This window comes from Cornus florida, unplaced genomic scaffold (genome assembly GCF_030987335.1).
Source record: "Cornus florida cultivar Cherokee Brave unplaced genomic scaffold, ASM3098733v1 CherokeeBrave_3.0.0_Hap2_Chr04, whole genome shotgun sequence".
Taxonomy (NCBI): Eukaryota; Viridiplantae; Streptophyta; class Magnoliopsida; order Cornales; family Cornaceae; genus Cornus; species Cornus florida.
Window position 1 is genome coordinate 71,443,989 of NW_026775574.1, and position 72,089 is coordinate 71,516,077.

The 72,089-nt window shown below is 36.7% G+C and overlaps 1 protein-coding gene across 1 annotated transcript; it reads left to right on the forward strand.

The window, feature by feature from the left end:
- Window positions 1-10,657: 10,657 nt before the first annotated feature.
- LOC132305097 (uncharacterized) lies at window positions 10,658-56,798 on the forward strand. The gene is made up of 3 exons (XM_059802778.1): window positions 10,658-10,812; window positions 10,915-11,040; window positions 56,718-56,798. Exons 1-3 carry the CDS (start codon window positions 10,687-10,689, stop codon window positions 56,796-56,798), a joined length of 333 nt encoding a protein of 110 aa, XP_059658761.1. The 5' UTR covers window positions 10,658-10,686.
- Window positions 56,799-72,089: the final 15,291 nt, after the last annotated feature.

Sequence of the window (72,089 nt, forward strand, 5' to 3'; positions counted from 1 at the left end):
GAAAGAAGTTAACTAGCTGCCATTTTTATGATAACCCTATGGGCGAGTGTGCTGTGGGCGGGTGTGAGACACTGACAGGCTACCACACTGGTGAGCCACGGGTGTATAATCCTACATCGCTTAGGTAAGGGAAATATGAAGTGCTTATATGTAGGTGTGTCACTCCAATTAGTATGAGCCCTTTTGGGGTAAAGTCCAAGAGTAAAACTGTGTAGACAATATTATACCATGTGGTGGAGTGGGTCGTTACAAATGGTATCAGAGCCTGACCCAGCCAGAAGTGTGCCAACGGGGACGTTGGGCCTCCAAGGGGGGTGGATTGTGATAACCCTATGGGCGAGTGCAAGACACTGATAGGCTACCATACTGGCGAGCTATGTGTGTACAATCCCATATCGCCTGAGTAGGGGAAATGTGAAGTGTTTATATATAGGTGTGTCATTCCAATTGGTATGAGGCCTTTTGGGATAAAACCCAAGAGTAAAATCGTGTGGCCTCAGGCCCAAAGCGGATAATATCATACCATATGGTGGAGTGGGTGGTTAGAAATGGTATCAGAGCCTAACCCAGCCAGAAGTGTGCCAACGGAGATGTCGGCCTCCAAGGGGGGTGGATTGTGATAACCTTGTGGACGGGTGCGAGACACTAACAGGGTACCACACTGGCGAGCTACGGGTATACAATTCCACATCACCTGGGTAAGGGAAATGTGAAGTGCTTATATGTAGGTTTGTCACTCCAATTGGTATGAGGCCTTTTAGGGTAAAGCCCAAGATTAAAACCATGCAGCCTCAGGCCTAAAGCAGACAATATCATATCATGTGGTGGAGTGGGTCGTTACAATTTTAGCAAGTCATGATAAGGACACTTCCAAAGAAGGTCTCTAAATCTATCATAAGCCTTATGAAAAGGCTCCTCAGGTCCTTGAGCAAAAAGGGTAATAGCATCTTGATATTGAGTAGTTCTCACCATAGAAAAGTACTTGATCAAAAACTTCTGTCTCACCTCAGCCCATGTAGTGATGAAGTTTGCTGGCAAGGAATTAAACCAGTCTAACGCCTTGTCCTTCAATGAAAAGGAGAAAAGATGTAACTTGAGCACATCATCGTCAAAGCTCTGGATCTTTATTGTTCTGCACAGCTCTGTAAAGTCATTTAAGTGCCGGTATAGATCCTATTTTGATAGGCCGTAAAAAGAAGGTAGTAACTGAAGAGTACTTGCCTTAATTTCGTAATGATGGGCCCTCACTTCAGGATACCAAACTGTAGATGAAGAGTTATATACACCTGGTTCATAGTAATGCTTTAAATAGCAAACCGCTCCTTCCACTTGCAACTCCTTGTTGTTCTCTCTGATCATCCGCTATCTTTTCCTTTTCAAGGCCTCCAAAATCTCTCTTCAAGTTTCTGAGAGTCCTTTCGATTTCTGGGTCTAACAGAAGCTTAAGGAGGGACATAGAACGTCTTCCAAACAGGTACTGCCACCTGAAATAGTCAATAAAATACTAAACTAAGGTCCTAATTGAAATTAATTGTAAAACTTAATATGGTCGGTTAAGAACTAAAACAAATCCCTAGCAACGGCGTCAAAAATTTGTTGTCAAACTTTAGATGTACCCACCCGTAAGTGCACAAATCTTTGCAGATAAGGCTCACTTGTAAGGGTGTCATACCCAAGGGACTTGTATTAATGAAGTTGTCAACAGATTTCTCAAATTCTAATATTAACTTGAAAATCAGATAATCAAATTTTGATGATTTATTTTAGATGAACTAAGTAGAAAAATAAAAGTAATGATTAAACTAAAGAGAGAAAGTAAGAGAGAGAGAAAACTAGGGACATGATTTCACCACTAACATTGCACCACCAGTCAATTATACCAATTTATTGGAGATATATATAAACCATGCATGAGGAATTAATCATGGCTGCAAGCACATATTAATTCAGCTAGAAGATAATATAAATTAAAGCTAAGTATGGACTATCTCCGATTAGCATAAACTATCTACCTAACTACTTTACTCTAGGGTGTAGTATGGTTTATCTTTTCTATGCATAATCCATGAAATCCTCAATATTATATTTAGAGAAAAACTATTGCATAACCATCTCATTCACAACTACAAGATGTGAACGAGTTGTGTTCAATTACAAGATTCAAATATATAAGACAAGATAGAAAATACTTTATAATTGAATTAAAAATTTGAATCCGATTTATATTGAAAATCAAATAAAATCATCTAGGTTACACAATCATGCATGAAAATTATTGTTCTCTAATAAATAAATACAATCAAACTAGTGGTGCTAAGCTAGGGCTATATCACAACCATAACAAAGCTTTTAGCTGAGCATGACTGGAATAGACTTCTTCGTGGTTGAGGAAGACATTTTCACTGCCATAGATCGATCCTTTTTTCTTTCGAATGGTTCTCCTCTGATCTCAGCTTCAAGCTCCTCTCTATGATGATCATAATGATGTAGAGAACTCCTTTTAAATAAAAGAAGATCAGCCCCAAAGTTCCATTTTCCATATAGAAGACATATAAGGAAATTCTGCCAAACAAGGACTACAAAATTCGTACAGACTTCCAGCCCAGTTTTGACAAGGTAAATAGCTGTTTTATGAAATCCTTATGAAATACAAAATTGTAGATCTTGGAATTTTCTTTCAACCTATGCAAGAATTGAGTTGTTTTGACACTCGAGGAGAGAGATACGAACATATTACCAAAACGGGTTCAAGTTACCAACTTTGGAGAAAGTTTCCTAGTTGGAGAAGGATTCTTCCTTTTCTTCTTCTTTCCGTTCTCATCAACTTGTGGCTTCTTTTGGACTCTTTTCTAAGTCTAATTTGACTCATATCTTCATCATTGCTCGGTCCCACAGATGTGGTTTTTTATCATTTTGAATATCGTCTTTTAACGCCCGAAATCACCGGTTTTGACTGATATTGCAATTAAAGCTCTGAAATAAATAAAAACAATAAAACAATGTAAAATCACAAATAAAACTACTACTAAGAGAATAAAACATGCAAGTTAAGGGGCTAAAATATATAACATTCAGCGCTTAACAAATACCATTACATGAGATTCCCCAATCCCAACCTGTGAGATGCAAAAAGAAAAAAAATTAAAAGATATAATTTACTAATTCATCATGGTTTCTGGACTCTTTTTCTTTGCCAAGACTTGTTTCTTCATCATCCTTATACATCATAATCCCTAAATTAAACACAAGTGGACCAGTTAAATGAAAAGCAGAGCTTGGGTCCTTTCTTGCTGTAGTTCAGGACAAAACTTCATAATATTTATAAATAAAAAAAGAGTTTATCACTACTATGTAGGAAAAAGAATATATATATATATATATATATATATAATCTCTTATCAAAGTTTCATGTCATTCCATATTTACCCATCCTTTTTTGAACACGTTGCTACACATAGTTATTGAGATCACTCACTTCTTCACGTTTACAGTTCTCATGAAGTAATTCTATCATCGGTGTGCTTATCTGTCCAGATGTGAATATCTTTTATCAGTGTAACATTCCGTAGAGACGGCAATTTTAAAGCATTTTTTGCCCAACAAAAACTTGTGAGGTTTGCTAGTTTTTCAAGCTCTGGAGACTGTAACTTGGGAAACACAATTTCATCCATGGCACCTCTCTCTTCACATTGATATTCATTTTTAATTATTTCTTTAATCACATCACACCTAGCAACCCTCAGTTGTTCAATTCTTGTGAGATTTCTTGCCATTGAGAGTGAGAATAAATATTTCAGGCTGTGGTAATATTCAACTGTTAAAGATCTTAAGTTGTGGTAGGGGTCCACCTTTGTTATTTGAGAAAACACTGCTGCTCCTCTTTCTGTGTCTTCAAGTCTTTCGATGTTGAAGACAACTTCTAATGAATCACAATATCTCACAGTGAGTTCTTCAACAACTTCAAACCTCTGTAACAGCTGGGTAGGAATGTTCACTAACACACTGCGGTTAATCAGCTGCAGCTTTCGAACTTTGCTAAATGAGCCTACTGGGACATGGCCATACCAAATATCTTCAAAGATGCTTCCATCCGAGAGTTCCAAATTCTCCAAGGCAGGAAAAGCAACCTGCACATATCATTTACTACTCTTTCAAGCATGTATAATTTGATCAAATAAAAGCAAGAGACAAATAATTCTCTCACAATCAATTAAAGAAACATATTGTTATTAAATTTTCTGTTAGAAGTGCAGAAAAGGAGTTTGAAGTGTGATGGATGGGTTGCTGGACTTGCATCTCCAGATATTCGAGATGACAAAACTTTACCAGATGACTAAAATTCATTCTTAAATTATAATAGTTCAGGACAACAATGTCCCTCTCATAACCGCAGTAAATATATGAGAGTAGTATCTTTGAATGTATAGATATATTATAGAAATGAAAAGAATATAATACTCTATAACGTGCACACATAGGGAGATTACGTTATTAATACATAATAGCTGATTCTTGTTGAATATGTTAAAGATGGTGTTGGAACCCAGAGAGTTGTACTCATTCTGATAGTTACTAAATTTTACCAAACCTAAACTATTAGTGTTATACTAGACACCTAGTAGTAAACGCCATGGATGCAAACATGTAAATAGAATCCTTTTTCAATGGATGTAAACATGTTTAATATTTCATTTGCAATTGATTTTTTTTTTTTTTTTTTCAATTCATAAATTTCAACTATTAAATAATTGGCATTTCTAAAAATTGACTAAAGAAAACATATTTTAATTTGGGATATGGTACCTTGTTTAATTTGGGATATGGTACCTTTTCCTTAGGGAATGGCTATAAAGGGGCAATGGCAGTGTTTTGGTATCCGTAAGGAAATATCTCCAATTTAGAACAACAATATATTCTCATATCTATTAAGGATGACAATTCAGAAATGCAATTCCTCTAGTAAAAGATCCTCAGCCGTGGCAAATCATCGAAGTCTACATAATTGAGTTGAGCAAATTGAAGATTGTCCTCTGAGCCTTTTTCGGCATTTGACCCTCCTTTAACCTAAAACACCTCTTCCAAGGAGGGACACTTATTTATGTAAAGTTTTTCTAGATTCTGAAAACTTCCAAGCAATTTTGATGCAGCAACACTTAACAGTTCATCACAATAAAACACTTTCAATACCCTTAGTTTGCAAACAGTATCTGTCGGAGCCGTGTTGTTCCATATCTCCTTCACATTGTTTTTGTGTTGCTCCATATATTCAGATTTCTTCAAACAAGGAAAGTTGACCTGCAAATTAAACATCAATCTTCTAAGGTTATAAAGTTACTAAATATTACTATTAGTCATAAAAAAAAGAATAAAGAAAAAGGGGAAAGAAAAAGACATTGCCTTACTAACATTTAAATCTTAATGCAAATACAAGCATGCTTGCATTTAAATAGGTCTCACATACCACATGCTAATGGTCTCACATACCACATGCCAATATCTAATTAGTTGGTAATCAACTTATTCAACTTTTTTCTTTAATGTTGATGGTTTGAAGAGTTGTTAATATTCATTGAATGCTTGGTAAATGTACTTAATCATTAATTATGCCTATAATCTGGGACGGAGCCACAAATTAAATTCGGGGGAGTACATTGTAAAAAAAAAAAAAAATCCGATAATCACTACAATAAATATTGATTCTATAAATTAAGAGACAAAAAAAAAAAAAACTACTTAAAATAATATGCCAATCAATGAGTAATTTAAGAAAGATAAATAGTTAACAAAAAAATTTAAAAATGAAAGAAAAATGAGAGAATTTGAAAGGGAAAAAATTTGGAATTTGATTCAAAAAGGAAAAATTGATTTTTTTTTTTAAAGGAAATTAAACGATTTAAAGAGTAAAAAAGAGAAGAAATACAAAATTTAAGAGATAATTTTAGAAAGAGTAATGATACGGATTCCAAATTAGTATCGAATTTGACGTGGTTGGTTATTGTATTAAACAATTATTTTTGGAAACTGTTTAAATAGATGAGGTGGACAAAAACACGACAGATTCGGTACTTATTCGGGGTTATTTCATCGGTCTCCCTATCATTATTCTTTTGGAAAATAAAAATTTTAGGGAGACATTATATGAAATTTTTCATATATACATGTAAAAATTTATAAATTTAGTATATATATTATAGTAAACGGAGGTAGGCCAAGGGACAACTCCGCCCCTACCTATAATTTTTCATTCCAGTTTTCTGTGGAGTTTAGTTGTTTCAATTTTGAAAATACTCTAAATTCCTCACTACATTGAATTTGTATGAAGGTATGAAACAAGGACCCCAATTAAATCATTAAAAAATAATAGTCCAACAATGAAGTGAAAAGAATTGTCTTTCGTTTAAGATTTTTATTGAAAAATCTATTTTGTGATTGACCAACTTATATATTTGTCATATATATATATGCAGGGGCGGAGCCAGGATTTTAATTCAGAGGGGGCGTAGTGTAAATATATATATATAATTTAAATAAGAAGAAAAAAAAAATACATACTATATATATCATTCTTAAGTGCAAAAAGAAAAATGTTTAAGAAGTAGGGGGCCAAAAAAAAATTAAGAAGAAGAAGAAGAAAAAGGGAAGAAAAATGAGAAATTTGAAAGGAAAAAAAAATATATAGAGAGTTTGAGTACAAAAGGAAAATTTAACTTTTTTTAAGGAAATCAAAGGAATATTAAGAGCAAAAGAAAAAGGAAAGAAAGATTTAAAAGATAATTTTAGGGTGGGCATTATATAGAAATTTCCTTATAAATATACAAATTAAAATAAAAATTACTATATTTTATAGTAGGCGGGGCTAGGTCAGGAGGGGCATGTGCCCCCTTTGGGCACACACTAGCTCCGCCACTGTATATATGTGTGTGTGTGTATTTGTTATATCTACCATATATGTGTGCATATGTATATCTCCCTCCATTGAATTTGTATGACGGTATGAAACAAGGACCCCTATTAAATCATTAAAAAATAATAGTCCGACAATGAAGTGAAAAGAATTGTCTTTCTTTTAAGATTTACTGAAAAATCTATTTTGTGATTGACCAACTTATATATTTGTCATATATATATATGTGTGTGTATATTTGTTATATCTACCATATATGTGTGTATATGTATATCTACCATAAATGTGGTCTAGATTTTTATAAATAATTCTTTTTTCTTTTTCTTAGATTAAAAAAAAGTACTCACAAAGAAATCATGTTTTGATGGTTTTAGTTTATTAAAAGAATTCTTCAAGTAACATAACTTCACCAAACATAGAAATAGAAAGTTCAAACATCATAATGATATAAGCCTGATAATAAGGAGACGTTCTATATTGTTGTTTAAGTGACATTCAAAATAAGAATAAATTTTTAACTATGTACTTAATTAAAAAGATCACGGCAAATTAAATATTCAAAGATAGATGTATCAAGACCATAAATTTTTTTTTTCTTTTTCTTAGATTAAAAAAAAGTACTTACAAAGAAATCATGTTTTGATGGTTTTAGTTCAAGTAACATAACTTCACCAAACATAGAAATAGAAAGTTCAAACATCATAATGATATAAGCCTGATAATAAGGAGACGTTCTATATTGGTGTTTAAGTGACATTCAAAATAAGAATAAATTTTTAATTATGTACTTAATCAAGTATTCAGAGATAAATGTATCAAGACCATAAAATTTCTTATACTTTGGTTCGCACTTGGTGGGGCTGACACCATCTCACCAAATACATGGCAAAATTTGCAGGTTACTTAATGCTACTGGGCCAAGTGCCTCTGTTCGGCTAGGTTTTGACCCATTATAGCCCAACTGCAAATATTACTCCATATATAAAATTGCTTGAATCTCCCTAAAAAAAAAAAAAAAAAAAGCTTGTTTTTATCCAAATGGTTTCATAGTAACTGAAAAATGCTAATGAATTACTAGCATGAATTCTATGCTATTACGAAATAAAATTTTACTGCCCAAAGAACTAAGACCTAAGAGGGTGAAACGAAAAATATCAATGATACATATTTTAAGAACTGTCCCTACGGATTTATTATTATTATTTTTTTTTTACTATAAACAGAAAAAGAAATTATAAAAAATGACACTATATTGTTCACACGTGTCTCTCTGTGTGTGTATTTTTGCAGAAAAGATAATATTGGTCCTTATAAAAAAAAGTTGCACATATAATAATAATAAAATATGTTGAATTATCCATTTATTTAAAATTAGTAGATGTAATTATTGTAATAATATAACTGCACGTTTAAAAAGATAAGTTCTTTAATTTTTTTTTTTCTTTAATTTTTTTTAATTTATGTATATTCTTCTACTACATACGTGGTCTACATTTTTATAAATTCTTGGGCTTCGTGATTGAGCAAATCTGTTGCACAATAGTTCATGTCTTGGACTGCCATTAGGCTGGCTCCTTAATATTGTTAGGACCGAAAGTTTCTACATGTTAAGAAATAAAGTTATGTACACTGTAAAATCAACACATGAATGGGCAGTCTCTCTATTTCGGATATGGACATTGAAGCCAAGAAAGTTTGTAGTAATATATGTCCATCCTACTTATCAATAAATAAATAAAAAATAAAAAATAAAAAAGGCAATATATGTCCATCCTCCATAACCAAAATCCTAATAAATGCCTTGAAAATTTCCTAATAAATGCCTTGAAAATTTTGGATAATCATCGCGTTAATCTTTTGTTGTGCATCAATTGTGAAGATGCAAGAAATTCATTCCCTCTTTCTCTCTCTAGAATTCTTACACTTCAACCAAAAGATCCTCCTCTTCTTTCCATTCCTTCCCTTATTTATAGATATTTACAAGATATTTACAAGATATTTACGAATATTGACGGATTGCTGGATCTGGGCCTGTTCCTCCATGAGTCCTGGTCACCTTTGATGGGCTTATTCGCGTTCGGCCCATATGGCAGCGTCTTTTTATGGGCCGACCCAGCTGTACGGACCGGATGTCGTGCTCGCAAGCCAGATCCGGCCCATGTCGTCCTGGGCCTCCTCAACTGCCCCCATAATTGCCCCTTATTTAATAAGGGGGTAATTATTGATGGCGTCTCATCATGACGTTGACGGCTCGAGAAAACCACGTGGGGGAACGGACGGTCAGATCCAGAATCAATGTTCCGGGGCTCGAGGGATTTCTCGCCTTCCCGACGCTTCGGCCCTCGGGCCCCCCTCGCCTTTATAAGGCTCTAGAATACCACTTCACGTCCTTTTACCGTCTCCATCATCAGTCAAATCTCTCTCTTTCTAGAACAGTGCTAAGCTTTCTCTGGTGAAATCCTTTAAGAGTCATTCTTCCAGCGATCTTGCAGTCCTCTGAGGTTAGTTTTGTTCCTTTTTACTTTCGGCAGGCTTCTATTTACCCCCTTTTAGATCCTTCAAGCACTTCCACCATGGTTGTAGATCTGGATGTTCTTCGTATGAGACTTAGACTTCCTGACAACATCGAAGTTAGGGTTTGCCCTCAGGACGTTAACATTACGACAGGTGCCGGCCTCCTGCCCGGCGAAGTCTTATTCACGAACCTTCAATTGAATGTTGTTAGGTTCCCTCTGCACCCTTTCTTTAGTTATGTCTTCAATAGATTGGGGATATCCCCCCTGCAGGTTAACCCCAACTTCTTTAGAATCATATCCGTTATGCTCCTGTTGATGCGTGACAGAAATCTGGACCTTGACCTCATAGACCTTCTTCTGTGCTATAAGGTCAGTAAGATCCGTACTAACGAACCCTTCTACCACCTCTACCCGTTCGAGAAGATGTCCATATGTACGGACACAATAAAATCTGAAAAGGGTTGGAGGGATAGCATCGTGGGCATTAGTGGGGCTTGGTCTTCGCCGGCTGCAGAGGGTTACCCAATCCCGAGCGCCTTTGGTGTCTGTTCTGTCTCCTCCTATAAGAAATTCAAATCTCAAGAACATGATTGCCCCTGCGAAACATGCGTTCCCCGTTTTTGTACTTTCTTATGCCGTTCCTTAGGAATACCTTGTGATGACTTGAGCTACAGTGTTTGCAGGGATAGGAGTAATTACTTGAAGAAATACGTTCTGAACGATATTCCTTCCTGCTCAGATCTCCTCACTTCAGACAACCTCTTAGCGCTCTCATCACTCGGCTACAACATGAGCAGGCTTCAGATTCCTTCTTTTGGCAGGAAGAAAAATACTCCCCCAGCCACTTCTGCTGCTGGGACGACCTCCTCTCCAGCATCAGCCTCTTCCTCAGCCACCATCTCTGACACTATCCCGAGCACAGTGGCTATTAACTCTGTTGTCAGCACCCCTGCTGCCAACCAGAGCGCGTCCCCCCAAACTACCACAGCCCCTGCTGCTGCGGGGGGCGTTCGGGACAAAGAACGAGGCAAAAGGCCTCATCCTGACAGTGAAGTCGATCCAGAGGAGGAGCCTCTCATAAGAAGGACCCGGGTCTCCGGGCCGGGTGCTCTCTTGCACCGTGCGATCAGAGCTCCTGCTCCCTCTGGGCCTACTGCAGCTGGTGGCTCCGCTTCTACTTCAGCCCCCCCTTCTATCCCCACCTTACCGCTATGGGCCCCTCGGTACACCCGAACGGATGGGACGTTCGTGAAACCGAACGAGACCATGCTGAAGGATGGCCAGACCGCCATGGCGTACTATAGGAGCATGTGGACTCCGAAAGACCTTGAGGCGGCAAAGGGCCTATCCCAGAAGGATGTGTTCAGCCGCTTTCCCCAATCTGCTATGGAGGTGACTTTTATTTTCCAACTCATGAATTCTCTCATATTATTTGGTCTTGCCTTCGCCCGACCTGACTATTGGCTTAACTGTTCTTAATGTACACCTATGCAGACATTGTTCGGAATGATGGCTATGCAGAAGCAGGTGGAGATGGGGAACGCCAGGGCTCGTAAGTTTTCTGATAGCCTGGAGGTGGCTAATAAAGAAAACGACCTTCTCGCCATGAAGAATACCGAGGTACTGGCTCGGCTTGAAAAAACCGAACAGGAGAGAGATGTCCTGAAGAAGGAGAATGACTCTCTTCAGGATGAGAAGGATGCCCTCCAGCTTGAAAAGAGCGTCTGGCAGACTGAGCGTGACTCAATCAGAGAGGAAAAGGCAGAACTCCAGCGCCTTCTGGCTGATGAACAGTCTGCTCGGATGGCTTTTGAGAAAAGAGCTCTGGACGAGCGTACCGCTCTGATCGATGCGATCAGCAGAGTGAGCGGTGGGATGCTGGCTCTTCACGCTCGGTTCTCAAGGGTCGGTGCTCTTAGATATGCTCAAGGATTCCGGGAAGGTTTCGCCGACCGAGTTCCGGATGAGGGACAGACCAGTTCCACTCCAAATGAGGTCGACAAGGATCTAGGGATCGAACCTCTGGGGGTCTATGTCGACCCAGAACCCACCGAAGCGGAGCGCATATTCGATGAGTGCCAGGACATTGCTTCCTCAAGGATCATCACAGCTCCTCCTACCGCTCTGCCTCTGACCGCTCCTCAATCGTCAACTGTGGTACCTTCCATAGCCACTGCTGACGCTGAGCCCCAGCCGAGCGATTCAGTCATTCATCTTGATTCCCCACCTCGTGAAGGTGAGACGGCTGATGGGGCCGAGGAGGCGGGTCGGCACAACCAGGATGCTGTTGGTACTGAGGCATCTAGCTAGGGCTCCTTTGGACTCTTCCATTCCATATCTTTTTGTAACGATGGACATCTCACTTTTTGTAAACTCAATGCTTAATATCAATGAAATGACAGAACTCTTTTTCCCTTTGTGTTGTGCTCTGTTCAACCTATTTTCAATACATATATATCTTTTCTCTCTTTTCTTTTATATTAGCTTTGCCGTGTGTTTGTTTATGGCAAGTGCCTGGCGCTCGGCTAGAATGCCACTTGCCACTTGGCTTTAAATTTTTAGCAAGTGTCTGGCGTTCGGCTTATGGTGCCAGCTGCCACTTATCTTGCTCAAGTGCCTGGCGCTCGGCTAGAATGCCACTTGCCACTTAGCTTAAAAATTTTTAGCAAGTGTCTGGCGTTCGGCTTATGGTGCCAGCTGCCATTTATCTTGCTCAAGTGCCTGGCGCTCGGCTAGAATGCCACTTGCCACTTGGCTTAAAAATTTTTAGCAAGTGTCTGGCGTTCGGCTTATGGTGCCAGCTGCCACTTATCTTGCTTAAGTGCCTGGCGCTCGGCTAGAATGCCACTTGCCACTTGGCTTAAAAATTTTTAGCAAGTGTCTGGCGTTCGGCTTATGGTGCCAGCTGCCACTTATCTTGCTTAAGTGCCTGGCGCTCGGCTAGAATGCCACTTGCCACTTGGCTTAAAAATTTTTAGCAAGTGTCTGGCGTTCGGCTTATGGTGCCAGCTGCCACTTATCTTGCTCAAGTACCTGGCGCTCGGCTAGAATGCCACTTGCCACTTGGCTTTAAATTTTTAGCAAGTGTCTGGCGTTCGGCTTATAGTGCCAGCTGCCACTTATCTTGCTTAAGTGCCTGGCGCTCGGCTAGAATGCCACTTGCCACTTGGCTTTTCATTCTTTAGTAGGCCGTTGGAAAAGAAAGTTATTTTTTTTGTAAATTTCAGTAACTTGCACATTCATACATATTTGATTGACAACAAACAACATCCAATTAAAGCCGAAACTTAGCTTTTATTGGTAGTACCTCTTCAGAGACGTGGCGTTCCAGGGTTTGCTGACCAACCTTCCCGCCATGGTTTCCAACGTATATGCCCCCTTGCCTATGACTTCTGCTATTCTGTATGGGCCTTCCCAGGGTGGCATCATTTTTTTGACCATCCCCACCTTTCTTTTCAGAATCAGATCGCCAGGGGCAAAATCCCTGTGTTTTACTCTTTTGTTGTGACTATTCGCCAACACTTGCTGATACGATGCTAACCTTATAGCCGCTGTGTCCCTCCTTTCGTCTATCATATCGAGGTTCAATCTTAACATCTTGTCGTTCTGATCTCGACTCCATGCTAAGCTTCTGATAGTGGGGACCAAATGCTCAACCGGTATAACTGCCTCGGTACCATATGCCATTGCAAACGGGCTCTCCCCAGTCGGCCGCCTTGGGGTGGTTCTGTAAGCCCATAGAACGTTCGGGAGTTCATCCAACCACTTCCCTTTATGATCTTCCAGCTTCTTCTTAATGCAGGCGAAAATGGTTCTGTTTGTGATTTCTGCTTGTCCGTTGGCCTGAGGATGACTTACTGCAGCCAACTTCTGGTTGATTCCGTACTCCTCCAGCAGCTTTCTTACTTGCCTGCTGTCGAGGTTTGTGCCATTGTCCATGACTATTGATCTGGGAACGCCGAAACGGCAGATAATATTGTTCCAAATAAATCGTCTCACATGAGTCTGAGTCACGCTAGGATATGGTTTTGCTTCCACCTATTTAGTGAAGTAATCCGTGGCCAGTAACACATACTTGTTCTGAGCTCTTGCAGTTGGCAGAGGACCGACCACATCCATCCCCCATTGCGCGAAAGGCCATGGCGAGGCCATTACGTGCAATTCCTCAGGTGGTTGGTGGATCAATGGTCCATATCGTTGGCATTTATCGCACCTTCGAGAGAACTCCTCCGCATCTCTTGACATGTTTGGCCAGAAATACCCTTGTGTCATTGCTTTATGCGCTAACGATCGCCCCCCAGAATGATTGCCACACACACCCTCATGAATAGCTCGCAATACCTGCTGCAACTCCGCGGGGGTGACACACTTCAAGTATGGGCCAGAGTAGGACCTTCTGTACAGCTGGTTACGCACGATGGCGTACTTTGTAGCATTCTTTTTGAGTCTCCTAGCTTCATCCCTCTGCATAGGCAAAACGCCATCTCGAATATGATGGGGTCAATCCAACTCGGTTCATACGGTATGACGTTGACTTGCCAAGGGTCAGAGTCCAAGGGTTCTTCAAAAATAGATGGCTGGGTCAGTATTCCTACTGGGATCACCCTCGCCAATGTTTCACCGCAACTCGAAGCACTACATGCTAACCGGTCCGCATCTGCATTCTGTTCCCTCGGCAACTGTATGAATTCAATCTTTGCAAAGTCCTTGGCTTTATGCAGAACGGCAGAACGATATGCCCCCATCGTGTCGTCCTTGGTCGCGTACTCACCATTTACCTGCCGAACAATCAGCTGCGAGTCACTATACACAGTCAAACTTTTGATCTGTAGCTCTCTGGCCAACTTCAATCCATTTAGCAACGCCTCGTATTCCGCTTCATTATTGGTGGCTCGGAACTCAAGTCTGAGTGCTTGGCTCAAGGAAGTACCCTCTGGGGTTTGCAGTTTGACCCCAATTCCAGCCCCCATCTGGTTAGAGGAGCCATCCACAAAAAGTTTCCAAGAGCCGCATCTAAGGTCTTCTTCCGTATCCTCGGCATCACATTCTAGCAGGAAATCGGCCACCGCTTGCCCTTTAACAGCTGTTCTCGGCTCATACGTTATGTCAAATGAACTCAACTCTATGGCCCACTTTGTCATTCTGCCCGAGAGCTCTGGCTTGTGCATAAGCGTTCTGATTGGAAAAGCTGTTAGAACAGCTATGGGGTGGGATTCGAAATAATGCCTCAACTTTCTTTTTGCATTTACAAGTGCAAGTACCACCCGTTCGGCCTTTGAGTATCTTTTTTCTGCCTCTGTCAGTGTTTTGCTTACATAAAATACCGGGTATTGCACCCCTTCCCTGCAACGAATCAGAACGGCACTCGTCGCGACACCAGATACTCCAAGATATAGAAATAACTTTTCTTCCGGATCTGGGGCTAACAGGACTGGTGGATTCTGCATATATTCCTTCAAATGAGTCAATGCTTGTCGTTGCTCATCCCCCCAGACCTGCCTTCCATGGCTCCGAATCGTGTCAAAGAACGGTTTGCAGTGATCTGACAATTTTGAAATAAATCGACTTAATGCAGCTATTCGTCCTGTGAGGGCTTGCACCTCTCTGATCGTCTTTGGCTCGGCATTCTTAATCAAAGCCTCTGCTTGAGCGGGGCTAACTTCGATGCCTCTGCGGTTGACCACGTGTCCCAGAAACTGTCCGGAACTCACACCGAACGAGCACTTGGTTGGATTGAGCCTCATCCCATATCGCTTCAGTACATCAAATACATCTTGCAGATGCTTCAGATGATCATCCTTCTTCCTACTCTTTACCACCATATCATCAATATAGGCTTCCACAATCTTTCCCATTTGATTCTTAAAAATTTTGCTAACAAGTCTTTGATAAGTTGCTCCTGCATTCTTTAGTCCGAAAGGCATAACTTTGTAGCAGTATGTTCCTCGCTCGGTGACAAAAGAAGTTTTTTCTTCATCTGCGGGGTCCATAGGGATCTGATTATAACCTGAATAAGCGTCCAGAAAGGTTAAACGCTCATACCCGGTGGTGGCATCCACCATTTGATCAATCTTAGGCAGCGGGAAGCTGTCCTTCGGACAGGCTTTGTTCAAATTGGTGAAATCAATGCATACTCGCCATTTCCCATTCTTCTTCTGCACGACAACGACGTTGGACAACCAATCAGGGTAGTGCACTTCTCTGATAAATCCCGCATCAAGCAGCCTATCGACTTCTTCCGCTATGATTTGATTACGTTCTGGAGCAAATCTTCGCTGCTTCTGTTTCACTGGTTTGAAATTGGGATTGACATTCAGGGAATGACAGGATACGGAGGGACTAATTCCAGGCATGTCTAGGTGACTCCATGCAAATACGTCGGCATTGTGGGACAAGAAATCCACTAGCTCTTGTTGCTCTTCTCTGGTCAGTCTTATACCTACTCTGGTAGTTCGTTCTGGCCTGGACTGATCGATCTGCACATCCAGAAGGGGCTCCTCGGTCAAGTCGACTGACTCCTCCACCCTGTTCTGCTCGGGCGGAGGTTCCTGTAATTGCTATCTGGGGCTTGCCGAACGGACGGGCGCCTTCCCTTTCCCAGCATGCTTTAGTGTGACGGAATAACACTCTTTGGCTGCGACCTGATCCCCCCGAATGTCTATCACTTTATCTCCATCGGGTCCGAGGCACCTCATGACCTGATGCAGAGTTGAGGGTACACCTTGGACTCTGTGAATCCATCCTCTTCCCATCAGGAGATTATACGAGGGGTGAATTTCTACAACCACAAAAGTTTCCATAAGAGCTCGTTCTGCAGCTTGAACTTCTACTTCCACCATCCCGACGGGCTCCACCTTCTTCCCATCGAACCCTAACAAGGGATTTCCAGTGGGCTTGAGCCTCTCTGGTTTAATCTCGAGCCTATCAAATGTGTCCCTCGGCATGACATTCGCACTGCTCCCAGGATCGATCAGAACTCTGCGCACCAAGCAGTCCGCCACTATTAAACTGACTACCAACGGGTCTTCATGGGGCAGTTGAACACGCTGCAGGTCTGTCCAGTCGAACTTTATCTGCATCGACGGGCTCTGCTGGTGTAGAGTATTCACACTGCTGACCCTTTTCTTCATCTGCGCCTGCCGCAGGCGCGCCCGGAGTAGCTCATCTGACTCTTCACTAGGCTCGGGTCGACCATGGATAGCATTGATTATACGAACTGGTTGTGAATTGTGGGAGCTTTGTTTATGACTCCTTTTTATTTGTTCCACCGGTCGATTCTGCTCTATCGCCGAGCCTTGAGCATAACTCGCGAACTCCCCTCTAGCTATCAACATCTCCACTTGCCTCCTCAGGTTCCTGCATTCGTTAGTCTGATGACCGAAATCGGAATGGAAAGCACAATGTTTAGTTTGATCCCTCTGTTCGAGGGGTTGCCTAATTGGCAGTGGTGGATGAAACTTATCTTTGTTCTCCTGATACAGCCTCGCCAGAGTGACCTTCAGCGGAGTAATCAGCTCTTCCTCCCTGGACCTTTTTTCTGCCTTCCAAGAGGTCTGACGTTGCGGCTGAGCCTGCTTCTGCCTGATCTTTGCCTTGGACTTTTCCTCGGTCGACACGAGCGACGCTGTCCGAGCATTAGCTGCCTCCTCTTCTTCTAGGCGCACAAAGCCATCGGCTCTTTCATTGAGTTCATCCATAGTAGTCGGCGTGTTCACTACCAGACTGGTGTGAAACGGAGTTCCACGTGTCATGGCTAACTTGAAGGCTTGAACTGCTGTAGAAGGGTGGCATTCGATCACCATACTCTTAGTGAGATTAAACCTGGTAAGAAAAGCCTGGAGACGTTCATCTTTGTGCTGCCTCATCGTGAATAGGCTCGAGATGTCCTTCGGCGGGCGCTTGTTCCCATAGTACTGGCTTATGAACCGATCGCACAGGTTTCTGAAGCTACCAATGGAGCTCCTAGGCAAGTTTTTGAACCAGCTGAGCGTCGGTCCGGCTAGGCTTGTAGGGAAACATTTGCACATTAAAGAGTCGTTTTCCGTATTCAGGGCCATTTTCAACTGGATATGGTACACATGATCGATCGGATCGGTTGTTCCGTCAAACAGAATAAAGACTGGCATAGCAAACTTCCTTGGATGTGGGGCATTCAAGATCTCGTCAGTGAATGGTGAATCAACCGTCCGAGCTGCGGATCGGAGAGCTTCATTCTCTCTCTGGAGTCCAGCGGTAGCTCTGTGAGTTACGGTTCTGCCCTCCGAACCGCGATGAGTGATAGTAGCCATGGAGGGCCGGTAAGACGGATCGAACGACCGTTCCTCTATGAACTCTCTTTGCCAAGGCGACGCTACTCGACGGCGATCAACCTCTATCACTTCCTCTCGGTCGAACCTTTCCCGATGCGGATCGAAGGTTATGGCTTCATTCCGTCTAATCTGCTCATGTCGCGGATCAACATGAGTCGATCCTTCGTGATCCTCGACTCGACGAACATTTGGTGGCAAATTGTCCATCATCCTTTCATCACGGTGGTGAGCTGACTGATTGTTCTCGTCCTGCTCGCCTTGACGCGCGATATTAGATTGAACACCTCCTTCACCGACCGGAAGTGGATGCGAAACCGTAGGTATTTGCCGATGTTGCATTCCAGCTTTCAATTCTGCATTCTCTTTTTTGAGAGCTTCAATCAAGTTCATCAACTCCTCAAGCTTTATTTGCTGGACAGCCTCCATCGGATTGGAGCTTTCACCTATCATTATTCCTGAACGGAGTAAAGGCATTAATCTCAAGTTCGCGAGTAGATCCGAGCTTCGTGAGTGGGAATTTTTCAGATCTGGTTTCGAATTCTCCGAATTATGCTCACCGTTTACGAGATCTGACTTGTCTAAACTCTAAATCCGTCAGATCCTGCCACAATCGAACAACTCGTTGTTGCGTAGATCTGAAGCCACTTCTGCCAAAGCTTCAAGAATTGTAATTCCTCCAGAGTAGGTCACAATCGCTCAGATCTGGATCCAAATCCCAAAGATCGAGTCTCGATCAACCGAATTGGTCTGAATCCACTCGATATTCCTCATTGATCAACCAAACTTCCATGCGATTCCCACAGACGGCGCCAATTGAAGATGCAAGAAATTCATTCCCTCTTTCTCTCTCTAGAATTCTTACACTTCAACCAAAAGATCCTCCTCTTCTTTCCATTCCTTCCCTTATTTATAGATATTTACAAGATATTTACAAGATATTTACGAATATTGACGGATTGCTGGATCTGGGCCTGTTCCTCCATGAGTCCTGGTCACCTTTGATGGGCTTATTCGCGTTCGGCCCATATGGCAGCGTCTTTTTATGGGCCGACCCAGCTGTACGGACCGGATGTCGTGCTCGCAAGCCAGATCCGGCCCATGTCGTCCTGGGCCTCCTCAAATTGGTATTTACAAATCATGTTTATACATTGACTCTAATTACGAAGAAGACATTGACTCTAATTACGAAGAAGATAAATTAATTCAAGAGTCATCATTCTAAGTTACAGATTCAGAATAATGTAGTATATTATTCTGAATAATATACCTAAGAGCTGAGATTCATGGTTGCACCTCTTGGGGTCCACATGTATAACACAAATTATAAATAATAATAAAAAAATAAAATAAAACACCAATTATATCACTTGTGCTCAATTTGGAAAGAAGGGTTACAAGAATTGGCTGGTGTAACGTCAAGAGGAGCTATAATCTTCAACAGATTACTTAAATTCCAAAATTAACCCCTTCTTTGTTAGCTCATCATGCCAAAAACACATACTTCCAAAATAGAGATCATGTTATGTAAGGAAATAAGTGCAAACAAGTCAGAAAATACTTCCTAAAGTTGAGAATGTTGAAGGAAATATAAAGCAATAAAGCGAAGGTCTGAGAATAGTTATTCCTAGAGTTTAGGACACTTCTTCTCTACCCCTTCCACCATCCCTTTGGGCAAGTTGTTCCTTCTTTCAGCTACTTTTTTGATACGCTTCCAAGCTCTCCTGTATGGATTTCAGCTTCGCTAAGTACCTCTCAGCTTTCCTCGTGTAGTTGTAGGATTCATATGCCATGACAACTACTGCACCGGCCATTAAAATTCTGTCCCATAATAATCAAATAGATCAGCATATAGCCCTAATCACAACCATGTTGCTAAGCAAGATCTTCAAGTGACAAGGAAGGTTACAAAAAGACAGTGAAAGTAACAAAAAATAAATAGTCAAAGGAAAGAATATTTTGAAAATAATCAAGAAAGAGAAAAATAAAAATAAAAAATAAAGAGGAGCATTTTTTCGCTATATTGACTAATACTTTCTAGGGAATCAATCTATAACCTTTAACCAAAATCGAAACTAAGAGGCAAACAAAGAAAACAAAAAAGCAACAAGCATGGATGATAGGTGAACAAAACCCATTATTTTATGCACTTAAATAAATATTTTATTAGTATTTTATATTATTTAAATATTATTATATATAGGTTTTATGTTTTATAGATATAAATTCCAGAATGAGAATAAAAGAAGCAAAAATAACAAAAATGTTAGAAATTATGGCTACACAAAGGATCAGAATTATTTATGGCTGAAAAAGAGCACCAAAAACATTCTAGGAGAGATGGTCCGAGGTCTTGGGTTCAAGACTTGGTTGTAGCGTAATCATATATCAATTCAAATTAGAAAGCAGCAAGTTAGGGGAAAAAATGAGAGAGCGAAACAAAGTGGAGCAAGCTCAATTTTTATGTATTTATTTTTTTCTTGTTTAATAAAATTAATTATATTTTCATTTATTCTTTTCTTCTTCTATACAACTTTTAGTTTAGTTTTTAAAAATAATTCGTACTCGTCAATGGAGCGTGGTTTCTAAATATAAAGTTGAATTGGAATCAGTGTATGTTAATGCATTCACATGGGGGATTAAGTCTACAAAAGCCAACCATTATATCTCCTATATGAGGTTGTTGCAAACTTGAATCAATAAAACCTCGTTAATGAAAAATAAAATACTTTCAGGGAATCAATCAAACCTTTAACCAAAATCGAAACTCTGAGGCAAACAAAGAAAGCGAAAAGCAACAAGTATGAACTATGGTTTCTAGAAAGAAAGTCGAATCGGAATCAGTGGATGTTAGTGCATTCCACTGGGGGTTAAAGTGTGCAAAAGCCAGACGTGAATCGTGGTGTCTCATATTTGAAGCTATTGCAATCAATAAAACCTCGTTAATGAAAAATGAAATACTTTCTAGGGAAATCAAGTCTTTAACCAAAAATCGAAACTAAAGAAAGTGAAAGGCAAAGTACGAGACTATTGCAATCAATAAAACCTCGTTAATGAAAAATGAAATACTTTCTAGGGAATCAATCAATCCTTTAACCAAAATGGAAACAAAGAGGCAAACAAAGATAGCAAGAAGTATGGAGGGGTTAAGTTTGCAAAAGCCAAAACTAATAAAAACAACAAGAATAAAATATATATATATACACACACACACAACAGAGCACAGAGGAGGTTTGGCAACAATAAGTAATCTCCTCTCTTAAATTCAATCATCAATTATAATAATTGTCAAAGAGAATTTGATAGAGGAAGTATGGCGACAAATAAAGAATTAGGTCTATTTTTTGCATTTAAGAATAAAACAAATAAGGATAATAATAATTTAAAACAACGCCATGCTCAGTGTGTGTAAACATGTATAAATGTGTGTGTTTGGGTAGATAAAGAGATATTATTAAGGTTCGACCTGAATGCCATTTCAAGTTTTTATGAACTGGAAAAATAGTCCCAAAACGACAAGATCCGCAGAAAAATAAGAATAGGAAGACAAAAGTCAAAATATAGATCAAAGGCAGGAAGACAAAAGTCATAATATAGATAGATTAAAGGTTGCATTAATCGAATTATAACGACCAATTTCACCTATAAATAGGGGAGGGTTTCTTCTTTTTTTTTTGGGGGGGGGGGGGGGTAGTCATTAACAAATTAAGATCTTTTTGACAATTTCATTGAAATTGGGAAAAAAAAAATTGGAGAACAAAAAAAAAACCATCGTATTTCAGCCGAGGAAATTTGCGGGCATTGACGTCCGGGCAATTTTTCAATTGTCTGGTTCTTTATTTTTGAGTACATTTGTGTTGAATTGAATTTTGCAGTCCTCATACTTCTTAAACCCAAAATAATGGCTTTAGAGATGGAGGCTTTTAAGAAGAAAAAAAAAAGGTTTTAGCAGGAAGAGAGGGCTTTCTAATTGACAGAGACGAAGAAATAGAATTTTAGAAAGAGAGAGAGTGCGTTTGCCTCGATTTTGAGTTTATCTTTAGACGAAGAAGTGCTGCTTTGCTGGTTTTAGTGTTGTTGAACATGGCATAGCACAGGTTGGAAGAGAGAAAATTATTTCCTTCACGAATATGTGCTTTTTGGACTCTCAGATTTGATTTTCATAGACTGTGTGATTATTTTGATCAAGCAATAAAAAAACCCAAAACCCCAAATACATATCCCAATAAATCTGTTTCTTTGTTCCATTAAAAGACACTCATCCAATAATCTAAACTCTTAAATAAACCAAACCCAAAAACATAAAAGGTGACTATAAATTAAAGAAAAATGATAAGTCTTTCAATGTTAATTGTCGATTCTTCATCTTCGACATCTTCATCCAAATATAACGTGGTTAGATTCTATTAAAACTTTTAAAAATATTTCCCTTATTCTCAACCACATTATATTCAAAGAAATGGTCACTAATTGAAATCGGAATACTATCACTTCTCTAAATTAATCACTTCTCTAAATTAAAACAAACAAAAAAGTTGAAATGAAACAGAATATTAAAACATTCATGAAAACCATATAAAACAAGCTATAACACAAAAAAAAAAAAGTGAAAATAACACTATGTAAAATTAAAAAAAATTAAAAAAACAAAAAAAAGTATCGGATAGAAGAATGGTAGTAGCAGCAGCAAATTACCTATGCAACGAATGACTTGACCTGCCGACTAATGAATGATTGACACACTTTTGTAAAGAAAAATGTGCTATTTATAATGTGAGACAAAACGAGAATCCCCAGGCATTGTCAAATTACCATATATTAAAAGAATGAAAAAATATAAATATATAGAAGGTATTTATTTATTTATTTATTTTTTATTTGTGGAGTAAGTAATAAATATGGACGGTTTTCAACTTGGTCCACAAGTAAAAATGTTTGTCCTTTGATTTAATCGTAGGGCTAGTAAAGCACATGTGCGATACATGTGATAAAAAATTATTTTATAATATTAATTAAAAAAATAATATCAAAATTATCAAAATAAATTTACTTTTCAAATAATTGATTAGTAACTTTTTTTAGTAATTAAAATTTTAAATATTTATGAAGCGAAATATAGGAAAAATAGTTACAAATAGAATAAAATGGAAAAAGTAAAAAAATTTTAACCTTGAAGAATTCCGAACATAATAGGAATTATTTTAATTGGTAACTTGTTTTATTATTTGGTAAATTATTTTATTATTTTATCTATAAATTATTTGAAACATTTTGATTGAATTTTTATTAAACAATTATCTATTTAATTTTAATTATTAATTTATTTAATGAATTGAAACATCTCGATTAAATTTAAATTAAGCTTCTCTTATTCCTCGTTTCAATGGAGAAAATTACGTTATTGGAGCAAGAAGATACTCAAATCAATCTATAGAATATTGTTGAAGAAGGTTTTGTTGAACCCAACAATATAGCAAGGCTCCGAGTCTACAAAACAATTGAAATGTCGGTCAACGAAAGAAATGCAAAAGTCGAAAATTCCTAGGAATTCAAGCTTGGGAGATCATACAAGCAGCATACAAAGGTGGAAAAAACATAAAAACGGTTCATCTTCAAACCTTAATAAGATCAACTCAATGTGTAAAGATTGACTCTGATATCAATTGTGAGTTGTGCAGCGAAATAGGTCGTGGAAAGTTGAGTTTTAAAAACAGTATTTAGAAGGATTAATAAGTGTTTCTTTATGACTTTGTAACTTTTCTTCCAATAGCTCTCAACCTGAGACTTACGCCACAACTCTTGTAAAAAATTGTAGGTACGTCAACAACACTCAGATATGCATCACCCTCAATTGGGGGGAGATGTTGGATATCAAAGTCAACTACTTCAAAAATTATTAATTTTCATTATTTTATTCGGTTTGGTGCACCTAATGTTACAGTCAACTAACTAAATGATAAAGAAAAAATAATAATAATTCAACACTCTGTCGAAACAAGTCCTACTGTTAATTACTTAGAGAACATACTTAACGTGGCACATTTGTTTAATATATACTAGTACTCCGTGTTAGAGTATTGCATTCCTCCATTGTTGGTGCCTTGGTGGAGAAGAGAGAGGGATAGGATTTGTTTTATAATTATTTATTGGGCTGCTATTACATATTGAATAAGAAAACTTTTCTTCTGTTTTTCTTTTTCCGTGCAAGTCCAATGACATAATATTCTTATATTGTTCATGTGTGGTGGTGATTTTTCTCTCTCTTCTATCTTGTATTATTTTTCATTCATAACTCTTGGCACGCGAGGGTAATATGATATATATATATATATATATATATATATATATATATATATAGACTAAGAATTATTTTATAGTCTGCTTGCGATAGAAATGAGATTCCTTTCCAAGAACTTACGAAGCGATTATCGTGACCTTATATATATACATACATCCATTGATACATATACCAACATCATCTAGATATATAGCACACAACCATGCATCCTAAGAAAACCATAAAAGAAACCATCAAACCATCATCTCCAACTCCTAGTCATCTCAAGACTCACAACCTCACTTTGTTGGATCAGTTCTCTCCACATAAATATCTCCCTTTGCTTCTCTTCTACCCTAATAAGGGCTATGATAGCCCACGCATTAATATCAATGAAAAATCTCTTCGGCTCAAGACCTCTCTCTCTCAAACCCTAACCAAATACTATCCTTTTGCCGGAAGGCTTTCAAATGTAGTCTCCATCGACTGTAATGACGAAGGGGTTGATTTCTATGAAGCCCATATCAATTGCAAACTATCCAAAATCCTCGAAAAACCTGACCCTGAGACACTTGATCCATTCTATCCCCAAGGTGTTGTTGGGATTTATATGCCCTGGCATAGCCAATTCTTGTTTGGATTAAAGTGACATATGTTCCTAACGTTTCTGAAATATTTATATTTTATACAATTGGTGAATTCAATGTATTATATTTCGATTCAATATAGTGATAGTGTCCATTTGATTACAAGAGATATTTATATATATGTATGTGATGGCAATCAATGTATGATATATAAATAGTAATCATAAATGGTTCATAGTCGGTAATTATGGATGGACTCATAATTAATTAAGATTTGAACTGGATCCGCGTTAGGTTGAGATATATTGCGAGAGTCGTGGTATGCAATTGCTCCCTATCACCGTCATGGCATTTGACTCTTAAGCATGAGAAAATTATTGACTCTTTTATTAATTAATAATTACTTTGATTTATTCGGCGGATTCTTTGGAATCCTTAGACCGACACTTTGGGTAGTTAGGTAATTAATAATTAGAGGGTTATATTTTCAATATTTGCATCATTGCTACTTGTATTTATTTTGTATTGATTATGGTTGATCACAAAGCAAATTCGAAGGCCTTCGTGTGTTTTTAGACAAAATGATTTATTATATATTTATTTATTTAAATTATTATTTTTGTCAAACAAATGTTTTATTGTGGTCGAGCCAAAAATAATCAAAGGTACCAAAATAAATATATTAATTAAGTAGTCGGATTGATGGCTTTATTTATCCGATAACTAATTATGCATAGAGGAGTCAAAGTGCAATATTGACTTAGAGGTTATTTATTATTTAATTGGAGTTCATTAATTTCTTTTAGTGGAGTAGAAATTAATTTATGAATTAATTGAATTGGGTTCATGGACCGGGCCAATTATTAATTCATTGTAGCCAATAAAATAATAGGCCCAATGGATTCTCACTCATAGCCTAACTTGATATTGGAATCATATTAGATTTGAGACATATGAATTAGAGATTGAGAAGGATTTGTTGTTTCCTTTTCTTTATTTTTATGTTGCCTATAAATATACATGGTCTATGTATATTTTGGGGGTGATTTTTTTTAAGAAGGAAAAAGGAATAAATTTTCTCTTTTTAGAAAATTAGGGTTAGTGTTCTCATCTAATGGAGGCTCCCACAAGCCTAATTTTTTAAGGTCATTCATGGAGGCTTATGAGTGATTTCTAAAGGCAAGACTATTACCAAGAAGATGGAGATTCATGGAAAAGGTGTTTAGCAAAAGGGATCTACAATAAGTGAGAACATTCACTTTAAAGGAGAGATCTAAGATTTACTCAAACCTTGATGTAAGTATTCAATCTTTTAATTGAATGATAGATCATGTTTTATTTTTACATAAAACTTGTCTCTATGTGATGAATCAAGATCTACGAATTTAAAATCCCTCGAAAAGTTTTTAAACTAGCACGTTTCCTTACAGTGGTATCAGAACATGGTTTGATTCATTACTAGAGATCATGTTTTTATGAAATTCATCATCATGGATCTAAAATTATATTCATATATATTTTTTATTGATGTATGTTGATGTATGATATAATATGTTGATATATATTGATAGATAATGATGTATGTATAATTGTGAATGGATGATGATTTGTGTTTGGGCCATGGATGAAGCTTATAGGTTATTGGAATGTAATTTTATCTTTGGATGAATATAATTAAGGCTTTGATTTAGCCGTTTGAAAGTTCAATGATGTAATTTAATTTTTTCCATTGTATTTCAAATTGTAAATTTATTTAAAGCCATGTAATCTTCATCAAAGGATGCTATGAAGCTTCAAGAAGGTCCAAGAGGGTTAAATTAGGCTTCAGGAATTTTCTGGAATTTTTTCGGAATTTTTCGGAATTTTTCTGGAATTTTTTTGGCTTAATTTATATTTTCTGGAATTTTTTAAATATTTTCTGGAATTTTTGGCGTTTTTCCGGCGACCGGAAAATTGCCGGCGGCGAGGTATTGGCCGGAGATAGAAGGACTAATGATCACATGCTTCGCGGAACACAATTTTATGGTGCAACTGGAATCTGAGCTTTTGGATGATGGGAAGTTATCCCATGCGGCACAAGGAAGTGCACCACACGCGCCAGAAGGTGGACATGGGCTGGCGCGTGGATCTCACACGGCAGCCAAGGGAAATTGTTCCCACGCGCGTGGAGGCGCATGGGGGCGCTTGGGAGCGCGTGCCATTACCTGGTGCATGCCCCAGGCGCGTGTGAGCACGTGTAGGGCCCTCCGGGCGCATTCCAAGTGCTGTTTTGCCTCCGTAAGCGCGTACCAGCTCCCTACAGGTGTTTACAAGCTGTTGGAGGACGCCTGTACAATACTTAGAGTAATTAAATGTTAAAAGTTGAATCCATTGGCCATTTAAATTGCTTCTGTCTGTAGTTTGATTATTTATGTGATGCATGGAATAATTTAATACTGATTATGATTGTTCATGCATTGGATCCATGATATTTAATTAAATGACTTGATTTATATTAATTAAATTATGAAAATTAATTGGATTTGATTACTAATTAATCTGAGGGCACTTATTGGGAAACGAAAAATTATTTTTGTAAATTATTTTTAAAATGTGCTTCAAATTAAATATTAGTGAATCGTTTAAAGTCCAAATATTTTCTAAATTTAATTGGATTAAAATCAAGACGTTTTGCATGCATTATATCATGTAAATGAATAAAATGAAAACCATAATTATGAATGATTAAAAATTGAATGGGAGCGGGAATTTTTATACATTGTCCCATGGCCTTCGTTATTAACACCATTATAATTAGATATTCAAAAATAAGGCCCCACGCATGATTTGAAGAGTCTTAATATTACAAGAATGGTTATCTCATGAAAATAATAATATTAAATGTTCATTGTAATTAGATCTTTAAAAATAAGGCCCTACGCATGATTTAAAGAGTCTAGATTATAATGACAAGATATTTAATATTTTATTTTTCATTGGAGCTTTAATAACGTTATACACTCAATCTAAAATCAATAGTGTTAGCTCCCCAACGGAGTGATCTACACTAGGTGATTTTAGAAAGGTTAAACAAAATCGGGAATCATTTCATATAGATAGACAAGGCATTGTCTTAAGAGATATGGAGATGATGGGATTTGCCCGCCAATAGCAATAATGAACTTCGCCAACCGAATAAGTTATTGGCGTATTGGTTATCCGATTTTTCATGTAGTGGTTAAGGGACCCACATACTATTTTAATAGAAGTGCTCGCCTAATAGTAAATGAATCTCAACAATAGTAATAATGAACTCCTCCAACAGGATAAGTTATTGACATATTGATTGGTTGATTTATTATGCTGCAGAGTTGAGGGACCCGCATTAATTAAAAGGGATTGTTCACCAATAATGATAATGATCTCTTGTTCGATTGAGATTTATTATATTATGTGGTTAACAAACTCATTTTAATTTTAAATATGCATGACAATATTAATAATTCACCTTGCATATTATATGAATGCATTTATATTCAGATTAATTATGTCTAATTCAGTTTATTTGCTTGCTTACATATTCAATGTAACTGGACCTCATTAATATTGACTGGGAAAGGAGCTTAGATATTTTATTCACAACGTAAGGGTACAAATGTATTTACTACTCCTAAACCTAATCCTTTTACTTTAAGATACCTAAGAGAACATTAATGCTTTGAATAAGTGAAATAAGGCAAATGAGATGACTTGGTGCAATATTCTAGAGTTTACCTCGAATACGCTTCAAAGTTAACATTTACATTATTTTATTTTCTTCAAGCATCATATTAAATGTCAATAAGATATTTTGATGAGATTAGATAGAGAGTATGTCAAAGTACTATGTCAGACTTGAATAGCATCAAGATAGCCTAAGGAACTCCAGTATGAAATCAAATTTTGGAAAATGATTGTTTATTATTTAAAAATTAGCTGAAAATTAATAGGGCTGACTTAGGTGGTAAGTTTCAAGTTGACATGATTATTGCCTTGTTACCAAACTCGTTCGACTCTGTTAGAGTGAACTAAATAAGGAATCGGTTTGAGTACACACTCGCTGATATTCTTATAGAATTGGTAACAGATGAAGGGATAATCAAAAGTATGGGCGTTCCTATCAATCTAACCTAGTCTATACCATCTTCTTTTAGGCCAAAGTGGACGGGCAAAGCAAAGAGGAAGGATGATAATAGGACTAGGCTAGTACAAAACATGGGTATCCAAAAGGTTAAAGGGAATAAGACAGTGTATGTTGAGAGCAAATTAAATTGTTTCTTTTGCTGCTAACGAAGACACTAAAGGACGAACAGTCTAAGCAATGACGTGGTATAGGTAAATATATATTTAATCATTGAGCCATGTTATGTGGTTGTATCTATTAATTCCTGATGGATAGATTCTGGAGCCATTAAACATTTTTGCAATTCGTTGCAAGGATTTCAGGAATCCAGAAGCCTCAATGATATGGAATATATTTGTATTTGACCTGATGTCAAGGTTGTAGCTAAGTCAGTGGGAGTATTACATCTGAAATTAGAGAGTATGAAGATATTAGTATTAGAGAACTATCTTTATGCACAGAAGTTAGACGCTATCTTATTCTTGTTTCACTTGTGGTTTATAAAAACTGTGTTGTTATTTTGTAAAACTGGTTTTATAAAATTGAATAGATATGCGATTACTTCTGGTGTATTGAAAGATGGTTAATATACTATAATCACAAGCTCTTAAGATTTGCAGAATGTAGAAACTAATGTTGCATCTTCTAGATTGAATGTTAAGAGAAAAATTGTTATTCCTGACTCATTGTATTTTTAGTGTCTATTTTTGGGTTGTAATCAGTCAAAATGAGATTCAAAAATTGGTCAAAGAAGGTTAATTACCTAGTGAGGCAGAGGAGCCTAAACCAAACTTGTGAACCCTGTTTTGAAGGATAGATAACTCTTAGGGATTAATCAGCCAGATGAAATAAACATAAAGGATAATTAGAGTCGGTACACACTGACACGTGTGGTCTTATGAACATCCAAGCAAAATTACTCACGTTTTGGATAAGTTTATCTGATGCAACACAAGACTTAAACTCTTGGTATATTCTGAGAAGGTCAAGACTGATGTGGAGCACAGATTAGGTAAACTTATCAAGACATTTCGATCTGATCGAGGATATGAGTATTTCTTGGGATAGTGCAAAGACTATATGGTTAATGAGGGTGTTGTGTACCAGTTTTCCGCAATTAACGCTAAATGGATTTAGATGTCAAATAGGAAAACAGAATTCCACTTAACATGGTTAGATCTATGATCAGTTATGCTACATTATCTCTTTCATTTAAGAGTTTAGCGTTAATGATGTCGATGCGTATTATGAACTGCATTCCATCTTAGTCTATCTCAAGGATATTGTTTGAGCTGTGTTTTTGACTAAATATTAGTTTGAATTATATGCACATATGGGGTAGTCTTGCACATGTGCGCTTGATATAGACAAGTAAGTTGGAAGCAGATTATAGGCATGCTAGATTTGATAGCTACTCAAAAATCACTAGGATGGATTAGTTTATGATCTCAAAGATAAAAGTTGATTATTTTCACTCATTGTTTATCTATAAGAGAATCATATTATGAATCACATACCTAGTAACATAATGTTAGAGAATTTGGTATGAGTACCAGATGTACCACATGTGAACACACTTATTATAGAGATTGAGAATAATATATGAATTCCCTATTGATGCGTTAGCATCATCTACTACACAGATTCTTGCATCGGTACATTGATGTAGTGGGAGGATTATCATCCAATCCGACAGAATCATGTTTTTAGGTGAGACCATTATGGACGTCCTTGTTAAACATGAGTTGGACCCAGTAAGCTATACGGAAGCGTGAACTGATATGGATACAGATCGTTTTGGTGAGTTACTATGAAATCAGAGTTGGAATCTATGTATTCTAATAAATTCTGGGATCTTGTAGAACTTTCTAGTAGGGTGATTCCTATGAAAGGCAAGTTAATCTACAAAAAGATACCAGAAGATTTCTTAGTGAATAAATCATGAGTGTATAAGGGAATGTCATTATTTTTCTGATTCTATATATATTGATGACATCCTACTCATTTAGAATGATGTGGAAGTTTTGTCATCAATAAAGAGGTAGTTGTTCAATTACTTTTAAATTAAGGATTTTCAAGATGTAAGCTATATTCCTAGGATCAAGCTTTTGCAAGATCAGGTTAAAAGGAAAATAGGATTATCTTAATAATCCTACATTGATAAAGTTTTGACCAGGTTTGGTATGTATAACTCAAAGAATGAGTTCTTACTTTATTTATATGGATTGCTCTCTCTAGTAAGTAGTTTTCCAAGACTAGCAGAGGAGATTGAGCAAATGAGACTGGAACTATATGCTTTGGCATATGGGAGTCTTATATATGCCATGGTCTATACCAAACAGGGCATCCGCTACATAGTAGGGATAGTCAGTAGATATCAGTCCAATTCTGGACTTGATAACTGGTCTGTTGTGAAAAATATCATTAAGTACCTAAAGAGAACCAATGATATCATACTCATTTATGGATGTGATGATATGGTCCTAGTCAGGTATGTTAGTTCTGATTTTCAATCAGAAATAGATACTATGAGGTTCATGACTTAGTGTATGTTCACTTAATGGAAGGGAAATCAGTTGGTAGATTGTTAAGCAGATTTCAACTGCTGACTCAAACCTGCAGGTGGAATATATTGTAGCCTTAAAGGTGGCAAATGAAGCCTATTGGTTTGATCTGACAGATTTGGAGGTTGTGGAGTATACTAGCCTGCCTATTGAGCTATGTTGTGATAATAGTGCAAAAGTAGTCCAAACCAATAACCCAAGGTTCTATAGAGGAACAAGATACACTGAGAGGAAGTATCATGTTCTACATGATATTGTCTGGCAAGAAAATGTACTTGTAGATAGAATATTGCATTGGAACACAACTTTGTTGATCCATTATCAAAGGTGTCATTGATCAATAATTTTGATCATCATCTGGATAGCATTGGAGTTAGGTGCAATTTGAATTGGCTATGAGGGCAAGTGGGAGCTGTTGGGATTTATATGCCCTGGCATAGCAAATTCCTGTTTGGATTAAAGTGACATATGTTCCTGACGTTTCTGAAATATTTATGTTTTATACAATTGGTGAATTCAATGTATTATATTTCGATTCATTATAGAATTGATAGTGTCCATTTGATTACAAGAGATATTTATATATATCTATGTGATGGCAATCAATGCATGATATATAAATAGTAATCATAAATGGTTCATAGTCGGTAATTATGGATGGACTCATAATTAATTAAGATTTGAACTAGATCCGCGTTAGGTTGAGATATATTGCGAGAGCCGTCGTATGCAATTGCTCCCTATCACCGTCATGGCATTTGACTCTTAAGCATGAGAAAATTATTGACTGTTTTATTAATTAATAATTACTTTGATTTATTCGGCGGATTCTTCGGAATCCTTAGACCGACACTTTGGGTAGTTAGGTAATTAATAATTAGAGGGTTATATTTTCAATATTTGCATCATTGCTACTTGTATTTATTTTGTATTGATTATGGTTGATCACAAAGTAAATTCGAAGGCCTTCGTGTGTTTTTAGACAAAATGATTTATTATATATTTATTTATTTAAATTATTATTTTTGTCAAACAAATGTTTTATTGTGATCGAGCCAGAAATAATCAAAGGTACCAAAATAAATATATTAATTAAGTAGTCGGATTGATGGCTTTATTTATCCGATAACTAATTATGCATAGAGGAGTCAAAGTGCAATATTGACTTAGAGGTTATTTATTATTTAATTGGAGTTCAATTAATTTCTTTTAGTGGAGTAGAAATTAATTTATGAATTAATTGAATTGGGTCCATGGATCGGGCCAATTATTAATTCATTGTAGCCAATAAAATAATAGGCCCAATGGATTCTCACTCATAGCCCAACTTGATATTGGAATCATATTAGATTTGAGACATATGAATTAGAGATTGAGAAGGATTTGTTGTTTCCTTGTCTTTATTTTTATGTTGTCTATAATTCACGAGTACTAAACTGGTTGTTATGTTTTTTTTTTTTTTACAATTTTTTTAGCCTTTATTAAGTCCCTGGGGTCTAACTAGGCATGCACAAAACACATGTCTCAAATCTAATATAATTCCACAAAGTGTCGGTCTAAGGATCCTGAAGAATCCGCCGAACAAATCAAAGTAATTATTAATTAATAAAAGAGTCTATACTTTTCTCATGCTTAAGAGTCAAATGCCATGACGGTGATAGGGAGCAATTGCATACGACGGCTCTCACAATATATCTCAACCTAACACGGATCCAGTTTAAGTCTTAATTAATTATGATTCCATCCATAATTACCGACTATGAACAATTTATGATTACTATTTATATTCATGTATTGATCACCATCACATACAGATATAAATATCTCTTGTAATCAAGAGGACACTATCAATTCTATAATGAATTGAAACATAATACATTGAATTCACCAATTGTACAAAACGTAAATATTTCATAAACGTCAGAAACATATGTCACTTTAATCCAAACAGGAATTTGCTATGCCAGGGCATGTAAATCTCAACAGCTCCCACTTGCCCTCATAGCCAATTCAAATTGCATCTAACTCCAATGTTATCCAGGTGTTGATTAAAACTATTGATCAATGACACCTTTGATAATGGATCAACAAAGTTGTGTTCCAATGCAATGTTCTAGCTACAAGTACATTTTCTTGTCGGACAATATCATGTAGAACATGATACTTCCTCTCAGTGTATCTTGTTCCTCTATGGAACCTTGGGTCATTGGTTTGGACTCCTTCTGCACTATTGTCGCAACATAGCTCAATAGGCAGGCTAGTATACTCCATAACCTCTAAATCAGTGAGATTAAACCAATAAGCTTCCTTTGCCGCCTCTAAGGTTGCAATGTATTCCACTTGCAGGTTTGAGTCAGCAGTTGAAATCTGCTTAACAATCTACTAACTGATTTCCCTTCCATTAAGTGAACATACACTAAGCCATGAACCTCATAGTATCTACTTTTGATTGAAAATCAGAACTAACATACCTGACTAGGACCATATCATCACATCCATAAATGAGTATGAGATCATCGGTTCTCCTTAGGTACTTAATGATATTTTTCACAACAGACCAGTTATCAAGTCCAGGATTGGACTGATATCTTCTGACTATCTTTACAATGTAGCGGATGTCCTGTTTGGTATAGACCATGGCGTATATGAGACTTCCATATGCCAAAGCATATAGTTCCAATCTCATTTGCTCAATCTCCTCTACTAGTCTTGGAAAACTACTTACTAGAGAGAGCAATTCATATCAATAAAGTAAGAACTCATTCTTTAAGTTTTGCATACCAAACCTGGTCAAAACTTTATCAATGTAGGATTATTAAGATAAACCTATTTTCCTTTTAACCTGATCTTGCAAAAGCTTAATCCTAGGAATATAACTTATATCTTGAAGATCCTCCATTTAAAAGTAATTGAACAACTACCTTTTTATTGATGACAAACTTCCACATCATTTTAAATGAGTAGGATGTCATCAATATATATAGAATTAGAAAAATAATGACATTCCCTTGTACACTCATGATTTATTCACTAAGAAATCTTCTGGTATCCTTTTGTAGATTAACTTGCCTTCCATAGGTATCACCCTTCTAGAAAGTTCTACAAGATCCCCGAATTTATTAGAATACATAGATTCTAACTCTGATTTCATAGTAACTCACCAAAACGATCTGCATCCATATCGGTTCACGTTTCCGTGTAGCTTACTGGGTCCAACTCATGTTTAACAGGGATGATTCTGTCGGATTGGATGATAATCCTCCCACTACATTAATGTACCGATGCAGGAAGCTGTGTATTAAATGATACTGACGCATCAATAGGAATTCATATATTATTCTCAATCTCTATAATAAGTGTGTTCACATGTGGTACATCTGGTACTCATACCATATTCTCTAACATTATGCTACTAGGTATGTGATTCATAATATGATTCTCCTATAGATAAACAGTGAGTGTAAACAATCAACTTTTATCTTTGAGATCATAAAATAATCCATCCTAGTGACTTAAGAGTAGCTATCAAATCTAGCATGCCTATGATCTGCTTCCAACTTACTTGTCCATATCAAGCGCACATGTGCAAGACTACCCCATATGTGCATGTGATTCAAACTAATATTTAGTCAAAAACACAGCTCAAACGGTATCCTTGAGACAACCTAAGATGGAATGCAGTTCATAATGCGCATCGATATCATTAACGCTAAACTCTTAAATGAAAGAGATAATGTAGTAAAACTGTTCATAGATCTAACTATGTTAAACAGAAATTCTGTTATTCCTATTTGACACCTCAATCCATTGAGCATCAATTGCGGAAAACTAGTACACAATACCCTCATTGACTATATAGTCTTTGCACTACCCCAAGAAATACTCATATCCACGATTAAATCGAAGTGTTTTGATAAGTTTACCTAATCTATGTTCCACGTCAGTCTTGACACTTTCGGAATATACAAAAAATTTAAGACTTGTGTCGCATCAGATAAATTTATCCAAAATGTGAGTACTCTTGCTTGGATGTTCATAAGACCACACATGTCTGTGTGTACCGACTCCAATTGTCTTTTATGTTTATTTCATCTGGCTGATTAAGCCCTTAGAGTTATCTATTCTTCAAAACAGGATTCACAAGTTTGGATTAGGCTCCTCCGCCTCACTAGGTAATAAACCTTCTTTGACCAATCTTTGAATCTCATTTTGATTAATTTCAACCCAATAATAGACACTAAAAATACAATGAGTCAGGAATAACAATTTTTCTTTTAACATTCAATCTAGAAGATGCAACATTAGTTTCTACATCCTGCAAATCTTAAGAGTTTGTGATTATAGTACATTAACCATCTTTCAATGCACCAGAAGCAATCGCATATCTATTCAATTTTAAAAAACCAGTTTTACAAAATAACAACACAGTTTTTATAAACCACAAGTGAAACAAAAATTAGATTGCGTCTAACTTCTATGCATAAAGATAGTTCTCTAATACTAATATCCTCATACTCTCTAATTTCAGATGTAATACTCCAACTTACCTAACTACAACCTTGGCATCAGGTCAAAAGATAAATATATATCCATATCATCAAGGCTTCTGGATTCCTGAAATCCTTACAATGAATTGCAAACATGTTTAGTGGCTCCAGAATCTATCCATCACGAATTAATAAATGCAACCACATAACATGGCTCAATGATTAAATATATATTTTCCTATGTCACGTCATTACTTAGACAATTCGTCCTATAGTGTTTTAGTTAGCGGCAAAAGCAACAGTTTTCTCCGCCCTCAACATACACTGCCTTATTCCCTTTAACCTTTTAGATACCCATGTTTTGTGCTAGCCTAGTCCTATTATCATCCTTCTTCTTTGCTTTGCCCGTCCACTTGGGCCTTGAAGAAGATGGTATAGACTAGGTTAGATTGATAGGAACGCCCATACTCTTGATTATCCCTTCATCTGTTTCCAATTTTATAAGAATATCAACGAGTGTGAACTCAAACTGATTCCTTATTTAGTTCACTCTAACAGAGTCAAACGAGTTTGGTAACAAGGCAATAATTATGTCAACTTGAAACTTACCACCCAAGTCAGCCCCATTGATCTCCAGCTAATTTTTAAATAATAAACAATCATTTTCCAAAATTTGATTTCATACTGGAGTTCCTTAGGATATCTTGATGGTATTCAAGTCTGACATAGTACTTTGGCATACTCTCTATCTAATCTCACCAAAACATCTTATTGACATTTAACATGATGCTTGAAGAAAATAAAATAATATAAATGTTAGCTTTGGAGCGTATTAGAGGTAAACTCTAGAATATTGCACCAAGTCATATCATTTGCCTTATTTCACTTATTCAAAGCATTAATGTTCTCTTGGGTATCTTAAAGTAAAAGGATTAGGTTTAGAAGTAATAAATACATTTTGTACCACTATGTTGTGAATAAAATATCTAAGTTCCTTTTCCAGTCAATATAAATAAGTCAAAATACATTAAATATGTAAGCAAGCAGATAAAATGGACTAGACATAATATCTGAATATAAATGCATTCATATAATATGCAAGGTGAATTATTAATACTATCAGGCATATTTAAAATTAAAATGATTTTGTTAACCACGCAATATAATAAATCTCAAATAGAATAAGAGATCATTATCATTATTGGTAAACAATCCCTTTTAATTAATACGGGTCCCTCAACTTCGTAGCATAATAAATTACACAATCAATACGTTAATAACTTATCCTAATAGAGGAGTTCATTATTACTATTATTGTGATTCATTTGCTATTAGTGAGCACTTCCATTAAAATAATAATATGTGGGTCCCTTAACCACTGCATGAAAAATCGGATAACCAATACGCCAATAAATTATTCGGTTGGCAAAATTCATTATTGCTATTGGCAAACAAATCCCATCATTTCCATATCTCTTAAAACAATGCCTTGTCTATCTATATGAAATGATTCCCAATTAGATTTAGCCTTTCTAAAATCACCTAGTGTAGACCACTCCGTTGGGGAGCTAACACTATTAATTTTAGATTGAGTGTATAACGTTATTAAAGCTCTAATGAAAAATAAAATATTAAATATCTTGTCATTATAATCTAGACTCTTTAAATCATGCGTAGGGCCTTATTTTTAAAGATATAATTACAATGAACATTTAATAATTTTTATTTTTATGAGACAACCATTCTTGTAATATTAAGACTCTTCAAATCATGCGTGGGGCCTTATTTTTGAAGATCTAATTACAATGGTTTTAATAACGAAGACCATGGGGTAATGTATAAAAATCCCTGCTCCCATTCAATTTTTAATCATATATAATTAGGGTTTTAAATTTGGTTTGTGTAATGACCATGCTATGTTGTTTAACATATGTAAATTAGGGATTATTTGGTTGAGATTTCAAACATAGAGAAATTAATTAGTTTATTTAATTAATTTTCGTTTTTATTGTATTAATGATTTAATCATGTATTTGATGTTGGTTGTATGTTTAAATCATGATTTTGGACTTGTATTAGATTCATGAGTTTATGTTTTCAATATTGAGTAATATTGTTATAGCATGTAACGAATCGCACACTGAAAATTCGACATGTGATGTTATTATAGCGTGTAACGAATCGCACTCTGAAAATTCGACATTTGTCATGCCATAATAGTTGTGGACTTAGAGCATGTATTGTATGTGTTTCTAAATTCGGTTGTGTATGGTAGACAGTTGATTACCTTGTATATACATGTTGATATATACGTTGTTGCACAACTTGTTGATTTTGGAAACTTAGGACGTTGTTGTATGACTATGGCTAGGGAATGGTTCTAGTACGGGGGATTGTTCCCCTATAGTCTAGTGCACACATAGGGAGGTTACTCGTGGGCTAGTAACCCTAAAGTAACCACGTTGTCGGTCTGATCCGGTGTGATGTCCGAGTATTCACCTTGTTTGATTTCGCATTTCATTTCAAGTTGATAATTAGATGATGTTGTAACTTATTGTTCCTCTTTGATTTCCCATTTTAAGTTTCAAGATGTTAACTTTGAGAAATCATGCTTTAAGCGTTGTATTGGAAGTTCCAATATTGGTTAAATTGCATCGATATTGTTATATGTGTTTTATTGTTCTAATGTAGCCTAAGACGATTCCTTAGACTCATTTGGAACATAGACGCTAGGTGGCATGAACCACTTTAGTTGATTTCATATCTTGGATTTCCAGTTAATGATTTTGAGGACCTATATCTTATTGTGTTGTATAGTATACTACTATATTATTTAATTGCATAAATATTGTAGTTTATGCTAATGATACTTTAAAGTAGCTTAGGATGATCCCTGAGTCTCACTTATGACATAGACGTTAGGTAAGATGACCCTTTTGAATTGTTTTATGTTAATATGAAAACTTGTAAAAAGTTAGGTCTATGAATGCTCATTCCCTACGAGTAACTTATTTACTCACCCCAAAGTTATCAGGTTATTTTCAGGTACGGATGCCTTGGTTTGGGATGCACAACATCCCTAGGTCGTTTCGATGGATTGAAGTTCTTTTAAGTGCATTCTTGCTCACTGCAAGTGTTAGCATGTTTGGTTTTTACTTTTAAAATTGTAAGGTATAGTTAGGTTAAAAAAATGTCATTTTTACCTTGAGACTTATATTGTGTGCTTAAGCACACTTTTTAACATTCATTTTATGTATATGATATGTGGCTAAGGGCAAAACTTCTTTTGAAATCCATGTGTACTCATAAATGTAGAATTTTGCCTTTAATGTGAAATATATGAAAAACTAGGATTTTAATATGTCATTTTTGTACTAGAGTGTGCATTGTGTATGAATATTGTTCTTTGGCATTCATTTACCACGTATGAGGTTTGGCCAAGGGCCAAACACCATTTTGTATTAGGTTTTGCATTATAGTTCCATATATTACACTTCTGGGCTAAAATAGCAAAATCCGAGCCTTTAAGGGTTCATTTCCAAATCAGGTGGTACAAAGTGTGCACGAGTACATTCATTAGGACTCATTTGATATGTATGAGGTGTGGTCAAAGGCCGAACACTATTTTGTTTTCATTTATATGCCATGGTGTTGTATATCACCTTTTTAGGCCATCTTATAAGAAATTGAGGTTTAAGAGGTCATATTTTGTATTGGGGGTATTTTGAAGCCGTGGGCTATTGAGACGCGTCTTAAATATCTTTTTATGTTTGCATGCATGTCCACATTTCACAAAACTCTTAATTAAAGTTTAGTTTTGGAACTTGATGGGGGTGATTTATGAGTTTTTATGTAAAATTCATGCATTGGATTTGGATTCAAGCTTCTCTTTTTGTTTATCATGTTGTAGATGTTTTATTTGAGTCCATGTAATGTTTTTAAACTTGTTTTGGAACATTTGGGATGCATGTATAACTTTAAAGTTGGCCCGAGCACCTTCCCCAAACATTATAGTAGCAGCTTTTGCTGCAATCTGTTGCGTCGATCAGCTGATAAGAACCATCAGCCAGCTGATAGCCTCTTGAGACCAATTCCAGTGAGTTTGCTTGTGAAAAAGGTTGTTTAAGCCAGTTGATCCTTGGCATTAGCCGGCTGATGTTTGAATTTCAGCTGGTTGATCCTTGCCGTCGGTTGGCTGATCCACCCTGAAGCCTTCCCTTTTCAGTTTTCTTGGACAGCTTTCTTGCACCAACTTTAAAGGGTCATATCTCACTCATTTTAAACCCAAATTAGGTCATTCCTGAGTCTAAATTCAAGATCTTGAAGTTAGTTTTCCAATGGTACCAACCATACACCAAAAATCCAATCATAGTGACAGTTATTACAGTTTTAGTGAGATAGGTTTGTGGTATCTCTTAAACAAAAGATGCCACTTTGTTTTATTTTCATATCTTTTCCTTCCGGACTCCGAATTAGGCAATTATTGAGTCTAACTTCATTCATTTTTTGTTTTATTTCCAATGGTGTGCATGGTGGCACCCATTTTAGTTTGGAATGACCATTTTACCCTTGGTTCATTCCTTAAAGGGTTTTGAAACCTTAGCTCTAGTTTTTCTTCTGTTAAGTCACAAGACTCCTCGGAAGGCCACTCTCGTGTCTTAGGGATAATGCACGTCTCTATAGACTTATTTATGTTTTGCTTCAGCATTTTGGATCCGTTTCGGGTTATAACAAGACACACTGGGTTTGCAAAATCCAAGGTCATCACAGGTGGTATCAGAGCTCCTAGGTTCGAAAACCTTAGGACGACAGGTTTTGGGTGCATATCACATTTTTGTTGCTATATTTTACGTATTCATATGCTTCTTGATGACATGTTTTAGTATTATAACATGTTTACGTGTTTCTTGATAATACGCTCGGTATTATGACATGTCTCTATGCTTATATGCTTATGTGTTTAAAGGCATCCTTGTTTGACATGTATGCTTATTTGCTTAAGTATTTAAAAAGCTTTCTTTGATTGCTTTAGCATAATCATATGTTGCATACCTTGTCTTGCTTCGTGTTTTATGCATTTATAGTATAAGTTGCATTCGATCATAATAACTCGAGTTATTATTGATCTCGTTTCTTTTTCACGCATATAGCGTCTCAGTTTTGACTCATGGAGAGTCTTCTTGTTAGGGCTCAGGTAAGCGTAGAGTTGTAGTATCCGTCTGGCGAGATGAGACGTAGGCCATGGAGGCACCGTTTCGTCTCATTTTCTTTTGTCTCTTCGTGATGTAGTCATGGCAGTGTTAAAGGTGTCGATGTCATCCCTTAGGACTTCGTAGTAGTCTTGACGTCATGATGTCATTGAGGTTTTTGTTTCTAGCGTCATGGGACGATGAGTCAGGACTGACTCGAGTCCATTTTTGGGGAGTTGAGACGTTGCTTTGTGAGCCTCAGGGCGAGGTTCTCGTGTCTGGACTTAGTGTTGCCCTAGGATCCTTCTAGTGTTGCCTTAGACAGCTTTGATGGGCGCTGAAAAGTGTGCATTTAAACCCCTTAAGCTTGAGTATTCTAGAACCTTTATCTATCTTATTTTTCCGTCTTAGACTAATTTCATGTTATTGCCCTTTTCAGGTGCTTATCCCCAAAATAAGTCAATTCAGCTAAATTAAAGCATAAAAGAAGCAATCTCAAGCTGGATGGAAGAAAGGAGCAAAGTGGAAGTAAAGTGGTGGAAAAACAGCAATCTTCGATCGATCTCATATATCTTCGATCGATATCACAGTGATCGATCTCACCTCACCAAAATGGATCAAACCCCTTGTCCTTATCCTCAAGAATTTCCTTCTTCGATCAATCCAACTTTTATTCAGATCGATCGAACTTCCTTGATCTTATCCTCACCTACCACTTTTGTCTTTTTCCCAAAATATCTCAAAGATTTGTTGTATTTCAAAAAGACGCCGCCAAGGATTTCTTGAACTGGCCATACTTCAATGGATCTGGCCACAGTTCGATCGATCTCATCTGAATTCGATCGATTGAACCTCCTCAAGTCCGAAATAAAACAAAGTCCAGCTCATAAAAAGATGGCTCGTGGTGCAATCATTACAAGAGCCCTAGTACACGAGACCTGACCATTGGGTGTGACACTTGAGTTACCTATATAAAGATTTTGAGTCATTTTTACATAGGAGAGCATATACAATCATAGAGAATCACAGACAATCTTAGAAATCTTGGAGAGGAGGCTAGAGATTAGAGAGCTATACACCATTTGGGAGTCCTTCCTCATCTAGGTTTCCATCAAGAAGGAGATCATTCCTACCATGGGATAGCCCTTGAGGGTTGGATGACTACTTCAATGAGTGGCTAAACATCTACTTGGGGCTAGAGTTAGCCCCTAAGTTTGCTTCCTAGACCTAGTCTTTTGTATATTTTTTGAGATTTAATTGTAATAAATGTTTTGATCTTAGATTTATATATATATATATATCTTATGGTTTCTACTTGATGTGTATGAGTTAATGCTTTTAATTGATTATCTATTTCTAACCATATGTCTATGTATGCTAGAATGGATGATTCATGTGCTTTTCTCTAGATTTAATGGAATTTATGCATGTCTAAGTGTATTGATGAAGTTAATCTAGTGATGATCAAAACTTAGTACTTAATTGAATACTCTTGTAATTTATTTGATGGTTCACATTTGTTTCTTGATGGATTGTGTGTGACCTTTAGCTTAATTGGTTTAATTTTCATGTCTTTAGCCTAGATGTAGTGTAGTTGCTTTAAATTCCTAGATAGGTGGACAATCTAATATTGTTCCTTGGTGTTCCATACTTATAAATGCAAAAGGTGTATGTCTTTAGATAGTTGTATGTGCATAAATTGTGATTTCATTGAATGGATTTTGGTTTCATTTGATAGGTTGTGCTTTCCATTTAAATTGGCTACACAATCTATACTTATTTGCTATCCATGTTTAGTTTCAATTAATGTCACACACACACACACACACACACACACACACACACACACACACACAAGTTGCAATTCAATTTCCCCATTGATGTACAATTACTAGTGTCTAGTGAAGTCAAGCTTAGTGGTGAGCTCTAAAACCCCAAGTCCTCTCCTCTATATCTTTTCCCTACTTCCTAAATTATTTCCTTTTACTTGCTTTAATTTTAATTGCATTATAGTTTAATTACCCAAACAAACCACATTTTGATCACTCGACCTACTAATCCAACCTTGTTTCCATTTCAAACACGTACCCAATCCCTTGGGATGATCCCTACTCACCTTAGCTATATTTTTAGTTAGAGTCAGTAGTGGCATTTTATAAATTTAAAACTTGGCCACACTTTATATTACAATTTGGGGTGCACCGCGACACGCGCGACCAAGCTCTTACGAGCTACGATTGGGATGTGACTGGTTTCATATAATTAATTGCATTGGTGCAATTAATTACTCTCCCTTGTCTTTGGAGACTTGCGGTGCTGTGTTAGAGTTCCGATTGAATCCTTTAAAGTCCCCATAGAACTCGTTGGCACCTTGAGGGGTGTTCTTCTTGTCAATGTCTCGTAACAGTTAACATTGGAGCTATCCATTACACTGTTGTCTTGTTTCGTGTGATGTAGGGATTCCATATAGGTATGAGTTGGTCTTGAGAAGGACTTGCTGACCCTACGTTTTGGGGACTTTAGTGGTCGTTTGGGGTTCTATTGTACGTTTTCTGCTTGGTGTCTCTTGAGAGGCATTCCAACCCTTTCTTTTGACTTTGTGAACTTGCCATTTGTATGATCCCTTTTACATGTTTATGAGCCCTATTGTTTATGGGTGGTTTGTGTCGAGGGCAACAAACTAAATGTGTGTAGTGTGGCCAAGTTTGAATTTGTAGAATGCCACTACTACCTCTAACTAGTAATATAGTTTGGGTGAGTAGGGATCGTCCCAAGGGAAAAGAAACAGTATTGATATGAAAAAAATATTGGATTAGTAGATCAAGTGATCAAAAGAGGGTTTATTGGTTGAGTTAAACTACAAATTAAACTAAACAAGTACAATATAAAACTACTAAATTGAGTAAGGTGTAAAGAATAGGAGAGAGGAGTCTTGGGTCATAGAGTTCACCACCAAGCACTACCTTCCTGGACATTCAATTTTTGATGAACTAAGGGGGAAGTTGTGTTGTAAGTGAAAATGTGTGCCATTAATTGAAATATTAGCATGGATGCCCAAGTAAGTATACATTGTCTAGCCAATCTAGTGAATAGCACAACATATCAAATTAAGCAATTGATCCTTTCATAAGCCCACAATCAATGCACATCATCAAATTAGAGAAATATACTACTTGCATTCATAAGCATGGAACATTAAATAATAAGAATGGATTGTCCACCTATCTAAAAAAGTAAAACAACTATACTACAACTAAACTAGTGACATGAAAATTAAACTAATTAAACTAAGGTTGTGACACAATCCATCAAGAAATGAGTATAAACCATTAAATAAACCACAAGAATATTCCATTTAAGTACTATGCCTTGACCATCACTAGATTCATAATATTAACACACATAGACATGTATCAATGTAACAAAATCTAGAGATAAACACATGCACATTCATTCTAGCATACATAGACATATGAATAGAATTAAATGATCAATTGGAAGTATTAAACTACACAAATCAAGGTAGAAATAAGATATATATTGTAATGACTCGGTCATTTTACTTCCTTTCTTTTTCGGTAATTTCTTTTTTAGTCTTTTTCCCTGTTTTGTCCTTTTTCTCATTTTTCATTTTTACTTGCATAACCTCACTTTTGTGCTCGGATTTGACCCTGACTTTGCATACATCCATGATATTTAAATTCCATGATATCTACATTTTTACTTTCATAGAAAAGCATGCTAAATGTTTACTTTTCTTGTAAAGGGTATGGATGCATAACTTTTTGGTAATATTCTTAACTTTTGAGTTTTAGTGTAATTATGTAAAGTAATTATTTTTTATCTTAGGGATCCTTTTGTAATTTAATTTGGAAGATATTTTCAAAAAGGATCATTTTGCAATTTCTGAAAAATATGACAAGTGTCACACTCTCATGGTGTCACTTGTTGATTTTGTGGTGGAACCACTTGGAAGCCTTGTTTGATGACACATGGAGGGTGGAGATTCACCCATTTGTTGGCCTAGGATAGGAGCACTTGTTGGCAAGAATGGTTGATAAGTGTATTCTTAATATTAAATCTTATAATTTTACTTAGATTCATGACAAGTGTAGGTCTCACATTTAGTCTTGTAAGTGTGTGTGTGAGAGGTAGTGCAAGAGCACCTAGTGAGTGGAGAATCCCACCACATTTAACGTAGGGCTTACATTTTATTCTTTTCATTTCATCACTTTCCTCTCAAGCCCTAACTTGGCCACCATTGGAGCAAAGCTTGATTTAAGGCTTTAAGCTTCATTTTGGCCTCCTTCCACTCACCTTAGACCTATAAGCTTGGAATACTTTAGAGTCCTCTCACTCTCCTCTATAAAACCCTTGTTTGGTTTTCCATTTTTAAGCTTAGTTGCCTTAGATTATGTAGATACAATTCTCTATTGAGGTAGGGGGTGTTCTAGTTTATTTTCTAAGTGAATTAATTATTTTTGTAGTGATATTAAGTTGTATGCATGCCTTGTATTGAAATGAGAAATTAATAATTAATTGTAGCTTATATATAAATCATTTTAGACTTGACTTATGGCATAGCCATGACTTGATCTTTGTTGTATATTAATTTGGCATGATTTAAATGAGCCTTTAAATGTAGAGAATTAATTAAATTAAGTTGATTTAAATTCTACTTAATTATACTATGCTTGTATTCTATTTTAGATTTGATATATGGCATGGCCATAAGTTACTCCTTGTTATATATTAAATTGGAATCATTTGGACAACTCTTAAAATCTAGAGAAATTACTTAGTTGGTCTACTTAATTACTATCATATTGATCTAATGATTTGGCCATGTAATTCATGGAATTTATTGTGTTTTATCACATATCATGACTTGTTACTCTTCTTGTTGATTTTGGAAACTTGGATATCATCAAGAACTTGACATGGCTAGGACTTGGTTTTAGTACGGAAGACAGAGAGCTCCCTATACTATAATGCGCACAAGGGGAAGGTACCCATGGGTTAATAGTCCTAAAATGATCCCAAGAGTACGGTTTTAGTCTGGGCAATATCCAAGTATCCACTTCAGTTGATTTCACTCTTTAAATTCTAAGTTGATAACCTTGTGATATTGCATCTCATTGTGCTATGTTAAAAGTTCCAATGTCATTTTTATAGCATGGACTAAATTCTATTGAATTGCAAAATTTGTAATAAGTTGAACTTTTGCATGTTCATTTCCTACGAGTAAATTCGTTTACTCACCCCAAAGTTACTGGGTTGTTTTTCGGGTAAAGAGGCATTATTGTGGGATGCACAACACTCTTAGACTTGCTTCATTTCTTGGAGTATTTTTTTTTTATCTTGAATATACACTTGTTAGCATATCATGTTCCTTTTTGGTTTACTATATAAAAACTTGTATATATTGTTCAAGCTATGTAATGTGCACTTAAGTGCACATTTTGATACTCTTAGAATGTGTTTGTAATGAGGCCAAGGGCCAAGAACAATTATACGATATGTATGCTTTATGTCTTCATAGTTGCTTATGGATTACATGGGATTTCATGCATTGGAGGATCATATTTTCCATATGACATGCCATGAGGCCGTAGGCCATTGTAGTGCGTCTACTTTATCATTTTACACATGTGAGTATGATCACATCTCACAAAACACATGGATTTCAACTTTTGAACTATTTTTGGATCATTTATGAAATTTTCATGCAAATTTCATGCATGAGTGCATGTTACAAGTTTTCTTTCAATTTAACATGTTATGGAAGTTCGTATAAAGCTTAAAGATGTTTTGAAACTTGTTTGGACCATAAACATTGCATATGGAACCTCAGGATTGGACTAAGCATCCTTCCCATGCCTTTGCAGTAGCTTTTTCTGCTGCAGCAGGGTGTATCGACCGGCTGATAACAAAAATTAACCGGCTGACACATATCGAGTTTGCATTCTAGTAGCCTTTTTGGGATTTTTGGCGTTTCAGCAGGCTGATCATTGGGGTTTGGCCAGCTGACGATGGGGTTTTAGTCGACTAGTCCTTGATTGTCAGTCGGTTGATCCTCCCTGGAGCCTTCAACTTTCAGTTTTCATTGATAGTTTTGTCATACTAACTTCAGAGGGGCATATCTTAGTTGTTTCAAATCTAAATTAGGTTGTTCTTAAGTCTAAATTCAAGACCTTGAAGTTAGCTTTCCAATGGTATCAACCACACACCAAAACTCCAATCGTAGAGATAGTTATTGTAGTTTTAGTGAGATAGGGTTGTGGTAACTCTAAATCAGAGAACGCTATTTTATCCTAAATTCATATCTTTTCTGTCTGGGCTCCGAATCAAGCGATTCTTGAGTCCATCTTCATTTATTTTTCGTTGTCCTTCTAATGGTATGCTTGGTAGCATCCATTTCCCCTATGAAATAACCATTTTGCCCCTAGGCTCATACTTGTTCGTTTTTTATGTATCATTTCCGCATTCGTTTTCTTTGGGTTCCGTGACCTCATTGAGGGCCACATTGGTGTCTTAGAGGTATGTAGTATCTCTAGAGACTATTGTTTTACTTCTTGCTTCCGTATTCTGGATTCATTATCGGATCTATGTTCGGTTCATCATAGGACGCATTGGCCTTAAAACCAGGGCCACCATATATATATATATATATATATATATATATATATATATATATATCAAAGGTCAAGACAAGAATTACAACACTAATCCCCATTAATTACAAAACATCAAGGTCTAAGAGGCATGCTTAGGGCTAACTCTAGCCCCAAGAAGATGTTTAGCCACTCATTGATGTTGTCGTCCAACCCTCAAGGGCTATCTCCATGCTAGAAATAATCTTCTTCCTCCTTGGTGAAACTCTATAAGAGAGGAAGAACTTTCCCAATTTGTGTATTCTCTCTCTAATCTCTAGCCAAGTCTCCCTCTAACTAATCAACCTATTTACTAAAAATAGCTAAAATCCTTATACAGGTAGCTCAAATGTCACACCCAATGGTTAGACCTTGTGCACTAGGGCCTCCCAATGATTACACCACGAGCACAGATTTAATTTGGCTTGAATCAACTTTTTCACGCACTTGAGGAGGTTCGATCGATCTCAAGAGTGATTCAATCAATCGAACCTTGGCGGCGCCTTTTTGGAATAAAGATAAGGCTTAGACATTTTTTGGGATATTTTGGAAAAAGGACAAAAGTGGTAGGTGAGGATAAGATCAAAGAAGTTCGATTGATCGAAGAAATGTTGGATCGATCGAAGAAGGTATTTTGCTAAGGATAAGGACAAAAGGCTCGATCCATCTTGGCATTGTTGGAATGATCACTGTGAGATCAATCTGAGCTTGGTTCGATCGATTAAAGAGGGTGTTTTTCACCAACTTGCTTCCATTTTGCTCCTTTCTTCCATTGAGCTTAAGATTGCATCTTTTATGCTCTAATTCAGTTGAATTAACTTATTTTGGGGATAAGTGCCTGAAAAAGGAAATAATATAAAATTAGACTAAAACGGAAAAATAAGATAGAATAAGGTACTAGAACGTTCAAGCTTAAGGGGTTTAAATGCGCACTTTTCAACGCTCATCACACCCCCCAAACTTAAATATTGCTAGTCCCTAGCAATGAACTACAAAGTAAAAGAATGAACTGAATAACTAATCAACTATGAACTATAAAGCAATAAATGGAAAAAGCTACTTTCGCAGGGAACTCGATTGCATTTAGCGCATGCAATAAGCCTTTTAAACCCCTAGGTTACCCCTAATGGACGAGTGAAGTCTCATGAGGGTTTCCAAAAATAAAACCCACAAACATTAAGCTCTTTCTCACTAAAGAGGCACCAATATTGCAAACAACCATTGGGAGAAAACTACCTCAAGTATGCAATTTTTTAACCATTTTCACGCAATCTCCCAAAATTTTAACATCAAGCAAGCAAGTATGGTCCTCCACACATCAAGAAAATGATCATGCAAATCAAAGCAACCATAAGAATTCTTTTTAAGTGAACCGGTATCAAATATGTTGCTATCTAAGCTAACTAAGGAAATGATCACATCCTTACCCTCAAACTAGCACACAAATCTAGTACCTATCATCAAAACAAAGAGTGGACCTTTTATTAAAGCTTTATTCAACTAGGTGCGCTTATTCTTTTCACACAATTTTTTTTTTTTATTTTTATTTTTTTTAAAAAAAGATTTAACAATCCTAAAGATCAAAGATGGAAGCATGGTACAATGTAGTGATCTATTAAGCTTTCTAGCGATCCATGAGGTTGAGCTTTAGGTCAATGACTCCCAAACTAGACGACTTTAGGTCATTAGGTGTTTAAACACCCCTAAGGATTTACAAGCTCAAATCAACAAGTCTACAAATCAAAACTACCTCCATTTAATCATTTCCCACTTTTCACCTTTTGGGAGAAGTCCTCACTTTTTTATTTGCTTTTACAACAACTTTTTTTTTTTTTGTTAAGTTATTAACCTAGAAGTTTGGGTCCTCAACCTTTTGGCACGAGAAATCTAGTGCTTGATGAGGTTAGAATCCTGGCTACTTAGTGAAAAGGGGTTGTTATCCACCTTTATCAAGAATGAAAGTTTTCAATGCGCTACTAGCTCAATTGGGATATAACTAAATCAATAATCAACAAAGCGTGTACCCCACAAATGAATGCTAGTTTGCACCCGTGCTAGTGTAGAATCCTAGAGTGAATCTCAAAACAATCACAAAATTAGGATGATGTGGACCACAAATGCAAATATGAAATCAATCTTTCGAAAAAAAAATACTCTTAAATGGCATTCATAAGGCATACAAGGAGTATTGGACTCTCAAGTCAAACAATTTAAAAATTTTAAGCAATATAGTCCTCAAAAGATCAAAATCACAACTAGTCATGGACCAATCATAGACAATCCCTCAAATACACAAGTCATACTTAAAATTTTGAATTGAATGCAACAAAGAACACACATTACCCCCAAACATAAATGGCACAATGTCCTTAATGTGCAAAGAGAACAAAATGAAAGAGTATACCAGTGCAGCTATGGCAAAGAATGAACGGGACACAAGTATCAAAAGTAGGTGGTACAACCCCCCCAAACTTGGGATTAACTATGGTCCTGAAAAGATGGCACTGGGACAAAATCTCATCAGATAACAAATGGGATAATAATGGTGCACAGTGGGCATGCTAGTGCGAGTGGGATAGTAAATGAAAAATAAAGAGAGAGGAATAAGAGTGGTCCTGAAAAATTTAGACAGCACTCTCTCACTGAAGTCACTGGGATGTACCTGATAATAGAGTCAATCACAAATAGATATATCAATACATAAACTGACATCCAAAAATAGCATGCATAGGTAATAGAATAGAAACAGTATAGAGTACATCAGAGTATCGGGCTAATAGACTAGCTGCAAAAATATAGTAACAGTATCAAAGTAACAGTCAAAAATCGCAGAAATATGATAATAAAGAGAAAGAAATCAGGCAGAAAAGGTCGGTCTGGCAGGGCGTGAACCACGAATATCTCTAGAAATGCCCTGCAGCGCAGTTACCACATCAACATGGAGAGTAATCACGTCAGTGCTGAGAGAGGCCACATGTGATACCCCCGGATCTTCTGATGCGGGTTGGCCAGACCCACGGCCGATTATCCGAGGATATCAAATCAATTGGCAGTTAACGAACACAGAATACAATTAAGAAAACAGGAATAAATAAATTACTGAAAAGAAACTAGAATGATAATCCAAAAACCTCAGAATAAAATTTTATTGATAAAGAATTATTCTGATACATCCAAATTCTCCGTTTCTAATACAACTCGGGAATCCATCTAGTGGACCCCTAAAAATCCCAATTGAAATTTACATAGCTGGGAAGAAACCCAAGTCTAAAACATGGAAATAAATCCTGTATCGTCGGTGGAGTGAATAACTGTATCTGCTCAGTACGATCAAGTTTTAAGCTGGAATCGTCGAACTCCTGTAAAAATAAGAGTGGGTCAGGCCCACATGCAAATTCTATTCTAACTGCCATCCATACAGTGACCCGATACACAGATACACCCTAGATATCCCAACAATATCTATATAGTCCATAATAGATAAATATATAACCATACTACATGACTCTCACTAGACTATGATGAGGGTCTCAACCTGAATAGAAGGCAACATGCAAAACGCACCTGAGTGGGCATGACTACCTAAGCCTAATAGGGTATACCTCAACCAACATAGCTAGCTACGCTCCCTAACCGTCGACTATAAGACTCAAGCTCATGTCACGGTACCATAACAATATATATAAAATCCGTTCACATTCATCCATAAGAAATCCAATAAGTCGTACTGCGTATTCAACCGCACCGACTCATATATATAAGGAGGATTTTATTTAACAACCCGTACCATTATTCCAAAATAGGTAGGATTTTAGCAACTGGTGCTAATCCAAACCTAGTATGCCACCGTCCCATACCGGTGCATACAATCCTCCATATCCGTGTACATTACAACAATTACATAATAGCTTAGCAATTTACAGTCCAAAACCATTCCGAATAATTACAGAAGAGTATTTAGTATTTCAGCAATTTTAATCCAGAACCATGTAAATTACAACCGATACATAACAGCTTAGCAATTTACAATCCAAAACCAAAATCCAAATAATTGCAGAAACATATTTAAAGTTTCAGCAATTTAAATCCAAAAACTATGTAGATTATAACAGATACATAATAGTTTAGCAATTTATAGTTCAAAACCAAAATCCAAATAATTGCAGAAACGTATTTATAGTTTTAGCAATTTAAATCCAAGAGTTAACCCATGTATTGTTTAACAATTTATCAACTAGCATCCAGAGCATGAATAGATCAGTTTTAGTAAATCAACAACTCTATCATGCAATTTAAAAAGTTTTAAAATCATAATATTGTCCAAGAATTTGCTAAAATTAATTCTAAATTACTTTTAGCAATTCAGTTCCTTTTATCCGTCAAAAGCAAGCTAGGTTGCATACTTGCATACTGTTTTATTGCTCTTGCACCGAGCCATAAACTATGCTATGAGTCCAATTTGTTAATTAAAAGACTCCCTCATGCATCTAAAATTTAATTTAGAATTATGTTATAGCACCCTAAATTGTCAAATTTAAATTAGACAATTTATTTCCTTCCAGCCGTTAACCGTAGGCAAAATTGTTAATTAGCGCTCTTTTAATTCTATTAAAACAAAGGGGTATTTTATGCAATTCAACCTTGATTACATGTTAAAATAATGTTTTGAAAACCCCATTAAATTTTTAAAACTGTTTAGAAACCCCAAGTGCCCAAAAAGTAACTTAAAAAGTCACAGTACGCATCAAATTGGGTAGAGCCTGCCCTTGGAAAATCAGAGTAGGCTCTAATCAGCCTAGAGCCGGCTCAGAGGAGTTTAGAGCCTGCTCTTGTTGAGGTAGATGTGATACCCCTGGATTTCTGGATGCGAGTTGGCCAGGCCCACGCCCGATTACCCGAGGATATCAAATCAATTAGCAGTTAACGAACACATAATACAATTAAAACCAAAAGAGATAAATACAATTTGCTAAAATGAAAACTAAAAAGACAATCCAATGATAGAAACCTCATAATATTTATTTCCATTGATAAATAAAACTATTCTGATACAACTGATCCTTCACGAATGCAAATCCTTCTCCAAATTATACAACTCGGGAATCCATTTAGTGGACCCCTAAAATACCAATTGTAACTTTAAAACCCAAGTCTAGTACATGAAATAAAATCCTAGTCATCGGTGGAGTGAATGACTGTATTTGCTCAGCACAATCCAGCTCTAAAACTGGAACAAACGAACACCTGTAAAAATAAGAGTGGGTCAGGCCCACATGCAAATTCTTCTCTAACTGCAATCCAAACAGTGACCCGATATGCAGATACACCCTAGATATCTCAACAATATCTATATAGTCTGTAATAGATAAATATACATCCACACTACAGGACTCTCACTAAACTATGCTGAGGGTCTCAACCTGAATAGAAGGAAACATGCAATACGCACCTGAGTGGGCATGACTACCTAAGCCTAACAGGGTATACCTCAACCAACATAGCTAGCTACGCATCCTACTGCATATACGCTCCCTAACTGTCGACTATAAGACTCAAACTCACGTCACGGTACCATAACAATATATATAAAATCCGTTCACATTCATATCCATAAGAAACCCAGTAAATGTTTAGCGTATTCAACTGCACCGACTCATATATATAAGGAGGATTTTATTTAACAACCCGTACCCTTATTCCAAAATAGGTAGGACTGAGTATTTTGAATCAGTCTATCCTTAGTATGCCACCGTCCCATACCGGTGTATACAATCCACAAAATCCATATAATTGATTGAACAGGTAAAACTGTTCACCAATTAAAATCCACAAGGTAGGAATTAGCGTTTTGAGCTAACCATACTTAGTATGTCACCATCCCATACCGGTGCATACAATCCTTCATATCCATGTAAATTACAACATATAAATAATAAACAAGTAATTTACAGTTCTAACCCAAATATCCAAATAATTGCAGAAAGAAGATTTAACAATCTCGCAATTAAAATCCAGTGTTAATCCATGTAATTGCATCAATGAATTTAATATTCTAACAATTAACATCCAAGGCATGCATAGTTCCAATCTAAAATAAAAACCTTATCCTGCATTTAAAACAAGTTTTATTAACATATTGGATCCCATTAAATTGCTAAAAATTAAATTAAGCAATTAATCCGTCTTCCATCCGTCAACAGTGTAGAAAAATTTATCAATTTTATACTGTTTGTCCCATTAAATTAGAAATCAACTTTAATCAATTCAAGGTTTTAATCACACTCAGAATTAACTATTTAATCCCTCTGTGAAGTCCCATTAAATTTCTGAAATTTAAACAAGCCACTCAGTTCAATTCTTCTGTTAATAGATTGCACAGTTGTATATTTTTACACTGTTTCATCCTTTATCATAGAGACTTAAACCATGCAATAAGAGGTTTAATATTACTTAAAGTTAACCCTTTAAACCCTCTGTGAAGTCCCCACAACCCATTGGAACCATTCGCATGTCCAAACAGTGCTCACAGCATCAAACAGTACGTAGGAAAAAAAAAATCAGCAAGCACTATTGAAGGGAGCCTGCTCTAAATTTAAAGAGCCTGCTCTTTTTAAGCCTAGAGCCGTCTCTAAACATCTTAGAGCCAGCTCAATGAGTGTGGGAGCCGGCTCCCACATCCATGAAGCCGGCTCTCACCTCATTTGAAAGCCTCTGTCCCCGTTCTGCTCCGTTTTGACTTTCTGCTTCTTCTCCGGCATGTTTCTACCCTTCTGTTGGTTTCAAAAACTGATCCTAAGGGTCTTATTAATATCCACTAGCATCCCAAAGGTTTGATTACAACCATTTAAATCAATTACATAGATCAAATTTGCTACCGAACTAGACATGCTTTAGAGACAACACTGAAACTATTTTTGCAATAACATTTCTATTCCAACCCCTTTGTTCCTCTTCACTACTAATCTTAAGAGTCCTATAAAACCCCATAATCATCCCCATGATTTGTTTACAGAGGTTAAAAACAGTTATAGAAACTAAAATTGCTAACAACATAGCATGCTTAAAACAGAAAACTGAAACAAGACTTGCAAGCATTAAACAGAATTGATTTTTAACACATAAAGATCATCAATATAACATATGATAAGCATGTACATTTCAATTCATAATTACTTAAACCCTAGAGACTATCTAGGTGCACAGAACATAAGCCAAAGAGAAGGAGAAAGAGAAGAACTTGCCTGTTCAGAATTTGCTTGTTCTAGCAACACCACCCACTGTCCATCCTCCTCTGGTTCTAGTAAAACTACCACCACACCTTCTTGGTCCCCCTAATTCTTCTTTTGACAGACCTTATAATACTCTGTCTTTACAAAACCCCTCTCTATTTTCACTCTATAACCTAGAGATGTGGAGAGATTTTGTATTCTAAAACCCTAAATCCACACATTGTTCTATATATATATATAACAATGTAAATAAACCTTATTCCTTGTACGTGTAGAGACAGAGCCCTAATTATAATTCCTATCGGCCCATAAAAAAAATCTACGCTTTAAAACAGTGTCGGCTACTCACTTGAATTCCATTGTATAGCTAAAACGATAACCTAATTCAATAAAAACATTTAACCTAAGCCAACTAAAATAAACCATGAAATTAAAAAAATTAATCAAATAATAATTAACTAAAATAACCAACCAAATAACACAAAACAATTTACAAATAATTAAATAAAACAAACAAAATACAATAATTAAAAAATCAATAGACAAAAATGCACATTGAATGAAATTTAAATCCCAATTTTATCCTTTTTAATTTTAGGGGTATTACAGGAGAGCCTGCTCTATTCTTTCTAGAGCTGGCTCTACTCATGGGAAAGCCGAATTCCTCCCCCTCTGAGAGCTTCAGTCCGTTTCTGCTTCATTTCAGTTCGTTTGCTCTGTCTTTGGACCATTCCTGCCACTCTGTTGATTTCTAAAACTCATCTTAAGAGTCTTATAACACCTGAGTAACATTTCCATGATTCGTTTACAGAAGTTAAAATCAAATTAAAACCAAATTTGTTACTGAAACAAAAAACTGAAACTATTTTGCAATATCAGTTCCATTCTAATCCCCTCTGTTCCTCTTCACTACTGAACTTAGGAGTCTTATCTAATCCCAGTAGCATCCCAATCATTCATTTACAGTTGTTGAAAGAAAATACAGTAACTAAAATTCCAATAGAATTTACACGCTTTAAGAAAACAAAACTAAAACAGACTTGCGCGAATTGTAACAGATTTAATTTCAACAACAAATAGACCATCAATATAGCATATATTAACCATGTAAATTCTAGTTCCTGATTAATTAAACCTTAGAGACTATCTAGGTGCACAGAACACAAGCCAAAGGGAAGGAGGAAGAAAAGAACTTGCCTTTCAGTTTCGGTTTGAAACCTTTCAACGTCGTCTTCTTCCTAGACTTTCTAGTGATCGTGACCGCCATCAAGGATTCCTCTACTCCAGTTCTAACCCTCAAACAGCCCTCAAGCTTCCTCCTTAGTCCGGCTTACAATCCTTGGCTCAAACCCTACCTTCCTCTCCTTTAGTTTTTCCCTTAAACTCTCTGTTTCACTCTCTGTATTTTCACTATTCGTGAATAAGGTTTGTGCTTACAACCCTAAGAAGACCCTTATTGTTTTATTTATAGGCTTAGGAAAAGATATTAACCCTAATTCTACTTTAATCGTAGAGACGAAAATCAATAATTCCTTACATCTCTAAGGCGGCTTAATTAAACAAGGCGGCTTTGGTCAAACGTGACGGTAAAGAGACAAAACCCTAATAATTTAACCTATTTAATTAAATAAAATAAAATAAACCAATTAATTAAAACCACAATTAAATTACATAAAATAATTAACCAACAAAACAATTCAAAAACAACCCAAATGACAATTAAATCAATTAAAGACTAAACAATTAAATTAAATAAAGAAAGAACAAATAATTTAATCAATTAAACCTAAACACATATCCACATAAACACATAAAACACTTAAAATAAATAGTAAAATCCCAATTATATCCTTTTTAATTTTAGGGGTATTACACCACATCTGCTCGAAGAGAGACTACCGCATCTTCCAAGGTCTGGATTCGCTCCCTTAGGCTGGGTGTTTGAGCTAGAGTGTCAGGAATGACTGGATCAGGAAACTAATGCACGTATTGACTCTGCTCCTGTGAATGTAATGGTGGCCCCGCTAAAGATTGATGTGGTGATTCCTTTAAAAGCTCTCGCTCCAAGTCAATGTTCATAAATGCACCCTCAGCTGCTGGTGCTGCCTCTGCCTCTGCCTCCTCTACCTCTACTACTTCCTCTGCCTCTACTGCTTCATCTGCCTCTACTACTTCCTCTGCCTCTACTGCCTCATCTGCCTCTAGGACTGTCTCTTCCTCTAGTCGCCTAGTAAGAGCATTGTAACTCTTATTCCAATCCTTCTTGCTGTAGTGGCAAGCTTCTGTCTCAGGCTGCTCCTTCGGGTGGAAAGGATAATACTGGTCCTGAAGGATCTACGTGATAAAATGTGCAAAGGGGAGGAACTTAGCCCGTAACCAATGGCCAGTGTAGAAAGCATACAGGGCTACTAGAAAATCGGCCCACCTCTGTATCTTGTGCCCTGCCACAAAAATATTTCAGTACAAGATCAAATCGAAAAACCATAGGCTGTCGGGCAAGTATGTCCTGGTGGCAAATGTCTTACCGGCACTAGTAGGGCCATTAAGTGCTATGGCCATGGCTACACAAGGTGGCCTCTAGAGAATAGGATAATCAATGCCGGGAGGGCAGACGTGTGGGCACTGAGAGGCTGTGGCCAGTGTCTCGACTGTAATGCGGATGGGATGGCTGTCAATGGTGGTCCACAACTTCGCCAGGTTACTCGGGGCCGGCCGAAGGTTCTGGTAAAACAACCGGACAAGTCTCGGGTACACTGGATTGGCCACTGGGGCCAGAATAGATGAAATATTGTGTCGGAAGATCTTATCATAGGCCCACTTGGTCGTGACCGACTGGGCAAAGAAAGTCTCGTTAAACACTGATTCATGCGCTACTGAAAGGCGCAAAAATCTAGGCTCAACCTCGTCATGGACCATGCCGGGCTGTGCCGGTGGTGGTGCCGGAATAGGAAAATGAGGTGACGTGTGCTCGGCCTCCCGAGATGATTATGATGAAGATGCGGCTGGAAAAGAGGAGGAGCGCTCGACCTTCTGAGTAGGAGCTGGCTCCTCTACTCACTGCCTAACTCGTCGGTCATATGTCCGATTTACCGTGGTCTTGTACCGAGTCATGGTCTGCAAAAAGAAAAAAAACACTTACAAATGAAGTCAGTAACAGAAAATAATATTTAAAATATAGAATTGAAAGAACAATAGATAGAGACATGCTTGTCAGATAAAGATAGATAACTCAGAAGGTATGCACATGAACCTATCTATGCAAGTGATAATGCAGCTAAGTATAAACATTGGATGTTCAAAAACATGAAACATGCTAGACATGATAAGTATAAAATGCAACCAATGTAGAAAACACAGGCATTGGGCATAATTACAATAGCATGAACACAAATGAGGGTGTAGGGGCATCAATATGCAAAATAGTGAAGTTCGATCGATCATGAAAAAGATAAGATCGATCCAACTTGGATCAATCATGAGATGGGTTGGATCAATCGAACTTTGATCGATCAGAGCTTTGGTTCGATCGATCGAACCTATAGAAAAAAAATGAATAGTCACGGATCCGTGACGTGGACAACACGAGGGCATTCGATATTCTCATGGGCCCCTATACACCTAAACAAATGGTCACTTAAATCGGTATGTGACCTCGAAAACAAATTCGAAAACAAGCGATATATATACATATATAGATATGTTTGAAAGCTTCAAAAATGGCAAGAGATCAACAAGGAAGATCAAATCTAAACATGGCAACTTGAAAACGTCAAAAATGAAAAATTAAAATGAAAAACTTACCCAAAGAGAGGAGAGAAGTGGACCCAGAGAGAGAGAAGTAGCGCGAGAGTGCAAAGATGGAAGTTTTGAAGCTTTGGAACTTGCTAGAGGTGGGAAGATGATGGAGGGTCATCGGGAGAGAGAGAGAGTCTTAGATCGATGTAGAAATCGATCTAAATGACCCTTGGGTCATTTTAAAAAAATAGATCCCGAATCACAGAAGTGATTCGATCGATTGAAAATCGATCGATCATGACATTGAATGGATTGATCGAACCCACAAGATGACAAAATATTTTTGAATTTTGAATTTTTGGAAATTAAAAATATTTTTAGATTTTTAAAAAATAAAAATAAAAAACTTTTTATTTATTTAATTTAAAAAAAAAAAAAATTAAAATTGAAAAATATTTTTGAATTTTTGAAATTTGAAATTGGAAAAGTCAAAGTCAAACAGGAGAACACAGATCGACTACAGATAATGATCGATCAATCCAACAGGTAAAAACCTACAGGGATCTTCGAACGATGCACAGAAAAGTATTTTTTTAAAGTTTCAAAAAAATTTCCAAGTATGGAATGGAGATCGATCCAAGGGAAAACTGGATTGATCTTGGAATTCTTGGATCGATCTGAGATAAAATTCACACGATACATAGAAAGGTGAAATATGCGGGAAATTTTTGCACGATGGGATAGAGAGATGATTGGATGCAGAGATGGTGTTCGATCGATCAAACCTCCTTTTGTGAGTGATCGAATAGGCACTAAATGCTTAATTCAAAAATAAAAGTGCGTGCATTCTTAATCAAAGTCCCAAACAATGTTTATGCTCCAAGAATATTTCTAGACAACGTAAGAAAAGAAAGGTAAGATAGAAATGAGGGAAGAATAGGGTTAAAAACCCTACGAATCACTAGTGTTTAACGTCTCTAGCAAAAAGTTGGGCTCTTTTAGCCTGGATTAAAAATCTTGTTGTGCATCCCCTCCTTAAAGGGGTGAAATGAACTTTGAACCACACCCAATAAACTATTCCCTAGGGAACTTGTTGGATTTGATTCAAATGGCATTGACGGTCCTTTAACAAACAAACCTTTGGGCTTCCATGCCCTTGCAACACTTGGTTTTAGAACACTTTTCTTTAAACTCTCTTTTGAAATTCCATTGACAAGTAAAGACTCATGTTTTTCAAGTTCATTTTCAATGCATTTTTCAACAGCACAAACTTCTTCATGCTTGTCCAAAGAATTGGGGGTTGGATTGAAAATGTTCAACTTCACCTTCATATGCCCAAATGAAATTTTCATTATCCCCATCCTATAATTTATGTTGGCATTAGCAGTTTCCAAGAAAGGAAAGCCAAGGATAATGAGAATTTGGCTTTTAGGGTTTACAACTGGTTCCGTGTCAATGACTACGAAATTGACCAGGAAGAAGAACATATCAATTTTGATCAACACATCCTCAATTATACCATGGGGCTTTTTGATGGATCGGTCGGTTAGTTGCAAAACCACCGACGTTAGTTTTAAATCTCCTACGCCCAATTGAACATACACTGAGTACGGAAGAAGGTTCACACTTGCTCCTAAATCAAGAAGAGCCCAGTTAATGACATGGTCACCAATGATGCAAGAAGTAGTGGGTGAACCAAGGTCTTTGAATTTTGAAAGTATGTTATGTTGTAAAATGGAGCTCATTTGCTCGGTCAAAATAACCTCTTTTGGTGCTTTGCTCTTGTTCTTCCTCTTTTGGGTGCAAAGATCTTTCAAGAATTTGGCATAAGCCAGAATTTGTTTAATTGTATCTAAGAGAGGAAGATTGATATTCATTTGCCTAAACACATCAATTATTTCATTGGCTTTAGTCTTTTGCTTTTCAAGAGAAATGGATCCTTTCAAGGCATTCGGAAATAGAGTCTTTGGCTCAAAAACTTTTTCATAATCCTTTTTTGAAACTTTTTCAACACAAGAAGTTTTCAAATCATTTTTCAAATTATTCTGATCAAAAGAATCTTTCACATGCAATGAAAGAGGAATAGGATGTGAGACAGGACGGGTGTCAACTTTTGGCTGCACCGGTTCACTCTCTTCATTTGATTCACCAATTTGGTTCTCCACAATCCTTCCACTTCTTAAAGTTGTTACCGCATTGACATGTTCAATTATCTAACCTTCCGATGAGGAATTGGTCTCCACAACAAATTATTGCTTTGGTGGTGGGTTCAAAGGCAGCTTCCCCTTTTCCTTAACATTCAATGTACTAGCTATTTGCCCAACTTGGGTTTCTAGCTTCATAATAGATTGGGAATGAGAATGAAGTAATTGGGTATTGGCCTCTAAAGTACCCAAAGCGGTCAACATTTTTTCTTTAAATGCAGGACTCCTTGAGTTCTCTTGAGAATATGAAGATTGGTTTGAAAAATGAGTATTTGAAAATTGGTTTCCATGCGGTGCTTGGTATGATGATCTATAACCTTGGGAACCTTGGCTTTGCATTAGGGGCGGAACACACTTTCCTTGAAAACCACTTTAAGGAGGGTTTGAGCCTTCCCCTTGGCTTTTCCAAGAGAAGTTTGGATGGTTCCTCCACCCGGCATTGTAATGTGTGCCATAGGGATTATTCCCTTGGTTGACAAATGCGACATTCACTTGTTCATGGTTCTCACTTTGCACATGTACATAGGGACAATTAGAAGTAGAATGTAAGACACAAGAACAAGTCATGTAAGATTCATTGGAATTGTGATGAGAATGGTTAGGGGAGGAAGACACTTAATTCACCGAATTTTAGTTGATCAAACCTTTGAGATAAAAACTTGACTTCAGCGGCTATGTCATTGGAATTGTTAACTTGATATAGGCCGACATTCTTCCTTCCACCTAAATTTCCACCATTTTTGGAAGATAAAGATCGATGCATTGAATTCTCATTCATACTTTCATAAAGACGTCATACATCATTCTCATGCCTATCAAGATAAGAACCACCCATGGAAGCATCAACCATTCCTTTAAAATTATCCGACAAACCTTCAAAGAAAAATTGAACTAATTGTCATTTAGGCATGTCATGGTGTGGACACTTCCTAAGCAAGTTTTTAATCTCTCCCATGCCTCATGAAACAATTCCCAATCCCCTTGTGAGAATTCACGAATGGAAGTTCTCATTGAATTGGTCTTTGATACCAGATAGTACTTTTTCAAAAACTCTTGTTGCATCTCTTTCCAAGAAGTACGAAAAAGGTCTTAGATTATTGAACCAATATTTCACCTTATCTTTAAGGGTGAAAGGATATTTCACAGTGGAATATACTTCAAGAAACTCATCCAAATGCTTGTGAGGTTCTTCACTTGGAAGTCCGTGATAATTGGGAACCATTTGAATGGTTTGTGGTTTAATCTTATAATGGTGTGCTCTAAATGGGGGTAATTGAATGCATGTCGGTGCATTGTACTCATTTGGCACATATCGATCTCTTAGAGCAAGAGGAGGATTCACAATTGGTGGCTCTACATGAGCACCATGATTCACTTGAACAATAGGAAGTGGGGGTGGAACAAAAATTGGCCGGGGCATTCCCAATGGAACTTGGCATTGTTGTTATGGAACAAATGGTCTTGGCATGCCTAATGGTACTTAAATGTTGTCATAATACACATTAGGGTGGAGGATACCTTGTTCGTCAATGTGACCAAGATCCTATGAATTATTGTCATTTAGCTCCTCCATGGGTAAAATAGAGTGATGAGAGTTACCCCTTCCCTTAGGATTATGAACAACCGATTCAAGATGAAAATCAAGTGGGATAAGAGTAGGATTTAACGACCTATGACCATGCATACACAAACAAAACAACAACTAGCAACAAGCACGTAGGAAATAACAATCACTTCGCCTCCACAATAAATCAATCAACAATCCTCCACAAATATTTATCCCATACTCCCATGCTTTGAACAATATGTAAAGAAAAGTAAATTGCCTCAACGCGGGCTCACGATTTATTTAAAAATTTAAAGACTTGCCACCACGCGGGCCAACGATTTAACTAGAGATTGAGTTAGAAAAGCTCACAAAGGGTCCTTAAGCAACTTCAATTTATTTTTCAAGTTTTGCTTTGCTTCGCTTTGCAAAATTTTTTAGAGTTTTCGCCTTTTTATGCTTTTGCTTAGCATAGTTCCTTGCTTTTGAATTTTCCTTTGCTTTACTTCCCTTGCTCAATGCACCTAGCCAATCAAGAACAAACACAATAAGTAACCAAAATAAAATAAAGTAAAGACACGATTAAAAGAGTACTAATTCCTAATTGTTTCCAAAATATGGCGTTGCCAATCCCCGGCAATGGTGCCAAAACTTGATGTGTGTCGAGGGCAACAAGCTAAATATGTGTAGTGTGGCCAAGTTTGAATTTGTAGAATGCCATTACTACCTCTAACTATTAATATAGCTAGGGTGAGTAGGGATCATCCCAAGGGAAAAGAAGTAATATTGATATGGAAATAATGTTGGATTAGTTGGTCGAGTGATCAAAAGATGGTTTGTTGGTTGAGTTAAACTACAAATTAAACTAAACAAGTGCAATATAAAACTACTAAATTGAGTAAGGCGTAAAGAATAGGAGAGAGGAGTCTTGGGTCATAAAGTTCACCATGAAGCACCACCTTCCTAGACATTCAAATTTTGATGAACTAAGGGGGAACTTGTGTTGTAAGTGAAAGTGTGTGCCATTGATTAAAACATTAGCATGGATGGCCAAGTAAGTATTGAGATACCCCTTGGATCCGAGACACGGGTTGATCAGGCCCAGGCCCAAACCCGAGGGATATCAAACAATTAATATGTAACCGAACATAGAAGACAAAATGAAATAGGAATAAATATTAAAAGCTGAAAAGAAATACTAATATAAAATCCTCAACTGATAACACTTAACAAAATCCAACTTCCAAACCTCCATGATTACAACTCGGGAATCCATCTCTAGTAGACCCCTATTTAAAAAAAATCCCAAACCGAATGAAAATAAAACTGAAGATAAAAATCCAAATCCAATATCTGGAAGGAAGTCCTACATCGTCGGTGAAATGGAAAAATTGTCTTTGCTCAGCACGAATAAGCTCAAGCCTAGAACGGACCTACACCTGAAAAATAGGAGTGGGTTAGGCCCCCGAACAAGTTCTATCCTACTACAATCCAAGCAGAGACTCGATACGCATGTACATTCTAACCAACTCAACAATAGCTAATAGTCCGTATGTATATATATAATCACACTAAAGGACTCTCACTGGACTACCGGCCGGTCTCAACCTGAATAGAGGCAACATACAAAACGCACACAAAGTGGGCATGTGTACCTAAGCCTAACATTGTACACCTCCAACCATCATAGCCAGCTATGCATCCCAATGCATATACGCTCCCTAACCGTCGATCTTGAGACTCAAGCTCATATCGAGGTACCATAAAAATATATTTAAAATCCATTCAAAATCTATAGTAGTGCCGCTCAACTATATGTTGCCTTGACACTACAAATCCATAGGATTTAACTTTTAGTTAATCTATTTCCTTAATCCCAGAGTAGGTAGGACTTAGCGGTTGTTGAGCTAATCCCCCTTGTATGCCACCATCCCATACCGGTGCATACATTCCATCCATCCAGAAGTTGATAATACAGACTATAAATGTAAATATCAACTGATCCATAAATCCAACAATTGAAAATAAAAATATTAAATTAGACATTCAATTGTTCCATAAAGAGCATACAAAATTTATGTAATTTAATATGCTGATTTTAAACTACGCAACCATAATCTAGCAATTGCCAATACAACAGTATATGTAATTATCAATTTACCCCAGAATCCATATAATTGAGAGAACATGAATAAATGTCTACCTCAATTAATTCCATAACAAGCATAATAAACATTGACAAATTATCATGCTTATATCACCAGTCCAACAATTGATGCGATAAATGCTGAAATTTAAACATCAATTACTCCTTAACAAGCAAAGTAAAAATACATAGATTTTAACAATGCTTATTTATATCATTAATACATGATTAGAATTTGATAAACATTTACAGAAAATTTCTACAACAAGTTAAGCAACTTAAACCACTTGCATTCCCTAACAGTTTACAACTTTGTTTGGAATTGTTTACTGTTCAACCTATAAACCCAAAGTGGTTTATTAACCATTCCCACACCCTCTAGAGCTTTAATATAACCGTAAAACTCATTTAGGTTCCCATGTACAGTCCCTGAATGTCCCAAACAGACCAAAAACTCAGCCCAGAAGCAAAATTCGTCGAAAATTGCATCAAAAGTGGAAGGAGCCGCCTCCCCCACATGGGGAGCCACCTCCCCCTTATGTGGAGCTGGCTCCACCCCATGTGGTGCCGCCTCCACACAACCTAGAGCCGGCTCCACTTTGTGTGGAGCCGCCTCTTCCTCCTGTTCCCCTCTCTGCTTGCTTCCCTTCTTCAGTTTCATCTCTGGCGACCCCCAGCTTGATCCGTCCTTAACTCTAAAGGTTTCTCTTGATTAAAACTAGGTTTCCAATGTTCCAGATAATTTAAAACTCACTAATCTTCAATCCACTTGAATCAAAATAGGAAATAAGCAAAGATGAGTTATAACAAGAAATTTTAAAGCATGTAAACACATACAGTTCCAAACGAACCTACCATACAAACCAGATCTCTGTTAATACTTCCCAGTGTGTTACAGACTAATTCAACTCTGTTCACACTATTTTACATGAATTAATTCAGGAGTTACGCAAGAAAGAATCTGAAACAACCAATACGTAACATGTAACCACAACCAGTTTTGTTTTTCATTCAAACAAGTCATCTGGTTCATTATTAATCTTTATTAGTTCTGGAGTTTTTCTCAGGCTGAGATTAGAGCTTTACAGGCCAGGGTGACCGAGTTGCAGGATGGCCAGGCGGTGTTGCGGCAGATGCTGACTGCGCAACATAGCATATTAGAAGAGTTACTACGCCGTACTCTGTCCGCTCCATCTACTTCCTCTGATCCACCACCACCACCTATGGATTAGCTTTCGAGTGTTTTTTTTTTTTTTTTTTTTTTTCCTGGTGACTAGGGCAATTTTTTTGATGTATTTATTTCTATATGATGTATATCTGCCCTAAGTCTTTCTTTCAAAAGTATTGTACTGATTTCTGATATATATACATGCTTTTTGTTTCTATTTTCCTTGTGTTGATATTTTTGGTTCACTATGATATTTCTTTATGCTTACTCCATCTCCTTGATACTATAATGTGTTTTGGAGCTTATTGATTTTGCTAGATACAACAAATTAAGTTTGGGGGTGATTTGCCTAATAGCACTATTGAGTGGTTTTGAGAGAAACCATTATGTTAAAGGAGACGATGCTGGATATTCATTTTTACCCATATGTGCATTATTTTGTCATATCTTTGCTGGTCTGCTTGAATGGTAATATCTTTCTAACTCTCTTTTGTTCTCACACATTGAGGACAATGTGCACACTAAGTTTGGGGGTAAGTTCACCTTATTTAAAAAAAAAATCCAAATTTAAAATTTTTGCTTACACAAGGATGTGATTTGATAATTAATGATATAAGCATCTGTTTGAGTCTGTTGATGGTGATATACTCTATTTGCAGTTTGATGTTGGTTAAAAATGGTTTGTATACTAAAATACTGTGAAAAGAGATTCCTTGAAATTTTTTAAAATTAGTTGGTGGCCTGTGGTCCACTTTGTTAGGATGATTATTGTTTAATGATGTTGATCTCTAAGATGTAACACTTTACACATATTCACACTTGCATGCATTCTGTGGGGTAGATATTGGAAGCCTTGATTTGTTTCGAGTTAGACTAAGATGAGTATGTGGATTTGATAATTTTGATGATCAAGGCATAAAAAATAAAAAAATAAAAAAAAATAGAAAAATATTAGTATGTATGCAATATAATAAAAGAAAAAAAAAATTCTTCACCAATGTGAATGAAAAAGAAAAAAAAAATGATGAAAAAGAAGTAGAAAAAGATCAAGTTCAGGTTTGTACTTAGATTGCTTGAGTGATTAAGTCCTTAGGGGTGTGTTCTGACACCTAATGCCCTAAGATCATCTGGTCTGGGAGTCATTGGCTGAAAGCTTGTTACATAAGGGGTTTAGGTTGCCTAGATTACTTGAACAATTAAGTCCTTAGGGGTGCTTTAACACTTAATGCCCTAAGATCATCTGGTCTGGGAGCCATTGGCTAAAAGTTCATTACATGGGTGATTTAGAAAGCTTAATAAACCTAAACATTACATAGTATCCTTTTTGAAAAAAATACATACTCATAGAAAAATAATAATGCCTTGGGAATCGGACTTTGAAAAGTTTGCCTGTAAATTGAGGAATAGTAAGGAATAAATGTAAGTATGGACAGTAAGCCACACGTTGAATTGTAGGATCACTTGTATTTTAGAGATTAAGATTGTTGAATGAATGATTAAACTGATATGTGGGGACTATGGTTGCTTAATTGAAATTAAAAGTTGAAAGTTTTTCTGATTACATGATTGGTATACTTGTTGTGTTTGACTGATTAATGAACTGCAGGATAATATGATTTAAAAAACAGACTTGAATAAGCTTACTGTGTAGTTAAGGCACTGGTTTGGGAAGTTTGTGGGTATCTTTACTGGAAACCCTCACGAGACTATAACTCGTCCACTAGGGGTAACCTAGAGGTTTAAAGGCTTGTTGCATAAGCTAAATGCAGCAGGGATTCCCACGAAAGCTTTTTAGTTCTGTATTGCTAAGGGACTAGCAATATGTAAGTTTGGGGGTGTGATGAGCACTGAATATATGCATATTCGAGCTCCTAAATATACGTTTGTTAAGGCCTAAAGTGATACTTCTATCCATAGTTAGACTGATTTATGTTTAATGTATGTTTACAGGTACTTTCCTAATGAAATGGTTAAAACCGGGACTTTATGATGATATCGAAGCTTACAGAGTCGTTGCCAGTCATTCAGAGCAAGCCGAGAGCTTAAATGGTGAAGTTTGAAGAAATTCAAGCCCCAGAGCTCAAGCCCCGGCGTTGAGGCTCGAGCATCACAACAAAGAAAAAAGAAAAGTCAACAAGGCATTGAAGCTCAAACCTTGTACCTTGGTGCTCGAGCCCTAACTTATGGTGCTTGAGCCTTACCTAAGGGTGCTCGAGCTTTGACCCACAAGCTTAAACATGAGGCATCAGAAGTTGAAGAGTTGATTTTAATTGGAAGGCTATGCTCCCAGGTCTCGTGCCTCACCTTCAGGATCGAGCACTATCCATTGAAGCTCGAGCCTAAAGTCCCAAATGCTCAAGCCTGGTACCTAGTGCTTGAGCCTATGAAGCTTGGATTGAGCAATGTTAAAAGATTTTAATCCCAAAAATATTCTAAGTGTTGAAGAAAAAGACGTTTCAGAAAATAGTTGAAGAAAATTGGCTAAGTGTCAAAGTGAAGATCAAGCACCAATTCTTGGAGCTCAAGCATCAATCCAGAGAAACTCGAGCCTTTTTCCTAAAGCTCGAGCCTGAACCTTAAAGCTCGAGCCTCTGTTCCTAAAGCTCAAGCCTTCCATGACATGTCAGATTTAAAGTACAGGATTACTCTTTTTATCAGCTGTATCTCATCCTAGATGGGCCAGAAGACCTAAAAGCTCACCAAATCCTTATTTTCTTCTATAAAAGAAGGCGTAAGCCTTGATAGAAGAGGTCCAAAATTTCTAGTTCTTTTTACGGTGTTATTTAGAAGGCTGGTGGCATGGTGACTTTTAGGGTTCCTGCAACCTTAAAAGTGAAGATCCTGAGAAGAGAAGTGTCGTCTGTGACGATGGAGATAACTCCAACACAAATGACATCCGACATCATCATGAGTATCTAATTCCTTTCTTAGGGCACTGATGTAACCCAATCTAGTATTATAGTTTGATTGTTTTAATTTTGGGATTTTATTCTATTATATTATGTTTACTTGATTATATGACTATAAGCAATTGAGACAACTCAATTGGTTTTCAAGCTTTAGTAGATTATAAACTATTATTCCCTTGTCTTAGATGTAATGGTTTATTGTCTATTCTCAACTTATCTTGTTGTGCGGTATCTGGTGAAGCCCTGCCAGACATAAGAATAGAGTTCATATAATGGTATTCTAATGTTTTTTGCAAAAGAATGTTTTCATAGTCTATGCTTAGGAAAGGTGGATTGTTTACAAAGTAGTTAAAACCTGAATTGAACGAATGTTATTGAGTTCAATTCATTTGAAAAACATAATTGTTAAATCCCCAGAGTTGGAGCAGTTAACCATAGTATGATGATTGTGGTGAAGTCAAAGACCTAAGATTTTTCTCTCTGATTACTTAGTTTAATATTTCAGTTTAATTTTAGTTTGTTTTTAATCACGATAACCAACAAACTTTCCAACCAAGTTACCTGTAAACCATAAAATGAAATTAAAGACTGAATATAGATCTCATCTCCCTGTGGGTTCAACATCTCTTTCTATAGCACTATTCTACATAGAATCATCCTATTGCTAGTAGTAAAATTAGACACGATCAAGGTTAACCAAAGGCATGCATAGGAGTGAACCCTGGAGGATTTGAAGTCTAAACTTGAGATTGAAAATTGCCTTGCACCTGAGGTACTTAAGGTGGAGAAGCTGATGTTCCTATGGCAGGACTTCTCCATGAGAAGTTAAAATGGTTTCTCCAAACTGGATTATAATTGTTTGAAAACATATTACCTCCAGGCCTTACATAGGTAGCATCAACTTGTTCTTGTGGAATTTCTGAATACTGAGCTACACTTAGACAAATAGATACATGGTGAGTTGGACTGGAACAAAAGGAGCATACTTCAAATCCTTGAGTATTAGTTACATGAGGAGTAGAATTTGACTATAAAGTCATCAATTATTCAACTTTCTTGGCCAATGCCTCTATCTGGCTTACTAGCTCTCGATTTACTGCTGCTCTTTCTACTCTTTTTAATATGGTAGGTGGTCTTACTGCTAGAAGTAAGACATGCTCTGTGGAATTATCAGATATATTTTTAAAAAGCTGTCATGCCTCCTCAAAACTCTTCAACATAAAATTTTCACCACACGATGCATCCACCATATACCTTTGTGCCTCATTGAGCCTTTATGAAAGAAGTTAACTAGCTGCCATTTTTGTGATGACCATGTGGGCGAGTGTACTGTGGGTGGGTGCGAGACATTGACAGGCTACCACACTGGTGAGCCACGGGTGTATAATCCTACATCGCTTAGGTAAGGGAGATATGAAGTGCTTATATGTAGGTGTGTCACTCCAATTAGTATGAGCCCTTTTAGGGTAAAGTCTAAGAGTAAAACTGTGTAGACAATATTATACCATGTGGTGGAGTGGGTCGTTACAAATGGAATCAGAGTCTGACCTAGCCAGAAGTGTGCCAACGGGGACGTTAGGCCTCCGAGGGGGGTGGATTGTGATAACCCTATGGGCGAGTGCGAGACACTGACAAGCTACCATACTGGCGAGCTATGTGTGTACAATCCTACATCGCCTGGGTAAGGGAAATGTGAAGTGCTTATATATAGGTGTGTCATTCCAATTGATATAAGGCCTTTTGAATAAAGCCTAAGAGTAAAACCGTGTGGCCTCAGGCCCAAAGCGGATAATATCATACCATATGGTGGAGTGGGTTATTACAAATGGTATCAGAGCCTAACCCAGCCAGAAGTGTGCCAACAGAGATGTCGACCTCCAAGGGGGGTGGATTGTGATAACCTTGTGAACGGGTGCGAGACACTAACAGGGTACCACACTGGCGAGCTATGGATATACAATTCCACATTGCCTGGGTAAGGGAAATGTGAAGTGCTTCAATGTAGGTTTGTCACTCCATTGGTATGAGGCCTTTTAGGGTAAAGCCCAAGATTAAAACAATACAACCTCAGGCCTAAAGCGGACAATATCATATCATGTGGTGGAGTGGGTCCTTATAATTTTAGCAAGTCATGATAAGGACACTTCCAAAGAAGGTCTCTAAATCTATCATAAGCCTTATGAAAAGGCTCCTCAGGTCCTTGAGCAAAAAGGGTAATGGCATCTTGATATTGAGTAGTTCTCACCATGGGAAAGTACTTGATCAAAAACTTCTGTCTCACCTTAGCCCATGTAGTGATGAAGTTTGCTGGCAAGGAATTAAACCAGTCTAACGCCTTGTCCTTCAATGAAAAGGAGAAAAGATGTAACTTGAGCACATCATCATCAAAACTCTGGATCTTTATTGTTCTGCACAGCTGTGTAAAGTCATTTAAGTGCCAGTATGGATCCTCTTTTGATAGGCCATAAAAAGAAGGTAGTAACTGAAGAGTACTTGCCTTAATTTCATAATGATGGGCCCTCACTTCAGGATACCAAACTGTAGATGAAGAGTTATATGCACCTGGTTCATAGTAATGCTTTAAATAGTGAACTGCTCCTTCCACTTGCAACTCCCTGTTGTTCTCTCTGATCATCCGCCATCTTTTCCTTTTCAAGGCCTCCAAAATCTCTCTTCAAGTGTCTGAGAGTCCTTTCGATTTCTGGGTCTAACAGAAGCTAAGGGAGGGACAAAGAACGTCTTCCAAATAGGTACTGCCACCTGAAATAGTCAATAAAATCAAAATAAAATAAAATAAAATACTAAACTAAGGTCCTAATTGAAATTAATTGTAGAACTTAATATGGTCGGTTAAGAACTAAAACAAATCCCTAGCAACGGCGCCAAAAACTTGTTGTCAAACTTTAGATGTAACCACTCGCAAGTGCACAAATCTTTGCAGATAGGGCTCACTTGTAAGGGTCTCATACCCAAGGGACTTGTATTAATGAAGTTGTCAACAGATTTCTCAAATTCTAATATTAACTTGAAAATCAGATAATCAAATTTTGATAATTTATTTTAGATGAACTAAGTAGAAAAATAAAAGTAATGATTAAACTAAAGGGAGAAAATAAGAGAGAGAGAAAACTAGGGACATGATTTCACCACTAACGTTGCACCACCAGTCAATTACACCAATTTATTAGAGATATATATAAACCATGCATAAGGAATTAATCATGGTTGCAAGCACATATTAATTCAGCTAGAAGATAATATAAATTAAATCTAAGTACGGACTATCTCCGATTAGCAGAAACTATCTACCTAACTACTTTACTCTAGGGTGTAGTATGGTTTATCTTCTCTATGCATAATCTATGAAATCCTCAATATTATATTTAGAGAAAAACCATTGCATAACTATCTCATTCACAACTACAAGATGTGAATGAGTTGTGTTCAATTACAAGATTCATATATATAAGACAAGATAGAAAATACTTTGTAATTGAATTAAAAATTTGAATCCGATTTATATTGAAA

What these genes read in the sequence shown, in the direction of transcription:
- LOC132305097 (XM_059802778.1), top strand. Translation starts at nt 10,687, where the DNA reads ATGCTGAAGGATGGCCAGACCGCCATGGCGTACTATAGGAGCATGTGG. An exon ending in TTCCCCAATCTGCTATGGAG is followed by an intron (nt 10,813 to 10,914) that starts GTGACTTTTATT and finishes ACACCTATGCAG; the next exon opens with ACATTGTTCGGAATGATGGC. An exon ending in TCGCCATGAAGAATACCGAG is followed by an intron (nt 11,041 to 56,717) that starts GTACTGGCTCGG and finishes TTTTAATTTTAG; the next exon opens with GGGTATTACACCACATCTGC.